Below are 63,108 nucleotides of genomic sequence, written 5' to 3' on the forward strand. Positions count from 1 at the left end.
ATGTCCTTATAGCTCTTTTAATAAAAGTTTGATAGCAACTGATGTTAGAAATACAATTATTACTGTGCAAGTTACCTCAGTCACCTTATGCTTTTTGATTTTGTCTTTTTATTTTAAGGAAATTGACAGCCAAAGAACTGAGAAAATAATATATTTCTATTTTGTCAGTTTTTAGAAGTAAATAAAGAAAAGATAATTTTCTGTAAGTCACCATGTGGGATTCCAATTGCTCTTTTCTTTCATTTGTCCTCCTCCCCCGAACTGAGTATCTATCTGGTTTTAACTAGATTAAAATTAAGCCTTCTTTGAAATAAACTTTGGGATTTCTGTGTGTCAGCTTTCAAAGACAGGCAGAAACATTCAGTGTCTATTTATTTAAAGTCCTGTCCATAATAAGACCTTGTTACTGTTGGCTCTTACCAAGCAAGCCTAGAGCATAAAGCATCTTTTGCCAAGAAACACTGAGATTCTTCCTTGTAGAGTAATTCCCAAGCTTCTGACTGTCTTGTTCCCACAGTGCTTCACTAGCTGAAAAACTGAAAAAAAAAATTGTTCTGTTTATGTAACAACAGATATTAATAGAGACCATGCTCTTTTTGTTGTATGCCATGCAAGGACATACGAAACTACCAATTCAGTCAACTCATACGTGAAACCCTTCTGCTAAGCAGCCACTGAAATAAGTAAGGTTAAAACAGAAAATAGAAATTTCATTGGGTATTGATTCTGGAGGCACAAGTGGGGAATAGAGATGGAAATCACATTGAAAGTAATTACTAGATCTGTATTTTAAGAATTTTAAAAGCTTAGCCCTACAAAGCCTACATTCCACCTACATTTTATTTGTGTTATCTTCCATCTTGCTCAGCATGTGCTAGAGGAAAACTATCTAGTGCAGTGAACAAAAAAGTGATATAGAACACAACAGCAGATCTGCTGTTCCTAGCTGTGCACTTATTTCAAGGGAGCTTTTGCCTGAGATATGGATCACCCATTTCAGCAGTACCTCTGCTTATCCAAAACTATCTTCATGGTCAAGTTTCACATGACCTTCTCTTTGCCTACACTGAGGAACAAGGGATGGAGAAGAAATTAAAGCTTAAAATTAATTACAAGGTTTAATCTGTCCACTATTCACTAAGCAATGTGGCTCAAATCTCTCTCCCTGACTTCTACCAGCAGCATGCATGGCTTATCTTCCCTGCTCCCGGAAACAGCAAGGCATCCAACATACACATCCCAGAGCAGCATTACATCTGGTCAGATAGACAAGAGGGAGGACACAAAGGACATAAAGGAGAAGCATCCTTACTTTTCTCTCACCTCTGCATAGTGTACTAGAGCAGGCTGTGAGTCAGTTTTCTCCCACAGGATGGGGAAAGTAAGGGAGAACAAACAATAGGTGTCTGAAGATAGATTTTGGCAAGGCATAAGAAGCAAAGTACAATTCATCTCTTTAAGTGCCTCTCTGCAACAGTGATGCATTCTCTAGCCAGAACCACATGAGATAATGTGGACCTAGAAATACCCTAAACATCCAGAATCTTTAAAGATGTCATGTGCCTATAAAACAGCCTACCATCAATATACCAGTAACTACAGGAACAGCCTAAAAATACTGTAAACTACTGAAATCCTAAGAAATTATGGCTTCTGGAAAAAAAAAGGCTTTTGCAATACATTCTGGAGTAGAGTGAAACAAACTGTTACTGGCACATCTCAGACTTTAATCTTTTCACTACAGCTGCTAGCAACTGTGTGCAACCAGTGTCAAGCCCACTATCTTCTCACACGTTGGGCTGTCCAGTTGATAGGCATGGACTTTGTTCTGAATGTCTATGGAAACACTGCAGGCAGTGTGTTCTGTCAACAAAGTGCTGTTGCTGCCTGGAAAATAGCTCATGCAGGCAGAAAACTTGGAAATATAGCAACTGTCTGGCTTCTCACAAATTACAAGGAGCAACAAACAATACTTATTTTATATTCAAATCCAATTAATCCCACCCCAAATTAAGTGGTTTTAGAATATTTGAGGAAGTCCTCCGGCACACACAGATTTTTAGAATATATATTGACATTCTGTAGGGCAGTCCAGGAAATAGAACTTGAGCCAAAGCTGGCAGGGAAATCCAGCTCTCTTATACATGCAGGCTCAGAGGGCAGCTAAAAAGGAAAGCTGAGATGTTGTGGAAGAGATTACTGGAATTGCACTGCGGTGTGGCAAGGAGTGTAAAATGAGTAGCTAATGAAAAAGGATCTGAGGAAAAAAACAAAGAGCATGAAGAAAAAAAGACACCAAGTGCTTCAGATTAATTCTTACAACATTGTAATAGTCTCTTCCTTTTCCAATTGATCTTTTTTTTCTTGAAAGAGCTAAAAAGAAGCCCCAAAATCACCACATGAATACAGAGGGATAATAGCAGTAAGGCTGAGGCAAGAAAAGCTACCTTGGCTTACCTGACTTAATTACAAAGATTTTCATAGGGGACCATCAATGCATAATTCCAGTAATGTAGCACAAATGGAGAACAACAATAAGGGGAAGAAAAGTGAACTACATGAAAAACACTAGCACAAAGTGTCAGATTAAAGGATAGTTGAAAATTTTTAATGTTATAATATATATATATATTCAATCTGTCTTCAGATGTTCAGTATCTAAAAGCCTGACTTCATGTGCATGAACATTCTAAAGTGATCTGTTCGTGAAATTCTTACTTTGCCCTTTTGTCATCAACAGCCTGACTGTCCATTTATGAGCTGTCTCTAATGCTTCCAATGAGGACAGAGATAGATCTCTAGTCCAGCATTAGCACAAGTACAGAAACATCTCAGGTCCAAGAGCAACAGTGCACAGCAGGTGTCTTTCCTATTCTCCATCTCTTATCCACTAAGCACAAGCAAAGCAGAGCTGAGACAGAGGGCTTAACAGATAGAGGAGATGGAAATACATACACTGCTTTCTCTCTTCCGTTGTGACACGTTTTCGCTCCTCTTTTTGTGCAAGAAGAGAACAGCAGGGATTGTTTTTTTTTATTATGAAGTTCTGAATTTACACCCATTGAACACAGAGGGAAGTGATGTTAACCAATGCCCATCTTCACTGAAAGCAGAACAGCATCAGTAAGAACAGTGTATTTGCACAGACAGCATCATTGTGTTGAGAAGCAAGTGGGAAAACAAACCTCTGAGATTTGGTTGTACTGGTTGAATGATACGAGGGAACTGAGTGTACCCTCAGCAAGTTCGCTGATGACACTAAATTGGGAGGAGTGGCTGACACACCAGAAGGCTGTGTTGCCATTCAGACCTGGACAGGCTGGAGAGCTGGGTGGGGAGAAACTTGATTAAATTCAACAAGAGCAAGTGTAGAGTCTTGCATCTGGGGAAGAACAACCCCATGTACCAGTACAGGTTGGGGGTTGACCTGCTGGAAAGGAGTGAAGGGGAAAGGGACCTGGGGGTCCTGGTGGATAGGAGGATGACCATGAGCCAGCAATGTGCCCTTGTGGTCAAGAAGGCAAATGGCATCCTAGGGTGCATTAGAAAGGGTGTGGTTAGTAGGGCAAGAGAGGTTCTCCTCCCCCTCTACTCTGCCTTGGTGAGGCCGCATCTGGAATATTGCATCCAGTTCTGGGCCCCTCAGTTCAAGAAGGACAGGGAATTGCTTGAAAGAGTCCAGCACAGCCACAGATGATGAAGGGAGTGGAACACCTCCCTTATGAGGAGAGGCTGAGGGAGCTGAGTCTCTTTAGCTTGGAGGAGACTGAGGGGTGACCTCATCAGTGTTTACAGATATGTAAAGGGTGGGTGTCAGGATGATGGAGCTAGGCTTTTTTCAGTGATATCCAGTGACAGAACAAGGGGCAATGGGTGTAAACTGGAGCATAGGAGGTTCCACGTTAACATCAGGAAGAACTTCTTTACTGTGAGAGTGACAGAGCACTGGAACAGGTTACCCAGGGGGGTTGTGGAGTCTCCTACATTGGAGATATTCAAGGCCCTCCTGGACAAGTTCCTGTGTGATGTACTCTAGGTTACCCTGCTCTTGCAGGGGGGTTGGACTAGATGATCTTTCGAGGTCCCTTCCAACCCTTGGGATTCTGTGATTCTCAGTCTAGTTTTGATAAGAACTTCTATCAAGGGTGTAATAAATGTTTCCCAGAAGATCCTTATTGACCACCCTTGCGTAGAGCCATACTGGGTTTCTACTTTGGTGAACTGATATTTTCCACCTAAAACCAGGCCTGGCTGAAAAGCTCTCCATCTTTAACCCACACTGATCAACCAGAAATCATGTAGTCAAGAGCCTTGAGTCAGGACAAGCTTCCCAGAGCTTTTGGATAACAAGTGTGCATTTTCATGGCTGCCTTCACAGTCTCAGAAAAAAATCTGCAAAGCTAAGGTAGTTCATTAATAATTTGATTTTTCTAAGAAAAAAAACTAAGACTAATGACTTTTGCTGCTACTCTGATGGCATCAAAGACTGGAAAACAAATACAGTAGCAGCAAACAGAAAAAGAATCTATCCCTCTGGTACCACTACATGTTACAGAAGAGTTTAACCATCTGGTATAGGACATTTTGAAAAGGGATAGGGAAACATGATATTAAAAAGATGCATACATCATATTGAACCATTAATTCAACTCATTTTGAAATGTGCTCGTGTCTGCTAGTGCTGTGGTTAATAGAAAGCGTATGAAATTCAGAATGCAATTAAGTCTTGGAAGAAGCACAGTTGGAGGCTGTGGCAGTTTCTATAGCAACCTGAAAGGCTCAAGACTAGTAACGGGAGATTAACTTAAAGGCAAGATAAGTGCATAAATACAGCTCTCATTTACCATTTTCTCTGCTTCCAAATGGGCCATGTATTTTCAATTTAAACAATACAAAAATGCAGACAGATGTCCTACTTGTTACTAACTAGGGCAAAAAAATAACCTTTAAAAACATCCTGTTAAAAAAATTCTGACAATTTTACAGTTGGGGAATCATCCAAACTTCACTAATTAATACAATCAAAATGGAAAGCACTGAACTTAAATGCTGCCAGAAGATTAGAATGAGGCTTCAAGATAGGGAGCACGACAGTCATAACAGGAGTTTGCTGATGTCAATGCACTGTATGCTTCTGAACAAATCCTTTGACGTATTTTTCTGGCTTACACTTCAGGTAGGTTTTAAATCTTTGAAACAGCAAGAGCAAGATACAGAAGAATTTTTGTAAACACTACAAGCCTCTTTTCCTTTCCTTTTTTTTTCAATACTCTTTTCAATAAGAAAGACAACATTGAAGAAGCCTCATCCAGGACTTTTCCTGGAAGATCTTTTATTCAAAGGTTTACTTGAGACTTTTGAACTCCTGTCCACCTGACATTCAAATCTTAAAAAACTCCATGAGATTCCATGACAACATCCTTAGACCAGCCAGTTGCTCTGAACTTGGTTTACTTCATCATTTAAAAACCAATTGATATATGCTTAAGATGTTCAGGAACATGTATAAACATAACCATGTATATAAACAAACATAGTGACAACACTACCACAGGTACTGAAAACAGTTTCATCAACTAAAGAGCTAGTCCAAACTAATTTACTCCATCCAGCCTGCAAGTAATGTGGAGCTAGCAGTAGTACCTGTGCACAGCACTGGATTGCCCTGCACAGCATATGTTAGTATCAGACTAGTGAAAGAAAAATAATACTATCCCTATTTTACTACTCATTGGTGAATTAACCAAGTGCGTAATTAATTCCCAATATATTCCAAGGATTACTGTGGAATAACTGCCTTGGATAACACAAACCTCTTGGGTTTACCCAATTGTGCCTTCAAAACTTCATGTGGTTTTACTTGCACGGTGAGGTTTTTTGAATGGAATTTGTGGACTTTCTGCCTATTTAAGGAAAAAAACGCAGACATCCTGTAAAAATTTCAAGAAGTCACTGTTATTTAATTCAAAACATTTGCTGCAGTTCCCTGAAGATATTCCAACCTGCCCATGATAATATCTAAGCACCACCTAGAGTAATGAGACTGGCATAGCGTTACTTACAACGGAATGTGTTCTCTGTTTCTGCTGCGGTGGGAGGTTGCGTGTTGCATGTATAGAGCACAAGAAAACAATAAGCTGGTATTCTTTTTTTGTCAAGGGTATGCCACATTCTCTGCCATAAGTTAAATATTTCAGCTTGTGAAATGCCTTGAAATTACTCTGGTTTGGGAATAATATTCTCTTCTCCACAAGATCATTCCAGAGTCAAATGCAGCTTTCCCCAGGGATGTCCACCATACAGCTGTTTGGGAGCTGCACAAATCAGAGCTGTGCCACTAAAAAGGTTATTCGTGTATTACCTTTTTTAGGGGAAACCTAAAGACCTTGTAGCAGCTTCCAGAATTACTATTTCATTCTAAGAGTCACAGCAGGGTGAGATGAGGACATCACTCTCAGCTTCTTCATTGAAGTGATTTGTAAGTTAATAACAAATAATTTATTATTTAACAAATTATTAACAAATAATTTATTCTTCTGTTTTCCACTAGTAATTTTTTCCTCCCTTTTTTGCACATATTGTGTGCAAAGCCATCATTAAAAACCATGCAGGGATAGCAGCAGCCCTTCAACTCTGAAGATAATTTTGATTAAAAAAGAAACCCCATGCTACATAAAAAATTCAAAGAAGGGATCATTACATACTGTGGAATCTATTAAGCAGGAAGAAGTTGAAGGGATCCATCATTCCCCTCAGTATTCTTTGGAGCTGACCAGTCCTTTAATTCCAGGTACTGTATTCTTCTTTGAAGAGTTTCTTTTTCTATTCTAGAGAGGCTGTGGCAGTGCCAATATTCTCAAGAGAGACAGCTTAATAATAATATAAAAAATACTGCCCTTCTCTTCCGCACACAAAGATTTTTATATTTTTTCTTTGATTATGACTCGATATGAACTTTTTCAAAGAAATAAAGGAGGCTTCACTGGAGGAAAAGGCAACAACCACATTTAGAAATGTATATCCCAGATATTAGCAAAGGGTTTAAAAACAGAAATGAGAGCAAAGCTTTGCAAAGTTCATTAGTTTTCATTTGGAGTTTTGTTTCTTCATTTGTTAAAAATTATTGTTTATGAGATCCTTAAGCACAGTTTGCAGAAACAGCACATATGTGCATTTTGAGCATACAAATGAATTAATATCCTCCCTGATTTGCTAAAGACTTTAGAAATAAAAAGATTTCATGAAGAATGAAAATTACATGGATCTGGATTTGCTATAGACATCGGAAAAAATTAGACTTTATAAGGAATGACATTTAGATCTGCATTGAGATTTCATCTACTTCTTCTCTCTATGGTCAGAGAGTACAATAACTTTTTGAACACAAGGGATAAGAAACGCTGGAAAAGGGGTCATGAGATCACAGAATGGTTTGGGTTGGAAAGCACCTTAAGATCATTTAGTTCCAACCCCCCTGCCATGGGCAGGGATGCTTCACTATAGACCATGTCACCCAAGGCCCTGTCCAGCCTGGCCTTGAACACTGACAGGGATCAGCCATCCACAGCTTCTTTGGGCAACCCATTCCAATGCCTCACCACCCACACAGTAAAGAACTTCCTCCTTATACCCAATCTGAACTTTCTCTGTTTAAGTTTAAACCCATTGCTCCTTGTCCTATTGCTGCAGTCCCTGATGAAGAATCCCTCCCCAGCATCCTTGTAGACCCCCTTCAGGTACTGGACACATGGAGACCACATAGCAGGCTACTCTTCTCCAGGTTGAACAGCCCCAACTATCTCAGATTGTCTTCATGCAGGAGGTGCACCAGCTCCTTTACCATCATTATGACCCTTCTCTGGACTTGCTCCAACATTTCCATGTCCTTCTTATGCTGGGGACACCAGAAGTGTACACAATACTCCAAGCGAGGTCTCACAAGAACAGAGGGGCAGGATCACCATCTTCAACCTGCTGGTCGAATGCAACCCAGCATACAGTTGGTTTCTGGCCTGCAAGCACACACTGAAGCCAGCTCATGTTCAGTTTCTCACTGACTAGCACTGCCAAGTTGTTCTCCACAGGGCTGCTCTGAATCTCTTCTCCACCCAGCCTGTAGCTGTGCCCAGGATTGCCCCGACACAGGTGTAGGACCTTGCACTTGGCTTGGTTGAACTTCATGAGGATGACATCAGCCCACCTCACTAGCATGTCAAGGTCCCTCAGGATGGCATTCATTCCTGCCAGCGTGATGACCACACACTGTCAACACTGTTTTCTGCTACTAATACCTAGATCACACTCCAGGAAGATCCAGGAAGAGATTTTGGTTTAAGTTGACACATATTTTGCCTGCAACAACAAAGCTGCTAGAGAAACCTTGCAAGAAGAAAAGACTATTTTCTTTGTAACACAGAAATTACTAAGGTCAGGTGAAAAGATAGGCATGCATAGCTCACTGATTATCTAAAATACAGCAGCTTACTGGTCTGCCACAGGCTGCTTAAACTTCTAACATGAACAGTGCTTAGTGGTTGCAAAGGGTAATTAAATAGCTCCTTACTCCACAGCCCACCTAATATTAATTTTTGACACAGCTCATCTTCCTCTTCTCTCACATCCCACCCCAACCAGCACTTCAGTTAAGCATGGAAAACATTATGCAATATAAGTCATTAACAAAACTGCTATGAGTTTGCCTAGACTAAACATAAAGGACATGAAAACAAGAGTTGGAAGAAAAGTAAAGCATCAGATATTTAATCAAGGAAATATTCTGTTCATCCATCATTCCTTGCAATTAAACAGTAGATTGCCTGGTATACTTTCCTAGTGAAAATATGCAAAAACCCCATATTTTCAGAAGTACTGAATGGTTTTGAGTTACAGCATGCTGCATATTTCCTATTTTGGCTCATTGTTTATTATTGTTGCATGGCCCTCTTGTACTAATGAAAAAGATTGCGAAGCTCAAGGCTATTCATGTGATTTCCAGAGAGCTTGAAAATAAAATCAGAAAGAATGAAAATAATATCAGATAAAGAGTTATAAATCATTATTTTTATACTTGATCTCCACCACAACTCCATGAAAATACTAAAATCACCATGTAGACACTCTGTCAGAGCAATCCCAGGCACAGCTACAGGTTGGGCAGAGAAGAGATTCAGAGCAGCCCTGTGGAGAAGGACTTGGGGGTATTGGTCAGTGAGAAAATGAACATGAGCCAGCTTTAGTGTGCACTTGCAGATCAGAAAGGCAACCATATCCTGGGCTGCATCAAGAGGAGCATGACCAGCAGGTCGAAGGAGGTGATCCTGCCCCTCTACTCTGCTCTCGTCAGACCTCACTTGGAGTATTGTGTGCAGTTCTGGTGTCCTCAACATAAAAAGAACATGGAACTGTTGGAACAAGTCCAGAGGAGGCCACGAGGATGATCAGGGGACTGGAGCACCTCCTGTATGGAGACAGGCTGAGAAAGTTGGGGCTGTTCAGCCTGGAGAAGAGAAGCTGCATGGAGACCTCATAGCAGCCTTCCAGTATCTGATGGGGGCTTATAAGGATGCTGGGGAGGGACTATTCATTAGGGACTGTAGTGATAGGACAAGGGGTAATGGGTTGAAACTTAAACAGGAGAAGTTTATATTGGATATAAGGAAGAAATTCTTTACTGTGTGGGTGGTGAGGTACTGGAATGGGTTGCCCAGGGAAGTTGTGAATGCTCCATCCCTGGTGGTGTTCAAGGCCAGGCTGGACAGAGCCTTGGATGGCATGGTTTAGTGTGAGGTGTCCCTGCCCACGGCAGGGGGGTTGGAACTAGATGATCTTAAGATCCTTTCCAACCCTATTTTATGATTCTATCATGGTGACTAAATAGTTTCTCTCTTTTTTTTTAATATTTTTTTCTTCCAATATAGTTCCAAACAGCTTCATGTCTTGAGTGAGGTTAAAAAGACAATAAATAAAACACACAAAATTCCTAAAACTAAAGAACTCCCCTTGTCATATCCTGTCCTCCTCTACTTCCACCCACACCTTGAAAATGGTAAAGCTACTACTTACATAGCTTTATCATTCCCCTGCCTACAGCATTTACCCAGGGATGGATCAGCTTTTTCTTGACCCAGTACCCAGGTCCCTAACTTGTCTATGCCAGGCAGAGATCCCAGCAACCCTCGTTTGGCAAACCTCTGCATCAATTGCCCACCCCACAGGCAAGATGGAGGGGAAAATAGTTTTAACCTGTGGATTTGGCTCCCCAGGTATTGATAATGGCATGAGGAGACTCCAGAAGAACTTGAAAGGTGAGGCCCTCCTGCTGCTCTCACATGCAGCACAGCAACTCCCAGGCAAAGGTTCAATTGCATACTGAAAGCAATGCTGGATCAAGTAACATCAGTCCCTCAAGCATTTCCTTGTCCTAACAGCTTACAGAAAAATTCAGTCATAGAATCATAGAATGGCTTGGGTTAGAAGGGACCTTAAAGATCATTTGGTTCCAATCCCCATACCATGGGCAGGGACACCAGGTTGCTCAAAGCCCTGTCCAACCTGCCCTAGAACACTTAGCATGATCATCTCCAGGCACAGCTGAGTACCCCACCATCTGGCTGAACAGCTTAGACCTCAACTATTTCCTTAATAGCCAGAATCCCCATATGCACATCTGTAGTCCTATGGGAACAGGGGAACATCTAATTAAAGCAGACAGTCAGTGAAAATTCAAAGGTCAGAATAAAGGTTGTTGACAGAACCTCAGCTTCAAGCACACATCTAAATTACCAGCCCCACAAGCCAACCCGTATGTGCAAAGCTAAACTGCAGTAATTATTGTTTAAATTAAAAATGGTCTTTGAACTGACTAGAAGTGCATTTGGGAAAAAAAAAATATATGGAGTATGGAGGTGTTGTGTTTAGCTGCTCTTCAAACTTTCTTAAACATCACGTTGTGTTGTACCCACTATTCAGTTTGATAGTTCTGGAAAGTATTTAGCAGAAATGCTGACTCATGAATATGCATTTCTTTTCTACTTGAAACAAATAAAATTCTGTAGACTCTGCTCTACAGCAAAACCCCAAATAAACTGGGAGAAAGTGAAACTGTAACACACTTTCAGGATTCAGCCAAGCCTTTCTGCATGCAACTGTGAAAAGTACTACCCTTATTCTCTCAATTTATGTCAAGTTCTTAAGGATGCTTGCATATTTGTTAGAATAGGTAAAATAAACTAAAGAGGAACAAAGCAGCCTAGGAATTGCCTGGGGGGTGGGTAGGAGAAGCAGTTTGAGGGGAATCTGTGCATTCAGAACATGCCTATTAAATTCAGTGTTGCACAGCTCTGTAACTAAGTATAATTAAATAAACTACAGCTACATGAAAAATGGGATCTTCTTATTTCAATTTTTTTTTTGACAGTGAAATGTGTTTTTCACGTTGTATTTTACTCAACATTTCTTGCCTGCTTTTCTGCATACATTTCCCACTCCCATCCCTAAACCTTGCATGAAATGAAAAACCATTAAGGGTTTAAAATTATACCCTTCTTTTTCCACCACTACTATTAGAGCCAATGACAAGTAAAAAGGCTGAAATATTTTGATGCTTATATAACACAAGCCTTTCAGTAAAATACTTATAATTTCCCAAAGGATGATTTTCCTATCAAAGACTTCACTTCTGACATTGGTTTTCTTCAAAAAGCCCTGTTCATCAGTAAACAAATCAAATTGCTCATGCACGCTAAAGAAAAGAAACACAAAAGTGGTATGAGATTTTCTTGGTGTTCCTGCTGTGGTATGGAAGGTGACACAAGCATAAAATACAAAAGGCTTGCATTTCATAATGGTTTGGAGATGAGTTCATACCCTTCCTTCATGCCTCTCTGATATCAGTTCATTATCTGAGGAAGGAACAGGCTGATGTTCCGATACATTACAAAAATAGAAATGAAATACCCAATTTGAAGATAGGTACTCAGAACATGTTAGAGTACAAGCTCTGAAATGAGAGAAAACAATGCTGACACCAAGTGGAAGAAAATGCTTCTGGCTCCATCCTGCTGCAGCCATGAGACTCAGGAAAACCCCAGAGCTGTGAGTCTTAGATTCGGGTGTTGTGGTGAGTTTTTTAAACATCAGAGGAGGACCACACAGATCCTCTGAAAGCAGAAATCTGTGTACTCCTAATGTGTAAACTAGCTGATTAATTATAATTCCCTTCCTTGTAGTGTAGCTGATCTTAGTAAGCAGAGCAACCGGCTGCTGCTCTGAAAATAACAGGTACTACTCTCCTTCACAAATGGCAGATAGAAGTCCTTAATCTGTAACCTATATAATTCAGTGGGCCTGACTGGCTATGACAGGAGCTTTTGATATGCCCTGTTCACAGAAAAACTAAAAACGGGCATTCAGAGACTGTGAAGTAACAAAGATGAGTCTCCACCTATCTGGTTTCTGTACAGCTTGCAAAACACATTTTCCAAGCCAGAAAAGGCCTGTATCAGTGACCAGTTTGAGAAAAAAACTTCCCCTCTCACAACTTCTTATCATTATTGAATGACAGTCAGTGATCAGTGTAATCAGCCAGTGTTTGCCTGAATTCTGCATTTGTATTACTGAAATCTCAGGATTTCAGTTTGACCAGCTCCTCTCTTCTGCGTGCAAGCTGCTTGTTACAGTAAGGCAGAGAAGACTCTGTGTTTCATGTCACACAGAGCACACTCTCTCCTGCCAATATGCTCTCCTCTTGCAAGCCTTCCCCAGAAAAATAGTAAACTACAAAAATATACACACTGAGGGAATAAGGGAGAGAAAAGAGCGGAAAGCAGCAAACTCCACTAGCTCATAGAAAGGGGTTGAAGTCTCTGCCTACACTACAGCAGTTTTTATCAGGTTCTTATACCTATAGTCTGTAAAATATTCTGCACTGCTTACCCAGAAAAAAAATAGAACCCTTACAATCTATCACTGACATTTTTTGTGGGATGTAGGTCCTATTTTGATCTTCAATATATGACATTTTTTTATCTGGTCTTCTGGTTTGGGCAGTACTCAGATATAAAATTAAAACTTACTATTTAATAAGCCCATGTAGTTTTGTGGAATAGGAAGCAATATGAGAAAGCCTTTCTATAATGTAACAGCAATCCCTACAGAAATATTGGCAAATCTCCTGGCAGTTCTCTTGGTATATGCAGGATTTGCTACGTTCACATCTAAATCCAACTAAAAGTTATCGTTTCTAAGCAAAGAATTTACATGAAAGAAAGTAATGAAGACCTATGCCAGTTTAAATTTAGGAAAAACTGTTAATAGCAACAAATAGGAATTGAAACTATATTCCATTATCCAAGAAAAATTATTTTGATAAGACAGCTTCACCTAGCCTGGAAATTTCAGTTTAGCAGATCATAAGATAATGTCTGGTTGGTTGTTCATTCATTTTGAAAGGTTTCAGCTAATTCCACAAGCACAGAATTATCAAAGGAAAATATCAGTTAAATTACTGTTGTCCTCCAGATTGAGGACAGCTCATAGTCCTTTATTATGGCACCTTCAGATGAGAGAGAAGCACCACGTTTTTTCACAGAACAGGGTTAATGCCAACATGCCCATTTCCTCTTTTAAAAAGGCTAAAAAGCAGAGATTAACAAACTTCTCCAGACCACAAAAGCCTTCCCAACAAAACCATAATTTGAGTAGATAAAGTCTTCATGACATATTTAGTTTCACTGTTACAACCAACTCCAAACCACACTTCAGTTTCAGAAATTCATTATGAGGTGTCTGTGGTCAGCCTGCAGGTTTAGGATACTGTCCAGCTCTCATTCCCCAGTCTGCTGGACCTCTGCAATCACTTTATAATGGAGTTCCATGATTGTACGGAGCAGCTGCATGAGATCCAATCAATAGGCAGTCCCTGCAGCCTTGCTGTTATATAGTGAAGTGTGCATAAAAAGGACACAGGAACAAAAAAAAACCAACCAAAAAACAACAGACCAAGAAATGAGACTCATTTCCTCAGGGTGTAGGCTTTTCTTCTAATGAATCTCATGCTTTAATGGAAATACATGCAGTGGCTTGAATGTACCCACAAACGCATGCTTCTGTTTGTTTGCAAGACAAAGGTAGTGCACATAATTCAGGAATGATTTATTCACGGCTTCTACACAAAAAGGAGGTATGAAAAAACACACTCTTGGACTAGAAGCAAAAAAAGTTCCATAGTCAACTTTTACCTAGAGTGTAAGATTCAGCAATGATGAGGGCAAACAACATGACAAATTGCTATTAACAAGGTTTGGTTCATAATTTAATTACACTATAAAAGTTAAGCTAATCTTGCACACATCCATCACAGCTAGTGATACGCTTCAAGTTAAACACAGTTATCTAAGAGAGGCCTCAGGTCAAAACAAACATCACAGTGTCTAACTTCCTTCTGAAGAATGATTTCAGCCAAACAGGAAAATCAGTTTAGTATCAGTGCAGTTTGCAAGCTAATTAATTAGGTTAAAAAAGAAAAAAGATACCCCAACAACAACAGAAAAAGAAAACATCACAGGAATTAAGTAGCCCAAATGTTAGTATCTGTGTAAATGCTTTAAGATATTTCATGAGAAACAGCCAGTAAAAGCAAGTTTAACTTCCAAGAAGCAACAAGGGACCTGAGCCAGGTTTGCCATTTTACTTTTTGCTTGCTTTGCTGGAACTAGAACATGCACTTTTAACATGTTTAGTTTGTAAACCTAACTTTGATGTTTCCAGTTTAATAGACTTCGAGCAATTGTTATGTTACAAAAGATGAAGGGTACCTATCCAATGTGCTGAGTTTCCTGCCAGAAACTACAAAAACAAGATCAACCACAGAGTACCAAATTCCCTTCTCACCCACAGATGGGATTTCTTTCATAAGCTTACCTCAGAGCAGGAGAGTGCCTCATGGTTATGCCTTGTCTGAGGTTTCATTAAATAACTTGAAAGGACCTTTTCAGCAGAATTCTTTCCCACATCACCACAATCCCAGACAGACTGTGACATTTTACAGAATTGCAGGGAATGAATTTGCTTCTAAAACAAAAGCACTGCAATAGGAAGCCAGGTTTTCTGCCTTCTCTAATACTGTTCCAATTTTCTTTAGCTGCCAATGCTGTTTCTAATTCTGCAGGCAGAAGCAGATACAATAGGATAGCTAATATTTTGTCCTTGTGTGTTCATTTGAGTACAAATTGCAGGAATGCTCAAATGTGGCAGTGACACGGGACAGAGAGTAAGGTTTGTGCTCCAACACTGTGCTTGTGTAAAACAACCCTAGATTTAGATTTTGGCCCATGTCCTGTGACACAGCAAGACTATTTCAGGAACAGCCTAGTATCAGTGTATTTTGTTCTCTATACCTACAGCTGTATAGGATTTATTTCAAAAGAGAGTTTCCAAGGAGTATTAGTCTTAATATTCAGTTTAAGACATGTAATATGCTCTAAATACTGAATTTGCCTTTGTATTAGAAGTCTGCTAGTTTTCCTTAACAGAGATACTTGGAGAAGGAAGACAGGAAATCAAGGAGTTGCAAACATGAGCAACACGATCTACAGTTACATGCAATGCAAACCTCTTTCATAATCCTTCACTTGATTTGGCATACTGCTATCAATCTAGTCACGAACCACAAGGATGTGTGGTAACTGCAAGTGCAGTATTAACCTTGTAAGCTTTGCTACATTTCCTTCATGTCTTCTAAAAATCACGCTCAACTTAGGCAGCAGTGATACATCAGATCACGAACTGAAAACAAGACTTATACCAACCTTATTCCTAAACCAGCATTTGTCTTCCTATCATATTTCTTCCACCAGGTTTTTGACAAAAAAAGGCAAGAAAGAAATCAAGGTACTGTTTTAGACAGAATATGCCCAGGGAGAGCTGAAACTACCCATCAAGTTCTGCAAAGTTAAGAGATTTTTCACCTTTCTGATTTTGATTTCCTGCATTGCCAATGTATAACAAAACACACACAAAATAAGAAGTGCTTCGCTTGAGAAAAAATACAGTGGCTTTGATCTAACAAAGCTCCATATTTAAAGTGGAATAATTTGAGATTTTATTGTTGGCCTTTTATTTTTTTTTCTTTTCAAAATCATAATCTTAAGCACTCGTGTTTCTTCTCTTAGGCATATGATGAATATTTACATTGCTGGCAACAAGCTACAGTCATTAATTACACTAGGTATAAACAACTATGTTCCCATTTCTAAGTTCCAAGCTAATGAAGCACTTTTGATCACTTGCTGAATCAATTCACATAACTTTCTTACCTGAAGGCCATCTGTTTGTCTCTGTGAGAAACAAGAGTTCCAGTCAACAAAAAGCATCTCATGGTGTTGAAGCAAATATAGCAGGAGGCCATTGTACAGTCTTTGCTCTTCACAAGCCAAGGGACTGACAGGGATCCTAAGGGAATAAGAGATAGATTAAGTTTAGGAGCTCTCAGATCAGGGGCTAACGTTGAGAAACATAGGGAGCCCCCCATTACCCAAGATAATTCAGCAAAGCAGCCAGCTGGGTGACTTGATAAAGCAGAATTACAACCTCATTTCCAACAAGCAATTGCTGGAACAGGGACGAACTTAACTTGGTGGTTCACAACACTGGGACCCTCCCAGTGACAGAGCTTCAGTTTGCTGCAACAGTTCACAACCTTTGAGTAGCAAATGAAAATGAATCTTTGAGTAGCACAGAAAAATAGATAGAACAGAAACTGAGAAATTAAGTTTATAAAATCAAGGATGAAGAGGATCATAGAAAGCCCCAGAAATCTGCAATCACTTGCTGGCACTGGGGCTGGAAGAGAGTAGGTTTGCTCTAGTTTAGTTTATGAAGGTGAATTTTGATGGCTAGAGTGTGTTATTACCAGAACTGCCTAGAAAAAAACCAAACCAAAACCAAACATAGATAAGAAACTGTTTTAATATTTTTATGTATTTTTAATAAATAGAAGTGGAATTTGGACTATCCAGTTAAGTAGAATAAGCTAGAATGATTCAATTACAGTGAAGGGATTTTTTATATGGAATACGGATTTTGAAGTACAAATATACATACTGGGCCCGGTCAAAATTCTTTCATTCACATTCTTCTTCTGTAAACTTACTGTTGTTTCTGTAAGAACTTGAGTTTGGGCTCTTTTTGAAAGAGGATGGTTTAAGCAGAGGTATGGCCAGGTACAATGCAGACAGACTTACAGGGTAAACTACTGTCTCATCACTTCCTTCTTTAGGGTTGGCTAACAGTTCTGCTTCTTGGATTCCTACTCTTCTCAGGACAGACTCAGTTTCTCCCCAAAAAGCAAGCCAGCATGTAAAAACTCATTTACCAAGCAACAGCCTTTCCTGCATACGACTGTCCTAAGAGACTATTCATTATTATCCAAACATCAACACCCTCAACTCACAGGCCACAGGAGCAGATATTTTAGTCATTTGCCTTCCTTTTCAGCATCATTATTTAACTTAGACGTATGCTCCCAAATCCATTTCTACCAGCTGTTAACTCCTCACTAGCAAATAGCACTGCTCAAGTTGTTCATTAAGATAAACAGTTCTAACTCTACTTTTGGGTCCCACATTCCCTTACTAGGAGCCTGTTTTGTGTGCCCAGTTATCATTTAACCTTAAAATAAATCTAAGCAATGCTCTAGGATGTCACCCACCAGCTGACTCCAAATATCAATGCTCATCTGCAGATGTCCATGAGTAGCAACAGGTGTGTAGTCCAAAAATAGAGTATACATTTTCAGTTTTCTCTGTAGCCACCTTCCACAGTGACTTTCAATTAATTTCATAAAATAATCACTTCCTGCTTGTTCAGATATTTCTACTGCTAGCAAAAACTATATTATCAGGCTGACAATAGGACAACCATGTTTACACACTGCTAAATCTAGGAACATGGTCCTAAGAAGAGCACAGCTAGTGAAGTATAGTCTGCACTTCACCATAAAAACTCTGTAGTCAGTTGGAGCGCAAATCAAACACAGAACACTCACTACAAATAAGAAACCATTAAGACTTGATCACCAGAACTCACATACTGGTTCCTGGAATCTAAACCTTTCAAAGTTGCCTTGCCACAAAGTGCAAGCTAGAAAATTCATACAGTCCCTTGCCTTGGATTTGCTCAGGGATGTGCCAAGGTTCTCTGCTGTCAGAGGTTTGGTGTAAATTTGCTACTAAAGAAAGAATGAGTCAAAGCAAGTAGAAGCAAACAGCTGGTTGGCTCGCATCCTTTTACACTCGTGCCAGAATCACTTCCTGAGGTTAGTAGCAAACACCCCTTTGCCAAGATGAGGTGTACACAAAGTATTTACAGGAATTTAAGTAACATCAGTTAATCTCTGATAAAAGCAAAACAACACATTCTCCTCAGCATTTACAGAGACTAGCAGGACACAAAACAGCTCAAAAGAAGGATGATGAATAGCAACAGAAATAAATAGTTCAGGGCATAATCATAAAGATAACAACAGAAGTTGGTAGAAGAGTGGAGCCTAGCAAAGAAAGTCTAGGGAGTAGCCAGCCTGATACTTAACTGATGAGTTATGTTTTTTGTTCCCTTGCCTACAAGTAGACAAGGACATGAAAGCTGATGGAGCAACTTAACAGCAGTGAAGATAGCATAACTCAATCTCATGGGCAAAAAATAGCATGAGGGAGGAAGGCCAGTAGAAAAGACACAAGTTCACAAAGGAGACTAAAGTAAAATTAAAACATTTTACTCAGTTATGCTCTTACTGAAACCTGCCTTTTTTTCTTTGGGTCCTACCACCCTGAACAGGGTGGAAGCACATAATAATATAACAGAATTCTTCTAATATGAAGGTAATTTTAATTAAATGTTTAATATAAGCAGCATTAAATTAAGGGACTGCAAGAGAAGAGACAGCTTATTTAAGTTTACTTTTCACACAGTGATATTAGCTTCCTAGCATTTAGGAGTTTTCTGTGACCATGTAACTAGACTTCCAATATGATACCTGTGTTAATCATTATATTTTTGTGTTGCTATTACCATAGCTACTAATTGTGAAGTGTATGTAGTTTAGGCTTGCAAGATATAATGAGCAGCAAGTTTTATATTCTAATTTTGTGCCCCCAGGGTCCACATGTGCTCTTGTGTACCGACTATTAAATATTCCAACTCAGTCACTTAAGTGAAACTATAGGCATGGCAGATCTCCACAAATAAAAGCATCACCAGATTAAAACCAGTGATACACAGAACTTACACTTGAATATAAATACATCAAAAGTTTAAAGTAAAAAGGCTTATAAATAACCTAGTTTAATTGCTTAATGTCAAAGAAGAAAGAAGTAATTGCACAAAAATGCAGATTTCCAAAATCCATGCATAACAGTTTTAACAACTGCAATGAATCAGTGCCATAAGTCTAGCTGACGTTACATCCAGAATGTTATTTCCAACAACTGCATGGGATATACACTTCTGCAGATTAGATCTGGAGTTGTTTTTTCCATAACCTTCAGATTCTGACTGAACAAATATAGCAAGTACCCGGCGTGTTTCACTTTCCAGTGAATCTACACTCTGGCTGCCAAATGTTTCATAATGTGGTGACTAATGGCACTAATTCTTGCTCTGAAAGATATAAAGCATATTTATGACTTTATTCCATGCGTGAGCAGACATGGGTTGCTACATTAGACTAACTTGAATTTTGCTGGTTTAAAGGACAATAAAAATGGCTTATTCCTAATCATTCAAGGCCTCAGGTCACTCAGCAGGAAGTGGTAGAGAGATTTGATTGAGAGAAAACGCCAGCTGCCATGCTCTCCCCTTCACCCGACTATCAAAAAAAAAGTGATTATTTCATAATCCTAGGAGGTAACTCTCCAAGGACAGCACAAGTTACAGACTTTAAAAAACATGAGCTCCAGACTTACTGTTTTCTCTCCCACAGCTGGTAAGATCAGAATGACTAAAAAGCTGGAGTTAATGTTCATAAGGCAGATACAGACTTCTATTTATGGTAGCTGTGTTGCCTTGACAAGTCACTGGCAGGGAAACCCAATGCTGACTGTTTTCAAGGTTTCTCAGACAGATCATTGCCACAAGCATTTAGTTTAGCACTAAGTGTACTTTAAAAAAACCCTAACAAATTGAACAGAAGGGCATGTTCACAAGCAACTGGACCACTTCCCAAAACAGAATGGGATGCTTAAAAACTGAAATAGCGCATCAATCTATAAGGGAGCCTACTGCATTCTTATGTGTAGATACAGAAAATAGTGGGTGCACATTCAGGTAACTTAGAAATTGAGATAAAGCAATAAAATATTCTTGTATGTGTGTACATGCACAGAAGTCCCAGGTGACAGCAAAGGGGCTCTGATGGCAGAAGAGTGACAGTGCAGTTGAGTTAGTGTGGGTGTTAAGGGTCAGATTTTTGTGAAGGCCTTCTGGCATCAGTGTTTTACCTGTTTATAAGTATCACCACACAACTAACCCAGACACTGGGAAGTAAGCCTCATCTGCCTACACTCCTTTACTAACTTTAGCATGCAGATGCTAAGGAACTCAGGGAATGGTTGTAGAATTACTTTGTTCCATCACTGAATATCCTCCATGGTGAAGCTTGTTCTCACTAGAGCGAATGGCATAACTCCTACTACACTACATGTTGTTGGATTCTTCTCTCTAGCTGTACTTTTGCTAAAATAAGTGTACTTTTCCTTATATCACCTGCAAAGGCTATATGCTGGTACATCTGCTGATAAGCTCATAGAGCAGGTAAACAGACACAGAGACACCTATTGAAACAGCAGAAAAAAGTACAGTTCCGCAACACAAAGCCTGTCATTGATTTCTAATACTTTTGGTACCAATTTACCTGAATATATCTTCTTAATAACTTACTTTGCTTGCCATATAAAATATGTGAAAAGTAACATGGCTTTTTTACTGCCTAGAAAATACTAATCATTAACATATACATTTTGCAAAGTGCCATTGGCTTATCATTCACATTAAGCTGGGAAACCTGTGAGCCACTAAAGGGTTTACAAATTGTAAGACGACATAAACATTTTAATATCCTCTGGTATCAACATGGTGGATAGAATAAAGAACTAAATCATTTCAGCTTCAGTGGAAAATCCTCTACCATCAGATCACTCAAGACTGCCCTTCCTCACCACCTTGACTTGCAAGACTTATGCCCTCCCACCTTTCTTTTTTAGCACTTAGTTATGTGTCCTTTCACCATCATCCCAAACACACCTTCTCCAGCTTCAGCCAGGAACTCATTGCTTTTGAGCTCATCTGGCCTCTGTTCGGATGTCAATTTACATTTTAGTCATTCTGCAAGGACAGAACGAGTTACTTCTCTTTCTTGATAGAAGAGATTCCTTTCTCTGATATCAAATGCTATTTCAAGAACAAAGTCAGCCTTGCCTTTTCAGAATCAAAGTTAACATCTAAGTAACCTCTACAGTCAGAACTGAACTTGGCTAAGAAAAGAGGAGTAGTTCTCATTAAACAGCTCTCCATTTCTCATTCCTCTTGTCTTCAGATGGTTTCTTACTGGAGGCTGGACCTGTACAGTCAGTGCCTGACAGGATGAAGGTGGTCAGCCAGCTCAGAATTGTTACCTCCACGCATAACACACTATATAAACATTTAACTTTCCAAATATCCCACTGATTACTGGACATATAGTTATGACAGAAAGACTCATTTTAAAGTGTGATCTAGCAGTCCTAATAAAGGTAGCTAAATAGAGAGTACTTACTTGAACAGCGTGGGTCCAAACACAACGGCTAAGTTTTCCAGAGTCATGAAATTCACGGCACTGTGTGTGGCTACCTTTAACAGGAAAGCAGACAGGAACTGAAAAAGGTTCTGGTGAGCTTTGGGTAGGCAGTTGAGCAATTGTCGCAGGTTCTCTATGCATTCTGTTGTGTGGATTTTGTGTTCTGGCGAGGAAAATAAAAATGACACAGATATTCCTAATAATAACACAATTTTATCATAGACATTTTTATAGATCTGCTAAAGAGGGAAGGTTTTAACATACATTAGAGCAAAATAAAGAATAATTATGTCCTAAACAAAGAATTTGTACACTAAATTTTAACAACAATTTTCATATATCAATAAGTACCATGGATTTTCCAGATACTGAGTGTTATATAGACTGTTTCTGCTATTCTTCCTATTATGACAGAATCATCTGGTACTGGCTGCTTTTTAAATGGACTTGCAGGCAGCAGGCATTTACCTGAATCCTTAAAAGTACATTTGAAGATGACACAATATTGTCAGCCTTGATTATCCCTAGAGATTTTACGCATGCTGCATGAGTTTCATTAAGAGGAATAAGAAACTGTACTCTTTCAGCCCCACATTATCTTCATTTCCTGACTAACTGGTAGCTCTCAGTCTCAAAACATTTTTGCTCTATAAATATGTAACAGTAGTTACACAAGAGATGCTTAAAAATCTAAATTGGGGATAGTTAGCATTTTCTAGGTTCTCATTATTCAAGTAAGAGTTACAAAACAGCAAATGGATTCACAAACATCTTTATTTGATCAGTAGTTCAGAATTAGTACAATAAAGTCTCTTGGTTATTTAGAACCAAGATGATAGTACTGCTCAAAAATTGGCAGCTGATGCTCAATTTTACCATACACCACCAGGACACATCAGTGTAGCTCTGTCATTGTGAATCACAAATCATGCTCTAAAGGTCAATTTTAGCCCTAAAAGCAAACATTTCATGAAGGCACCCATGGTGCTCAACCTATTAATGAGATATATGGAAAAGTGAATGGAGTGGGGTAAAAAATAAATTATAATAATAATAAAAGAAAATACCATCAAAACTGTTCAGGGTAGTCAAAAGAAGGTGCTGGCAAAAACATACAGATATTTCAACACAGACTTGCATAGGTCATGAAAGTGACTCTTTTTTCCTTTTTGGTTGTTTTGGGGTTGGTTTTTTTTTGTTGTTTTGGGGTTTTTTTAGTAAAATACATACATAAAACTTGGCACTTAGCAGATGAAGTTTGAACAAAAGCAGCCTGCATTCTAACCCACAAAACCTGCTTATTTGTATATAAACACCTGAAAGAAATATTGCTAAAATCACTAGGCAGATTATCCAAACACATTAGCTCAGCTGTTACAAACATGAGTAGGGAACTAGACAGTGTATTACTGTAGGTACTCATTCGGGGTTTGCATTTTGAGTACTTCATGCTGCTTTACACACCGCTGTCCAAGCAGACTATAAGAAAACTAGTAAAAAGTCCTAAACAAGAACAGGAATACACAAAAGGCTTCTGTACATAGGAAGCTTAAATAGAGAAAGAGGCTCTATGTTGGAAAAGACTGAAGTGAGGCAGTGGCTATACAAAGCATCATTATGATGGTGATTTGATTAAAAATAAACATTATCCCAGCAAAAAAAAGTGAGTTATCATATTTTAAAAGAAAGCGTGTAGAAGAGGTACTTTCTCAATAAATACAGGACTGGATTGCAGAATGCCTTGCCACAAGATGTTGGGGAGTCTGCAAGCCCTAGTGAATTTAACAAATAAAGGTTATAGACAAGTTCAGGGAAGAATGGTCCATCAGAAGCAATTAAACATCAGTCTCAGGTTAAGGAAACTTAAAACCTTGCTTACAGGAAGGTGCTATGAATACATTGATTGTCACTGCCAAAGAAAGGACAGAAGCTTGGAATGTGCTTGTTCTTTACCTTGGAAAGTGTTTAGCAAGCCAGGACAGATGTTGTCTGGAAAAACAGCCACTGGCAGTTCTTTCAGAAAGAGTTTCAGAAGACTGGCAACAGAATCAACATCTCCATCATTAACAAGGTCTACTTTTTCTCCTTGATTGTATTTCTGCTTCAATTCCTTGATTTTATTTACTGAGCCACTGATTCGAAATATACCAACACGCTCCAGGCCTGTTTAAGAAAATGAAACAGTAAGCAATGGCTGCATTACCATACCTGTCTGATGAAAACTGAATCTCAGAAAGAAAGAGCTCCTCTAAAAAACGCAATAATTGTAAAAATATACTTCAGCAGTTACAGCTGAAAAATACAGTTTAAACAAAGAATAACAGTTTCCAGAAACCAAACAGAGAAAAGATGAACTTACCAAATGCTTCTAGGTACTCCACCATCTGTGTCACAGGAAAAGGAACTCCATATTGTGTTGTATCCTGTACGAGGGTTTCCAGAGGAACACCAAACGTGCTTCTTTCTCCGAGATCTGGTGAGACTTTACTTGTTGTATGCCTGACTTGAATAGAAGATAAAGATTTCTGGGGAATAAAAACAGGTAAGTGATAAGCAGAAGTGGCTTTTATTATTTTAAGGTCTAAGGGTCTGCGCCTTAGGTAAAATTATTGTCGTCATTATAGCATCTTAGTACAGATTCTACTTCTATTGCATGTTCTTAAAATACTAATATTCTTCTTCTGTAGAGCTGAGGCAGGACCTGCAATAGGGTAAATCCTAATAAAACACATTTATACTTACATTCAGAGAAAACTGGGCTTCAGGTCAAGGCAGATGCCTTACTTAAGACAGGAAGGGGTTGCAATAGCCCTGCCTCAAGAAGAGTCCCAGCACTCAGCAGAAAGGCTGACCAAGTGCTGTGCACAGCCTTCCAGCCCTGTGAAATGGGCAAATTTGTACCCAACTCACCAAGATAAACCATGCAAGACTCACAAAGAAACCAGAATGGGAGTTTAAGCAGCAGCCAGGGCACGAGCCTGGTAAATGGTGCCCATCCTGGGTATTCTGAATTTCTTATTGCAGTAACCAGTGCAGAAACACGTAAGAAGTCATGAACAACCTGCACTTGGGAGCTGCTTTGTCACCTTGTTCAGATAGAGGCTGCTCAGTACATGTGCTATCATACGGGTGCCTGCACTAGGGGCTGCAGCAGGGCTTAGGGGGGGCTGCCCTGAGCAGGGGGTGGAGGTTCTGGTTCATTCTGGAAGCTTCCATGGCCAGGCCTGCTGAGCCCCTCAGCCCTGCAGGTTGTGCCTAAGGGAGATGCATGTAAGAAAGAAGGAAATGCAGCGTGGCCATAAGGAGCCCTTGCTCTCTTATACCCTTTCCCTCCTCTTATACCCCTCTGCTTTGCCTTATAAAGAGGTGCCATTACTCACTGTGCTACGTTTTGCCCTCATTTTCTTACCAGGCAGGCTACGCTTGCAATAACGAAGCAGAGGATCTGTTTCCACCATGCCATGAGAACAGAAGTCCAAACTGGGAACACCCAGATTTCTCAGTTCTGTGTCAGGAATATTAAAACAGTACCTGCATATCATTTTAAGGTGGGATTTTAATATATTGTAGCTTTATCCCAACACATTCTAAAACCAGGCTCTTAAATGTTTTTGTTACTATGTTTTCCAAAGGAAAAAGGAAAGACTTTCTTACAGATTTGTAGCTGAACCACTATAGAAAAGCTATTTTTCAGTTTAAAAAGCCTACCCGTTAAGTAAAGGCCCAAGCCAGAGCTTGAGGAGACCACATCCAGCAGTGCTGCCATAGCGAACACACAAAAACATGTACTGAAACCCTTAGACCCATTTCACATGATGTTAATGCTGAAGTCATAATTACCTAAAAGGAACCAATATCAGCATGTAGCAAACATATGCTATAGCATTTTTAATATATAAGCTGCAAAGTGTTAAAAAAAAGCCTCTACAGTATTTATGACATATTACTCTAAATATCTCCTGTTTCCCTTTTCAGATGCAGCAGTTGGTTTGGGGGAAGAAGTTCAACGTTCTCAGAAACAAAAAAAGATGCAAGAAAGGACTCAAGAAGCCAGATTTAAGTTCACTTACACAGATTGAAAGGGAAGCACTTGTTCCCATATTACACTGCAGGAGAGTATCAATATTTCAGCTGTGCGGTTCAGAAGACACCATCACCTTTCTTCCTTTCACAAACCCATGCAGTCCAGCCAAAGCTGTTCCTCTGTAATTAACTTATCGTAGCATAATTTCTAGGCATCGTCTTAATCAGTAGTTTCACTCCAGATTTTGTGGAAGGTAGAAATTAACTGCTAGCAGAGGTGGATTCCTTGTAATCAGCACTTGCTTCCAGAGGAACACTGCACAAGCTAATGGATGTGTTACCATCAGATGTTTCCATGGCACCTAACACACACAAAAGCACAGCTTCCTGGAGCACACTGATTGTGTGCTTGATATTTACTTCTGAGTGGGGTTTTTCAAGGCAGGTTTGCAGATATTCATACTACCTGCTGTCCATTCTGCCTGCTAGCAGTAGTTAAGTAAAATATCTTGAGATGACCTACAGTGAATGCATATTACAGATATACATTTATATAACACCTGCACAATCATTTGGTAAACACACAAGCAAGGATGTATTCAGCCTTTGAAATATGGAAGACATAGATGCTGTTAAGTCCAACATCTTCTATTATAATACTTTCAGATACAAAGCCTCTGCTAGGAAATAAGCCACAATAGAACAAACAATATTGCAGTCAAGTCTAACTGGGGAGATTCTTGATAGAAATTTGGTTTGTAGAATCATAGAATATTTATAATTGGAAAGGACCTTAAAATCATCTAGTTCCACCCCCCGGCCATGGGGGTACATACAAAAAAAACACCAAAATGCACAAAGGGAAAAAGAATAAGAGGCACTAATTTAGATCTCCTTTATGGAGTAGTAGAAAAGCAGGAGTTACTTCATCAATGCACTGAACTGCTGGTTCAGCACAGATGGCAATTCTCTCTTCCTTAATAAAGCAAATATCACTTTAAAATAGTGCAGATTTTTAGCCCACTTACTATCCCCAAGATCCCACAATGAGGTCTGGAATTGCTACAATTTAAGGCTTTCCTGCCCACCTGGCATAAGATGAGACCTCACAAAGGCAACAGCCTTGCTCTCACCTTAGGGTATGCCAGCCCACACACAGGCACAACATGGCTAAATCCCTGTTGAGCACAGTTTGTGGCTGAGCAAAAACTCTTTATTGCTGCCCCCAGGTCTGTGCTTTGCAGCCCTCAGAATCACCCTCCAGTGCACCAGAAGTATCTGGCTGACTTGGCTGACTCAACAGGCATTTAACCCTGTCATGGTTTAAACCATGACATGCTTTCTCCAAGGTACATGGGCCATTCCCACACCACAGCTGACTCTCCTCAAGCCCATTTTGGCCAGTGCCATGCAGCCGCTGAGAGGGGACACCACACACACCCCATGGGTACCTGCTGGTGCCTGTCCTTCCCCACCCCAGGCAGGGACAGCCTTGCCCCATCACTGCAGATGTGCTCCACCTGGGCCCATCACCACATCTGTGGCTGCTTGAGGAGCCCTGTCCTGACCCTTCTAGCACTGCCACCCTATGGAACAAGCCACTTCATGGCTAAGCCTGTTCACAGCTGTTGGGCCCACAGGCAGTGCTGAGGCTGATGGCACTGCCCCCCAGCACTGCTCTGTATAAAACTGACTGCTAAGAAAGAGAAGAGAATGTGCTGGTCTTCCTATACCCCATGGTGTGATTGTCATCTGTCAGAGCAGTATGGTGTCCAGCACTTATATATGAGAGGATACAGAGGGCATTCATTTCTGCAACATCCCCTCCCCTCCTGCACTCAGTTCCTCTGCCCTGCACCACTGCCCTTGAACCACCATACCCAGTGCTTTCCCACCCTCTGTGCCTCACATATTTCATCACTGTGTTTGCAAGACAGCTGGAGCAGGAGTAGCTCCCCAGCTTTTGCTGGGTCCCGTTGGGACAGACAGAAGCACACGGCACCCAGATGACCATGCCCGTGGGCTGAAATGAAAACCCAAAGCCCATCTCTCTAACTCTTGGCTGCCCAACCACAGCACATTTCCAACTTCCATCTTACCAGATGTCACAGGAAACATCCTGCTGACATATCACTCTCCCCTGCTTCAGCTGAGCATGTGAACTCGAGGCAGCACATTTTAAAGCAACAAATCTCTACCTAAGCAGCAAGCGCACATCAAGATGTACAGAAAATGGTCTTTTTCAGGTCCCCAGAAACCTTCAACAGCTAGAGGGCACACGAGGCTTGCTGGAGAGCTGGCCCTGCAAACCTGGCTTCGGGCACAGCAAGGAGCCCAGGCCACGGACAGGATTTTCCTTTTGTGCAAAATAACATAGATCAGAGGGATTATTCCTCCTCTCACTGGTGTGGTACAAAAAGCAGAAGACCACAGGGAACACAAATTAAGCGTCTAATTGCTCATAGAGTGTAGCTGCAATTCAAACCCTTCCTTCACAACCTCTGGATCAAAGTCAGCTCCTGCAGGACTTCAGCTATACGAACTGGATGTATGGTACTTTGAGCTGACACCCTGACTTCAAGGGCTGTGTCTAAATTAAACCCCAAACTTCTGGTCTCCTAGCACCCTGCGAGGAAAGGCAGTGCCCCAGTCTGTGTGGTCCACAGTGCTGGGGGAGCCTCCACGGCTGCTTTGGTACTCCCTTCACTGGGAGCATGGTCACCAGCTACTGAAAGAGCTGCTTTTGAGGGTTGCTGGTATCTCAAAAAGATAGAAAACCAATAAACATTAAATGAAAGCATAAAAGTTTAGTTTTCTTCTTAGAAAACAAGAGTTTTTAAAGAAAATATTAGGAACAACAGGATCCCTGTGAGAGAGGGCAGAAGTAAATCCACTGTCAGCAGCAGTAAAAGACAATAGCAGCAAGAAAAATAATTAACCGAGGCTTCATGGTTCATTTCAGTTTCCCTTCAAAGCTGAAGCAGCCTGTTCTGTTCAGCTAGTGATCTGTGTCTCAGCTTCAGGAGTCTCCGAGCCTCCAGCCAAATAGGAAAGAGAGCCCTTCTTGGTGGGCAAGAGCTGAGCAGCAGGAACGTGTGCCCTGCAGGGAGACTGTGGTGATGCTGTGTGAGCAGTCCTGCCATGGCACAGATCCAGCTGGAGAGGCCACAGTGGCTCTGGATTAGAAGTAAACACTGGGGAAAGCAGCTCCACAGATCCCAGCTGCAGCCTTTGAGCACTGGATGATCAGGACAGGAGTAGGACCCTGGGCTTCATAGATAAATGCATAAAGCTTGACCTGAAGCAAAGAAATCTAATTGAATTGCAACTGCTAGCCAGCCCCTCCATGAGATGGTCCTCATTATCCAGTGGCAACTTCACAAGCAACTTTTCAAGGACATGCAGACATACAATGCTGATTAAAACAATCAATACTGTATGTTTTTGAGTTAAAGCACTGTTCACCATAAATGCTGTTTCGGTCACATGCTTATCTTCTGGCATCTCAGAATTTGTGCTGCCTTAATTTCCATGGTGTTGATGCCTTGATGTATTTAGAGAGTTTAGGTCTTCTTTCTTGTTTTTCTAATGGATAACTGCAAAGAAAACCCCTTGCAGTGTGTCAGGAGGTCAGAGAACACCATAAATACAAGATAATCAGCTTATGAAACCACCACTAAATTTGTCTCATCTGTAGGAAACACTCCAGACTCTCTGCAATTCCTCTGCTGGAGCTGCTAGATTATGCTGTTAATACAGGAAAATTATGAACTGTGTTGCATCCAAAACACTGGACATTACCAGTTCACGTAATCAAACTCATTTCAGATGCTTTAACAACCTTTTCTTCCCATATACACCATAAACAGCAATCTAGTGGAGGAAAAGGCCACAGGGTAGCATCCCACAGGACCTCATAGGTAATGGTGCTGCTTTTTGCAGCTTGCCAACAGGCAAATCAGCACATGTACCCTAGCCAGCCTTCAGCACCCACAGCTGTGAGACATTACACCATCTCTTGCTCAGCCCAGAACGAGGGCCTGGGGGCAGCAAGGGGTAAAAAGGACCAGATAGACCCTGTGGGATCCAAGGGAGGAGGAGGAGAAGCCGCTTTGAGACAAGAAAGTGTAAGGTGATGTTGTAGCAGGAGTTATCTCTCTCCAATGCACTGTTCAGAACCAGTTTGAAAACTGCTGTTTTGGATGGGGAGCTCAGAGGAAAGCCGCAGGCATAGGTAGGACCTTTATTACTCTGACTTTACAGTTTATCTGACTTTTAAAAATAGGATAAAACACCATGACAAGCCCATAAACCCATGTCAAGTGTCTGTGCTGACCTCTTAAACTTCAGAGCTAACAGCTTCATCAAGTAGGATTAAAAATGCCACAAATCCTAGAGATCTGTCTGAACAAAAGGAAAACAGAAAAATTACATTTTTTCCTCCCTGGCTGAAAATACTCAAGACCCTCTCATTCAGGGATGTATTTTATCCTTCATCTTCGTAATCTTTGGGATCAGCATGATCACTTGTTCAATGCACTATGCTGTATTGGTTGCACCATCTCAGATTTGACAAGCCTTGTGTCCCATAAAAAAGCCCCATAAGAGCATCCCTCAAATATCATTAAAAACAGTCAGGAGGCATAGATGGGTTTCTGTCAGATGACTCTGTCTTACTGGCTCCTGAAGCAGGTTTTCATTGCCACCCTAAACACACAGCTTTTGTGTTCTTTCTTTCAATTCATCATGAGCTACTTTAAACTGGAAAATTAGTAAGTTCTGAAAAATTGCACATTTTAAAGTATATAGAGCTGGTAGAGAAACTATAGCAAGTCTCAAATTAAAGGAAAAAAGGGAAATATGAGCTACAACCAAGACAGAAATACAGATGGGGGAAAAATGCATCTAGTATTAGGTAATAATTGGCAAGAAATGAGGCAAGAAAAAATAGTATTTCTATTTTAATAACTACTGTATCAATGTACTTTCCTACATTTTAGCTGCTAACAGCCATAGCCCAAACTTAGAGAATGCTTACCACATATCTCTCATCACAGTATTTTGACTGCCAACTATGGCTACTCACCAAGCTACATTATCAGAAAGGAAAGTTGCTGTCCTGACAAGAAAGCAGCCGTCCTCCGCTGCTACATGCATTGCTTTTAGCTGTGCTTATGGAATGAGTACACAGGCCACAATCCAGGCAAGCTCTTGTCAGCTGCCACAAGCATCCCTCTTAACTTTGTGGTTTTATTGATTGTGTAATGTCCTCAGGATGCGGATGTCCAGGGTCAGATGAGTTACATCTCCATGGCCAGAGCTAGGCAGGTGCAAGGGAACTGCCCCTTCTCCATGAGCCAGACACATTAGTCTGGTGCTGTGCCTGAGCAAATATCTCCTGAGTCACAGCAAGGCTTTTTGTTACAGTAGACGCAGCATTACATTAACTCACCTGGCAAGCCTGGAGTTGCTTCCCTCAATCTGCACCCATCTCTGTGCTGGTGTCCTGCGGTGGCTCAGCAGAGCTTATTTCCAGGCAGCTGAATTACAACAGGCATGTGGAGAACTGCCCAGTGAAACAGTAGGAGGCACATGTTCAGACTGCTTACTTGCCTTTTTTTTCCCTCCCAGCTATTAAACACTCCAGCATAATTTTTCTTTAAAAGGCTTTAGAAAAGTGTGCAGAAAGCTGCACACTTCCTAGGCAGCTCTGCAGAACTGGAAGTCACTTGCAAGTGGCAGGTCAATAACTGTCAATACTCTTCTCTTTGAGTGAAATGTCATGAAGGTAGAATTGGAGCCTGCCTGTTTCTGCTTCCTGTTTTGAATTTCATTTTTTCCTCTAATCTCCATCTGGCACCTAAGGCTCTCGTTTTTATTGATGCTCTCCCAAGGAAAACAAGTCAGCATTCAAAATTCAGTATTGCTGCAGTGTCTAAAGGCACTATCTTGATGTTGCTTCTAAGGAGCAGGACATCAGCAAAACCAGCTGTGGGCTGAAAACTATCATAATGTAGTAAGTAAAGATCTTTTTCAAGCCTTACAAGTTATTTAAACCCATTTCAGCCTATATCATGAAGTTCAAACTACACATGAATAAAGCTGGTAACTGAACTTTTTATTCAGGCAATCAATTGAGAAACCAAAACCCATTTTTGACATCCCAAAATTTGACATATAGGGTAAACTTGAAAGGGAAAAATATCTCCAAAGCAGCTGGAAGCACTGTTGTACCCAGTAAAGGCTCCATCTGGTAAAAAGTAAATACTGGTGTAAGGGCCATTCTGCAACTAAACAGTCTGACCACTGTTGCTTATTTGGGTTCATATGCTGGAGTATTCAGCACTGGTTACTAGAAAAAAGCCCACAGAAAGACATACATGACAGCAAGAATACTCTCCTCCCTCCACAGAGTCTTATCATCCCTGCCAGAAAGGCAAGATGCTGAAACCCTGCTTTCAGTAATTCAGTCTGTCATCTGCAAATTTGAGACCCCTATTTCTGAAGCAACCAGGTAAATGTTGTGCTCAGTGGGAATTCCCTTTTCCCCAGTCTCCCAGGAATCCAAAGTGGTCATCCACACTCCCAAAACAATGACTAGTTAATTGTTACCTATAACTACTACCTGGAGAAGCAGCACATTGTCAAGCCTAGTCTTGTAAATGCAATTTTTGTATTCCATACTCTCTGAACTCCCCCCTCAACCCTGTTCTATTTGAAGTAAATATTAATTGAAGCATTTTTACAGACCCTTGCATAACCTCATACACAGTATTGACTGTAATTCAAGACATGACAGATTATTTCAGTTACCCTGATTTGCAAAGATGGTCCCCTGAGTAATGCAAAGCAGGGAGACAGCCATTCTAACCCAGGGACATTTTAATCAAACAGCAAAGTAATTCGATTCCAACAGAAGACACTGTGACCTGATACAACTTGATATGCATGTCATATATCAAATTTTAAAGTTATAGCCACAACCCCCCCCCCCCCCCCCCCCCAATTTAGATAGGATCTGTAAATATGGAGATGGTCAGAGCACTGGCCATTTACAAAACAAGGGGTAGGTATTCATCTTGTTACTCAGCAACATCTCCTAATCACTGCTGTTAACCACTGAAAACATATTTACTTTTCAACACAAGCTGTGTCACTAGGAGAGGAGGAAAGAGAGCTTAGTTGGATGATTTTCAGCCTATAGAGAAACAAGGGAACAAAACAACATTAATTTGAACTAAAAGAAAATGGTTTTCCAAGTTTAACTATGACCAAGTAAGTTTAAGCTTGGAGCCCAAGGCAGCTGGGAACAACATTCACTGCAGTTTCACCACAGAGGAGCATGGCCACAGGAGCAGCTTACAGAGGAATTGCTCCAAGCTTCTTCCCACCCATGTGCTGCAGCACACTATGGCTCGTCGTGCTAGCAGTTACATGTGAGCCTGCACTGTAAAAACAACAAGCACTTCCACTGGCAGAAAACACAGCTTTAAACTATGGCCTGGAAAACTCGCTGTACCTAATCCCTCTGCAGCAACACTGGGGCTCAGTGATGAGCTGGTACAGGGATATTCTCTCAAAGACTCCTGAGGTATGTATTCAGTGACTGAAAACTGAACAATACACCTTGTTGCATGCTGAATGAGGAGGTACCCAAGTGTTAAATCTCATGCTCCATGCATAAAATTCTCCCCTCTCACCTTATACTACCTCCAAAAACTGCAGTGAACCCAGCACAAAGCTGCACCTGACAAAGGTGATCCAAAGAGAAGAAAACACAGCAGTGAAATCCCAGAGCTGAAAGATTTGTCCTGTCTTCACTCTTCCTTATCTTACATGCACAAGACCCCCATTCCTCATTAAATGAAGTCTTCAGCATCTCCAGGCAGAGGAGCTGAAAGATCTACATTCAATCAGTCACATTCCTTTCCTATAGCTCTAGACAATAATTTCAGCAAGTTTCTCATTCCAGACATCTTGACCTTTAGGTTCTGGCAATATTAAATTATTTTAGGGTTAATAAAGTCACTTTGCACTGATGTCATTATTTAATACCGAGACAAAACCAAGCAAGCAAATACTCCACATGTGGAACAAATAGAGCTACAACTGAATGACAGTGTTGTTGCAAAAAACTATGGACACACTAAAGAAAAATAATGTAAGAAGCTATTGCAGAAAACATAAAGCCTTACAGAAAGGATATAAAAGAAAGGAGAGGAGCCTTCCCCATAGAGCCACGCAAGTGACAACAAACCAGAAACAGACCAACTATTTAAAGAAACTTGAAATCACTATGGGATCTTTAAAGGTCCCTTCCAGATCAAATAATTCCATGATCGAATTCCTGTAACAAAATCATTACTACAAAATCATGACTTTGTAGCTTGGTACAAGACGAGCATGTGTGTATCCACTTCTGAGAACTGCTTCCATTGCTTAAAAGCCACAATTTTAAAGCACAAATATCTTTCTTTAAAAAATATAAAAAGAAATAAATAAATAACAAGGTAAAAAGCAAACAGAAAGCATAATAACACATCTCTAAAGGCTATTTCTTGTAAAAAGACTGTCAAATCTGACTTGGCTCTTCAGGATAACTGAATTTAGAGTGAAGCATCACTGAAATAAGTTCTCTGAATCTGAGGAATTTATTTCATAGGAGAAAACAGCTTTTGCCACTTCTTTTGGCATACCTATCCAATTTCTGTATAATTTATCATTTTGCCATATTTAAACTGACCGGTGTCGTGCTCAGCCCAACATACTCACCTAATATATATGTGAAAAGCCCTCCTGAAAGGACTTAAGTATCTTTTCAACAAAAACAAAACAAAAACTAAAAAAACCCAACCTGTGTCATTTTAAGGCTATGCACAATTTTTACAGCATATAAGTAGCCCTTACTCAGCACATGGTTTAATGTCAGTACATGACGCAGGAATCCAGTATCAGCAGGATATAGACAAATTAACAGCTATCAAAGGAATGTAATTATTTTTGCAGCTAACCATAAAGACCATCAATTGAGCAAGGAACAGAATAGACTTTAAATCTAATGAAACTTAGCAGTTTCATTTGTCTGCATTTTTGGCAACTACAGTAAATTTTCTTAATATCTGCAAATGAGAAAATAAATGTTCAATTCATGACTGACTCCACAGTAACCAATTAATTTATGCAATAAACAATAACTTTTTCTTCTACAATAAAGAGCAACCTAAGATTGACAACTAATTTAATGTAAGGTTCATATTTAAAGAACTCAGAATGTACTGTTGGCAGGAGGTAACAGACTTTAAAAGGTACTAATCTGAAGGCAAACCTACCCTGACTATATACAGTATATCACTGCAGGTTCCTTAAGGTGTGTAAAACATGGTACCACTTTTACATCCATGCAGTGAAATCTGACTACAGCTGCCACACAGCACGTGAAAAGGTGCAAATCCACGTCAGATACTCAGAGCTTCAATCTGGAACTGGAGTTGCATTTGTGTCTAAATTGAATACACAGTGTTTTTTCCACATTGAATAAGAAATCCAGGAAAAAACAACCACGGAGTAGTTACATCCAGCTAACAAATGGAGGAAAAAAACAGAAACAAACCAACTGCATCTATATCTTGTCACTCTTTAATATGAAGAAATATAAGTGAATTCCAGAAAGCCAGCAAAAACTGTCTGAAGCCAAGCTGGATTTTCCTACCTCAGACCAAAAGAGGGAACGTTACTTGTATTTATGTCTGTCCCTCTCAGAAGTTACATCGCTCTTCCTTAATGAAGTGTGCAAACAGTAATCCTGTGCATAGCACTTTGACAATAAAGGTTGCTTGCTACTTGCCTGCTTTTTATCTTATTTATGAGCCAGAATCACAGCAGACATTTGAGGTATATAGTACTGTTGAGAGCTCCTTAGGCATTTGCAGGCAACCATAGATTTAACTGAGGATTAAGAACTTCTACTTCCCGTAAGGCTTCCAACATGCTCCACTAACCTTCAAACCCAAAGCAAGAAGCCAAAGCACACAGCATGTGCCACAGGTGGACAGATTTCTGTGACTATATACAAGAACAAGCAGACTTGTCTTTAGTGCAGAAGCAAAAGCTATTGTGCAGGGCACGCAGGGGCAGTGCAGAGCTATCTGAGTCATCCTGCCTTCACCATGACACCTGCCTGGTTCGGAAAACTTAACATATCACACAGCATTCCTGTCTGACATGCCAGCCTTGGCTTTGGGTTAAACAAAACACACACACAGACAGCCTGCAGCTAGAGAGTGTCCAAGGCAATGGGTTTCAAGGCTTCTCTCTTCATTGGCCCACATGGTGTTGCAACTCTTTCCACCTCAGCTTCTCCTGTACCTCTTGCTATCCCTCCCCCATGCTTTTTTGTTCCCTTTACTTTTCTTTTTGCTATGTCCATTCCAAACATGACAGAGCAAAGATAACATTGCTGTCACATTTTTCGTTTTCTATTAGATCTGCCTTGTTGAAAGCTCTAAGCCCTAGCTAAGCACTTCACAGCAGGCTCAAACTACTAACCTGTAGCTGTGCAACAAGAGATGCCCCCCAGTACTGCCAAACCATGGGTGACTTGCTCAGAAACACTCACTTCTGAGTGTCCATGAGCAGATCTCCAACTCCAATCTAAAGATCATGACCTCGCATAACCAAGCCAGTATTTCTTTTCATGGTTTCAACAGTCATATTTATTCCTTGGTTTAAAAGGTTTTGGTTCAACAGTTTTATAAACAGACTTCACAAAATGTGCAATCCTTACAAACATAGTTCTTAGTTGCAGTGCTAGTAAGATTTGTTACTTTCATCATAAAGTTTGCTTCAGTTACATTACACAAGGTTGGTTTTGTTCCCCCTCTTATCCCTCCCAATTGGCACTTCATTGTAAATTGGAGAAACTTGAAAAAGACAAAAAGTTAATCTAAGGATGACATTATAAGCACCTTGCCACAGTATTACACTCTAATAAGGCAAATTTTTGTCTTGTAAAGGCTGATTGTGCAACTTGGAAACCTATTAAAGGTGACAGAAATGCCAGCCTTTTCCCATAAGGAACAAGCCTTCATTTTTGCTTCAAGGTTTTCACCTCTCCACACCACCCTCTTTAAGAAAAACCAACAGTACAGCTGATAATACAGTAGAATATACCCCTTACAGTGTGAAAGGAAATTACAGTAGACACAGGCTGAAAACACGGTGCATAGTGGACAAAATAAGACTGTTCTTAAGAAAAAAAATAAGAAAAAAGTGAAGAAAAATGAACTGAACAACAATGGAACTTTTCTAGTCACAAGGATTGGGGGCTTCATAAATAAATGGAAAATTACTAAAATACTTTGCTGTATAACATTAAAAAAGCGCAAAGGGTTTTCCAGTTGTCACCTAAGCACTAGATGCAACTTTGTAGGAGTAAGTATTTGGAGGCAGCTTTGAGCTCTGGTTGGTGCAGGCATTCCAGCAGGGTAACGCTGCCAACAGCAGAAGAAATCCACCCAGTAAGACACAGAAGCCACTGAAATAGAATGCCGTGTCATATTCCTGTGTCCAGTCATAAAACCAACCTGAGGGTGAAAATAAGAGAGAAGCCTATCAGTGAGGAGTTAAATGTAACACAGCACTGTAAGTTAGAGATATATCATGGGGAGTAAAATAAAAACACCATACAAATAAAAAGCTAAATCTAAAATACAGTTTGACCATTTAGACATGAAATGTGCCTTTCATCAAAGCCAAAACCAGAACACAATCAGCTTGGTTAGCTCAAGTGAAACAGGCTTTAAATTTTCCTGAAGATTTTCGTTTCATCTTTCTATTGTTATTAGGGCCAACTAGAACTACTTGCATGCAAATTAATTCTGTCTGGTCCCGACAAACTCATGTTCATTTTATCATATCTATCTTGACCTTACCTACAATCGGTGGTCCGAGGCTATTTCCAAGTCCAGCAAAGAACATTAATATCCCATATGCGTGAGTCAGCTTCTCAATTCCCACAGTCTTTGTTGTCACGTATGGAAAAATTGACCAGTTCCCAGTCAAAAAACCCAAAACCCCAGAAAGCATTGCTAATGTAAGGTAACTTTTGGCAAATGGAATTGCAAACAAGGCCACTCCTGTCAGTAGTAAAGTAGTTACATACAGATATAAAGTGTTAACCCATTTAAAATCTGCCAGTATTCCTAAAGTAAGTTTGCCAACAGCAGTCATAATGCCTATAATGGAAATAAGAGGCATGTGATAGTCATCTTCATTGATGTTTGCACTTCTTGCCACATCTTCCATGAGCAGAGAAGGAGGAAATCCACCAATATCAAAGAGCAAGATGGCAACAAAAAGAGCTGAAAATACTTTGTTCTTAAAAAGAACCATGGTTTCCTCCCAGTAGTTCAAATAGAGCTGCCATTTCCTTTTGGCAAGTTGCTTGCAGAAGTTTGTCTGTTCTACAACTTTCTTTTTGTACGTGTCTTTCTCATTTACATTTATTGAGCTTAATACGTTTTTATTTAGAATGCTATCCTGTTTGTAGTCAAGTACATTGTTAGCACACTTTTCATCAATGTAGCCCTTTTCAAGGATGCTTATATTTTCTTCAACAGTCTTTTCTTTTTCATGGTAAACCAAATATTGTTCTGGGACTTTGTCCACACATGTTTTTTCTGGTGGAGGAGAATCAGATGACTCCAATGGTCGCATTAGGCTGCCACAGGCTAATATATTTAGAGACAGCGCACCAACTATTAGCAGACAACCATCCAGTCCATATAGATCAATAAGCTCTCTTTGCAATGCTGCATATACAAAGAGTCCAACACTTGAGCCTATAAAAGGAAAATAAGACCAGTTTAAACTGAAGAACTGAGAACATCCTTCAACACTAACAAACACCTACATTTCAGCAGCTACAAATGCACTGCCACAGGAATGGTAAGTCATTTGTGCTCCTCTCTCTCCACTCTAATGAACTGGTTAAGGTATCATACCTCTTGAAGTTACAGTTTCTTTGCTGAGTATCCAAAAAAATGAAAGCCTTTCAAAACATCTGAATAATTTGTAACACTACAGACACTTTAGAAACAAGGATCAACCCTCTATCTGATGAAGAACACCAGACAACTAATAAGCCATCCTTCTGCCACACACTCAAATACATGTACCCTTTCAGGTGCCATTTGAGTTAGCACAGACAGAATTTCACACACCATTTTCTCTCTTCTCCTCCTCACTGCCACCTTCCTTCTCCAAGTTAGAAACAGACCAGGGGTTCACCAACAGTCTTCTAGAAACAGGCCTTTACTGCTTAGTGTTTAAGGAATGGGGGCTAACACGGTGTAAGTTTAATACAAAGGCATTTCTGAAGCTCATGCATTTGAGAAATCTGGCTGTTCAGAGGAAAACAGTGAAAAGTAAGTTATGACTATGAAAATTAGCATTTTATGCAATCCCAACAATTCAAAGAAAAAGCTCTTTGTTGGAATGAGCATCGATCCATTGTAATCAATGGATGACCAACTCACAAATACAGAGCATTAGTTTGTTTCAAGTCAATTTAAAGACAAACTTTAAATTAAAATCATTTGCTCAGGACTGTTGCTAGGTTATATTGAAGCCATTTATATACTTCAGTGATAAGCACTAGAAAAAACAATTCTAAAATTCAAACTTGTTTTGTCTTCCAAGAACTAAAATTAACAAAAGCTCAATAAGATCAGGGCTCAAAGCAAACGCCTTGAAATCCCAACAAAAGCCACTGAAAATGGTTCCAAGGAACATTTCTGCAGAAGTTCCCCTTAATTCTGATGGTATGGATTTGGCATTAGTATCTCAGAATACAGACTGCACTGACCAGGCCTCTCCTCACTAACAGCTACTTGAGAAAACAGTTCAGAGAGACTCCACACAACAGAGGAAGCAAGGAATGAAACAACAGCCTTCTTTAACAGTTCCCACTTGGTCCATTAATTTAGCAATTCCTGTGAGTGTAAAGCACAACATCACACAATGAACCAGGGAGAGAATGAGAAAGAGTTTTCAGCATCCAAGAATTTTCCTCCTATTACCAGAGGTTTGTTTTCCCAGGATCCATTTAACATAGATGGACAAAAGCTGGGATGAGCTTTTGAAATATTCCAGAATTTAGTCTCCTTTTAGATTGGAAATGAAAAAATACTTTATATATTAGCCCATACTTCAACTATTCCTTTAAAGCTATAGTTAATGTGAGGTTATGGTTATCCACCACTTACACCCTGCATTTCCAACCTTTTTCACTTATCTTGTGCAAGAAAGAAAAGGAAGAAGAGAGCTCTATGGAAAGTTTCCCCTCTTATTACCCATGGCATACAGCCCAAGCTACTTGTGAGACTTTCATTTTAGTGAATGCCTTTTTCTCATCCATATGGATAACACACACCATACACCTGCATGGGTTGTTACTATTTTATCTGATGCCTGATTTTATCTGTTCATTGCCACCAACATTTTGACTTCAGTACTACTTCAGGAAACTGAAGGTAACTGAGAAAAATACAATCTGTTTTTTCTTGCCCTGGCAACAGTAGCTGTATCAGAGTTGACAAGTTAGAAAGAATGACAATTAGAAGTCATACCTGTTGAAATCAGACCAAGTGCAAGGCCTCTGCGTTTGTCAAAATAGTGGCAAGTGATGGTAACTGTTGCGGTATACAAAAGGCCACATCCAAGCCCTTGAGAAAAATAGTTAGAAGTAAAGCATGCAACATGCTATGGGAAATGAATGCCCCTTTGTATTCCCCAGATAATACAGTAGTGTATCCTGGGCACAGAGGTACCTTCTAACTCTGGCTCAGGATGAGCCACTCTGGCCTCACAGACAAGGCCATTAGGATGCCTGCATTGTCCCACCTCTCTCTCCCTCTTCCATCCCTGGCTGCAGAACCTGCATGAAGCAGGATGGGTTTGAGGAGCTCAACAGCTCAGGCTGCATGCTGTGTGGAAGGGTTACATGGCTTTCAGTCCAGGGGCAGTATCCATACAGCACTGTGCCTGAGCCAGCACATTGCTGGGTCCCTGCAGGCCAGCAGCATGCTTGGATTCCTTACACCAGGAATATGATGAAACATCCACAGCAGCCCTCTGCAGCACAGAGGGTCACCTACCAGGACAACAGCACTTTCATGATTCTAGCACAGTGCTTTCAGTTCAATCCTGTTATGCAGAGAACAACATTGCTCCCTAATGATCTCTAATTTATCATATTAGAATGAGTACATGACAAAATTCCACAAAACTTGTTATTCCTTTACAACTGGCACTTCATTCCTGCCTGCAGAAGACCTTAATTCCAACCCTTAGGAAAAACCTCAGCTTTTCTATCTCTATCATGTCAAAGGAGGACAAACTGCTTTCAAACCCTGATGAACATATACATTGCTTTTATCTACCACTACATGGCAAAAGTCTACCTCTGACACCCCTCCCCACCCCAAAATATTCATTGATAAATCAAGTCCCAGACTTCACTTTGTCTCTGTGAATCAGTTTCTCCTTTCAGATTCATTAACAAGTCTCAATACAACAAAGAATAAGTCTCTACATGAAGGAAAGGTTTTTCTTACCAACAACAATCCCATACGAAATATATAGAAAGTATATGTTAGGGGCAAAACTGCTCATCATGAGGCCCCCAGCCACCATAAAGCCACTGAAGATTGACACTGGTCTTGCTCCAAAAGACGATACACATATACTGCAGACAGGACCTAGAGGAAAAGCAAGAAAAACATTCATAGTAACTATAAGCATCAGGAAGAACTTATAAAAAATATCAGTCTCTGGAAATGTTTCTTACAATAATTGTACAATTCAGAATACTCATTTTTCCAGGGTTCTTTAAAAGAGTCAGTTATAAAAGCACACAAAATCAGGCTTGCAAGGTTTTTGCTCAAGGAGAAACTGACAGCATCAAGACCACAGAATGGTACCAGGGCTGGGAGGGAGAGAGCCAGCAACACATTCTGTAAACATAGGATGGTACATACGTACTAGGGTACAGCACTGTCAGTACACACCTAAGAACTTGTACAAACATTCCGAAAGAGTCATCTTTAGGTACCAAAAAGAGTTAGACCATCAGCCAGGCTTTAACCAAGCAGGTGTTTTTTTGGCAAAAGCCAAAAACCATGCTTCAGAAAGACATTATCTATTCATCTTAATTTAAAATAAGGTTTATAATCCTGAAATACAAAATAGTGACTTTTGAACATAACCATGTTAAGAATGTCACCTGGTGCTTACACAGAGGAAATATCTGATGATATTATAGATAAAACACTATGCCCCCCTGATGTTCTAGGGAATTAAAAATTGTTAATCAGTATTTTACAAAAATAACTGTTTACTACCTATCTTTGTTTCTGCTGCAAAATGACAGAAAATAAAAGGCATTTATTGAGAAAATCCAGAGCAACATTCATGAAGTTCAGAAGTTTCTCCTTTTCTTTGTCCCCCCAGTACTTCTTGGTTGGTTAGTTCTTCAAAACAAGAGCAAAGTGCAGGCAACATTTGTACTCTGACTCTACTCAGGCAGTTCTCTCCTCACAGAAGTGGTAGAACAAGCACTTATTTTCAGTTGTGTGACCCGGAATACACCTTTTAGTCTGAAGCAGCATGCAAGCTTGTTTTCATGCATAAATAAGCAACCAGGAAGGGACTTGGCTTGCAAAAAACAATCTCTCATCTGAAACCCTGCAGTTCCAAACACTCATACATCGACTTATATGTTAGCCCCAAGATCCTAAACTCAGCAGCTCTGAGATTAGAAGTCAGACACAGATGAATTAAATTATTTAAACACCAATAACAACAAAAAAAACCCACCTCACCACTTTTGTATCTAATTCACAGCAATATGCACTCCATAGTCAATACAATCTGCAAAAGCAGTAACTTTGGATTCTGTTGTTTGTTAAGGTTGGTCATCCCTGACTCACTGAGATTCCCAGCAGATGGGAAGTGAGCCCAGAGAAGTGATAGGTAGTGGACAACAGCTGGAGCTGAGGACGGTGCTTGCCTAGGTTTGCATAGAATCTAGCAGCTGGGAATGCACGCAAGGTTTTCATGTAGTTACTGGCTATGAGACAACCAGTTCTGTCAAGCAGGAGCACAGTTTGTTAAGTGAAACAATTCTCCACAGAAAGGCAGGGCACAACTTTTGCCCTGCGTAAGAGCTATCTGCCTAGGGAACGTGAAGGGAAGCAAGTTGGCATTGGGGCTTATCCAGGCAAAGAATAGGGTTAAAGAAGAATCAAGAAAACTCTTACTTGGAAGCAGGGTTTATTTGGATTTTGGAAACAATGAAAAATGAAGATATAAGCATTTACTTCTGCTCAACAGTCAGCATGGTGTGGAAATGAAAGCTGGCAAGAATAAGTTGGGCAGAGTAACTTGGCAAGAACAAAAGCTGAGATTGTTGCTGATTCTAGAACTTGCAAATTACGATTGGTAAATTTCCTAAACCATGGGATTTAAAAATAAACAAAGGATTGAATCTTTATTACATAAAATATTCTTCTACACTAAAAGAACATTAGGTAGTGATAACATAATTCAATTAAGTAAAGGAATTCACACTCTTTCTGTTCTTCATTTCTGACCCACTACCTTCCTAAAACAAACAGTGTTTCCCTTCCACCTGCTCTCTCTGTTTTGACACAGCTACTTCCAAGAAGGTCTTTGTCTAACCTGGAGTGATGGTACTGGTACACAGTGCACTGACTGCTACTAGAGGATCTGAAATGAAGCTAGACCCTCTGACACCCCAGCCAGAACAAGGGAGACGCAGAGCTGAAAAACATGTCTTCATAATCTGACAAGGACACTCTCCTCTGGAACACCATCAAAAGCATCTCTGGCAGGGTCCAAGGTGATACTCTTCCAGCTTCTCCCACTTAGAAAAATAATCCCAAAGGAGAACAAAAAGTACAAAGAGATCTTTTAGCTCTGACATGGAAAACAACCTGTGCAAAATTGGAAAACCTGCTCCAATAAGCTCAGTATTAAAGTGCCATCTCACACAGCAAGAGATCTGGCCACTCAGCAATGGCTCTGTTTATAAGAAAGAGTGCCAGGATAAGTATTAAAATAGTTATTATGGGTCTCTGGGACGAGAAGAAAAACAGCTCCATCTTCCCCTTCACAATAGGCCCTACTTTCACACTTCCCTCATCATCCTGCTAGAAAATAAAAGTCACAAAAGAAAACCCCTGTGACAGCCAGCATCTCTGTTCTTTTCCCTGCCTTGTATTCCTTCTCTTTCTCTGTTTCCCAAAGAGATGGCATTCTTTCTTTTTTTCCACCAGGCACAGTACCTTTCTTTATCACCATGGTATTTGCTCAAGAGTTCACTGTACACAAACATGTTATTCTCTACAAGTATTCATTTAAGCACAATGGGTTCAAGGCAGTTAATTCTAGTTGAATATCCAACTTTCCCAGAATGGGACTGAGACTTGCCCTGTGAACTCCTGCCCTGTGGCTTTTGTTCAAAGTGGACATTCTGAAGAATGTAGGAGCCTACGTACAGCTGCATAGGAAACAGCTCTTCAGGCAGCATAAGGCTTTTCGTTAGCTGACTCTCTTTCAGAAAGATCCTTCCACTGATAATGTATTTCTCATTGTAATGTGAACAATATAAAAATAAAATCCCAGGGGCAACCCTCAATAGTAAGCATGGAAAAAGGCTTTTAAAGTCAGCATTTTGTTCAGTTTACCAAGCAAGTCCAGGGGCTAGGACTGGTATTAGAATAATATTTAAAGGCATTGATAAACATTTACCTCTTTTACTAGCAAAAGCCCCTTGGGTTTTGGTGTTTTTTCTTCCAAATTATGTATCTTAAAACTAGACCAAATTCTACAAAAAGCAGAAGTGACCAGCCCATTCTATAAGAATGGCAGCTAACCCTAGGTAGAAAGACTTAGAGGCCAGCACAGGGACAGCCACTGCTCTTCTGCACACACACTGTCAAGACTTGGCATTCAGTAATATCAGGCTCTGCAGGGAAACAGTTAAGAAGATCCCCAGACAAGATGGGAAGAAGTAGCAGAAAGAGATGTGCTGTTCATAGGCATGTAAGATCTTCATGCAGAGACCAAAGAGGGAGAATTCCCAACTGGAAACTTTTGTATATTGATATTTTCATAAATATTTTTTTCTTAATAAAAGACTACCCTCAGTGAGACCCATCTGTAACAGCGAATCCTTCCTGAGGTGTGAAAACCAGTTGTCTGCTGCACTCACAGGATCTTTGTAACTATCCCAATCTTCTGACCCCCTGACAAGCACAAAGTTGTTCTGTTTAACTGGCATCAACAACCAACGCTCTCGTCCTCCATCTTCCCACAGGAAGAAAACTCGCGCTCCCTGTCTCCACTTGGTCATCTCAGGGGTCCTCCCTCCTTCACCTCATACACACACAAAACCTTTTGCTAAACAAACAGCACTGGACAACAGAGTTCTTTTTCTTATCACCCTAATCTGACCCATCCTACTTGTTGGTATCTGTCCGAGCCTGTTGAATCTGTAGAGTAGAAGCAATGCTCATGGACTGGACATAAAATCCACTGGACAGAACACAATATTTGCTGTATATTAAATGCATTGCTAAAACCTGGTCATAATACATATAATATTCTCCAAATGTTTGCACTTTGGATAAGACTATAGGTCAGAAAAATCCTCTTTACACTGAGCAGCAGCCCACTCCCAACTGACTGAAAAGACTGCTCCTTTCTGATAACATTATTAACAGAACTGGGCTCCTCTTCAGAGATATCTTTGGGACACCTCCTCCCCTTCCCACAAATTATGTATACCTTCCATAGTTTACAGTGGGGGCTACATATGCATGAGGGTTTTGTCTGAAAATGTGTAGATGCTGCAAAGGTTTTTTTTTTAAGTTGTAAAAATATTGCTTGAAAAAACAAAACTAAGCTTTTTAAAATATTTACCTGAATGCCTCAGATCAGCAGAAACACACCATTAATTTATCAAGACATGCCTTTCGATCTTCCCTTTGTTCTTCCTCCATTAATACAGGGGAGTAGGAATGGGGAACATACTGCTGGTGTCTCCTCCTATGCAAAATACTCTGAAATCAACTGTTACTAATAACAGCGGTAATGCCAGGTACAGGCACCAAGGTCTTTGTCTGTTTGCTTTTAACTAATGTAACATGGATCAAATGTAATTTCAGGCTCCAAATGGACATAAAATTAAGAACACTTGGTGCAGGAGAAACACATGATCTTGAGCAACAAAAATTTCCTCCTCTGGACTGTCTTAGTAGGGGAAACATGCTAAGATCTTTCATTTTCTTCCTATGCAACAAGCCCTCCACCATCCATGAAGCCATGTGCCCCATCTGCTAGAGCCTGATCAGTGTTATGACACCTGATATTGCAGAGGCCTCAACATTGCTCTATACAAGAACACTAATGCTTTTCTTTCACTGTTTTAGGAACATTTCTTCAGACACACTTTAAGGCCACATGACAGGAAATTATAACTCAAGTCATTCTGCAAGGAAGAGATCAACCAGGTCTCTGTCTTGCTCCCTTTTCCAGCTGAGCAGTCCAGCTTGGGGCTGAACACTGCCCTTAGCAGCGCTGTCTGTGCTGTGAGCAAGAGGACAGAAATCAAACACCAGACAGCTAGGAAATCCATCTCAATAAACAAGGTGCTGTACTGGGTTTCCATGTCTCCAGTCTAAGTTTAGCTCTCACAGAAGTCAGAAGTAAACATTGTAGAAAGGATATCAATACAGCAAATGTGAAAGGACTCGGCGTCATCAGCTACCTCAGAAAATGTACACACGTAGAAGACACACAGAACCTTTTCCTGTGCCAGCTGGCATACATGTAAAGACATTTTCTTCTTTTTGGTGAAATTACAGTGCTAATATAGCAAAGTCACTGGACCTACCTTCCACTTGTTACAGAAGCTAGCTAATACATTTCCAGTGCTATCAATGAGAAAGCCTTCCTTAAGAAAATGGACACTAACTTATTTTGTGTGCAGAGCTGCAAATCTACCATAACTGCGATTCTAAGTTGGACAGAGCTCGTAGAAGAGCCTTAATTAAGAGTGGAAATCTCTTGAATCAATGGCAAAAAGACCATATCATGGTACAGGCTTAAAAGAAAATCTCTAATTAGACTGCAGGCTCTAGGCATACACCATGCTAATTCAGGGGCATTTCAAAAATATAGCACTGAAAGATAACATTATTCACCAGCTGAAAACTAAAGCTAAGCAACTTGTAACATAATATCAAACACTTTGAAGGAAGAAATTAACTACTGAGAAAGTTATGAGACAGAGAATGCACTAAACAAACACGTTCTAATCAGTATTTTCTGCATACAACATGTATTGCTTTAAGAGTACCAATATTTGAAAATATGTCTTTGGATAACTAGATCAGAGACTGGAGACCAAAACAGAGGAGAAAGGAAAGAGCAACAAACACTAAAAGAGTCAAGTTAGGAACATTAAAAGGCAAGGGGTGTACAGAAAAGCTTTGGGGTAAAGCTGCCCGGTTACTAGCGTTCACACAAGCAATACTGCTGTTGAAATCAGCTTGCTTGGGGAGACTGCCAAACTATTAGGTTATAGATAATCTTTTCACATACATAAAAATATGCTAATAAAGGAAAATTCAAACAGCCTGTTCATCTACTTTACATATGTTGAGACACAAAACCTGACCTATAATGCTACAACCTGCAATAACAGAAATAAGAACAGAAGCAAGTTCTCTTTCCCTGTGTTCTTGAAAAGCGTGTAACTTTGCAATGTGTTGTACCAATACATTTGCACTGAAAACATATATGTTCATTACACTAGTGACTGGGTCTGAAAAAGGCTCAGTATGAACTACATGAAAAAGTTGTAACTTGTCAAGTGCATTCTAGTTTTATGTAGATGTTCTGATACTTACAGTGTCCCTTCAATGAGTTTACCTTAAGTTATTACTAAGGTCAGACCCTGGTTTGGAAAGACAGTGGGATCTCCCATTCCACGTAAAGCAGGGAACTTACATTTTGTTTTTAGTCTACTCTGATAACATCAATGCAATTAAAAGGCTCTCACTGTACTTCTCTGAAGGCATTAAATATAGGAATGTCTAAACTAATCCCAAACTGCAAGAATAAAAGTACACCTGCGAGACAACAGTTTTCCTACACTATCAAAATTTCAAGCAATTTTGTAATTCCATACCAAAATCAATTACAATAGCAGCTTTTATATGTATTATTCAGTCACAGAAGTTCCTATTTGCTATAAAGCACACTACTGGCAGCTGCTTACAGTGGCAAGACAGAGGGCACTGAGAATCTGGAAACTAGCATGGTGCTGACATACAAGAAAGCAAGCTGAGGCTTTTGTCAGAAAGTGAGCCAGAGACTTCTGTCTCCAGGGAGAGGGTTTTCCTTCATCCCTTCTCTTGCAATTCCCTTCTGCCTAGTTTTTCTTCAGTAACTTGTTTTTCTTCTTTCCCTCTCACTTCATTCTCTCTCTCAAGTTCATTTAGGTCTTGATCTGCTAATAACAAAAGTCTATGCCCTTAACCAGGAAAATAAAAAAGTAATAAGAAAGAACAGTCTATACTCCTTTGCCCACTTAAATCCTGTGACTGAATATAGTCTTCTTGTGGTTAATGCACTACATGCTTTTATCCATTTCTGTTCTGCCTAGTGATACAAAACCTAACAGTACTTGGCCAGTTATAATGTCTTACAAACCAATGGTCTTTATTCAAGTCTGTATCGCTATTTGAACATCACCTTTCTTTTAAGGAGAAATTTCCTCAGAATCCTGAACTGGATTTTGTCCATTAAGCAACATAATTGCTTTTCTCCATAGCAATTGCTCTGTTGACAGGCATTTTTTTTCCAGATTCAGCAAAAAGATAATAGTTCCCATGGAGAATCTTTGAAAAGCAGAAGTTAGTGATATTACCCAGTACAATACACACACTCAATATTAAAACAACACAACAAAACAGACATGGACTTTCAAAGTGGTGTTTCATTTCCCTAAAACTCTACTGTTACTCTCAAAGCGACAATGTCTTACTAAAGAAAATATCCCAGTAAAGCTGTTTTATTTAATGCCACTGTTATCCATAAGTTTCCAGTCTTCAAAGGGATAAATTTCCTCTTCAAAGGGATAAATTTCCTCAAACAAACAGTGGAAAAAAGCCCTACCTAAATGGTGGGCTTACTTCTAGAGCTGAAAAATTAATAACTAGTTTATTAATCGATTTTATATTTAATTGAAATCATTTTTTAATCACTTCAGACTAACAGTTTGCTCTGACTTTAAAGATACTAATGCAAATATCACATTTAAAACCTCATTTTAAAAAAGTAAATCACATCAGCACAATTACCATCCAATTTCCCAGAGATTTTCTGGTTTTTTTTTTCAAATACAGCAATTTTTAATTTTCTAAGGGTAATATTTTTATTGCTTTTTTACCATTCTATTGTTTTGGTTTACATATATAAGCTGTACCACTATAAATGCACTCTTCCTATTCATCTTGATCTAAAACAAAAACGCAGCATCCTTATTCTATCTTTGCAGCTGTCTTTAATACAATTCCAAAAGCACATACAAATGAAAGCATTTACTAGAAAGAAATGTTCTGATTTAAGATAGATACTGTTTCTACACTTACTGGCAAGCAATCCGATTCCATTTGCTAGAGATCCAACCCAAGCAGTCTTGCCTTTCCCTTCTCCAAAAACATCCAGCCATTCTAAATACAAGACTCCCACTGCCAGCGGTGATCCGTAACATAAGAACTGAGTAAAGAAGGAAACGACAACAATCACCCAGCCCCAGCCGCCATCCGGTGGTTTCCGAAATACCATCTTGTCAGATGAGTGCAGATGTGAAGGCAGAACCTTTTATAAACAAAAACCAAACAGAACAGAGCATTAGAAATGTGACTGATCTAGGTTTAGAGCATTAGAAATGTGACTGATCTAGGTTTAGAGCATTAGAAATGTGACTGATCTAGGTTTACTAGTACAAGTGAGCTGTACAGAGTAACACACATTCAAACAGAGGCTTATTTCATCCTTCCAAAAATACATGCAGCACAGCATACAGACAATGAAAATGAGTTACTACTTGCTACTTCTACCTCTCCTGCATAACACAGGAACAGTACAAAGCATTAATAAGTCATACACACCTCATCAGCACTATATTACAGAAAGGGAGAACATTTCATTTTGTGAGTGTTAAATAAGCCTTGAGAAGACCTCAGGCTTTAATATTTGCCCTAGTTCAAATAGAGAACCACATGGCCACCTGCTGTTAAGACCTCAGATATCCTGAGTGAAGCGTATAGGCTTGAAGGACAGGAAAAGCTACAAGTATGAAACAATCCAAATAAATACTTTAGGATTAAGAAAAAAAGTTATAAAAATATTAGTTCAAGGTTAAAAAAAAGTCTACCAAATTGTAATCTCAGCATAGTACTTGGCAGTTTAGGGAGGTGTCCCAGTGCAGTTTGCACACACCACCCTTCCTGGAACTGGTGATCACTTCTTGACTCCATAAGTACCTTACTCTCCCTCACATGGCAAGATCCATCACCTGCGTATTTATGGCTATAAATAACTTACTGTCCTCACACCTTCTCAAGACTGGTTTGTGAATGTAGGGACAGATACCTCTAAAATCTAGCAAAGGCTTTAGAGGTTTCCCAGGCTAAATTGCTTTGGAGTTTGGATGACTCCAGTGATACTGTGTCCTGCACACAGTTAACCTGCCTTCTCTCAGTATAGGGAGCAATCTGCCTGTGATAATTGCAAAACCCATGTCCTGTTTCTGGCTCTGTCACTAACCAAATGTGTGATTTTTATTTCCTTTACCCTGTAGGATAGAAAGCTACAACATAGAATTTCAAGGATTAAATACTATAAAGACATGAAAAAAGCCCACCTATAGTTTACATGTGTAATGCTACTTTGAGGGTAGATACTTACAGATGATGACAAAAGACCTTCAGTTTCCTACAAACGTAACTTCACGTGATAAACCTGCCTGCAGAGAAAGAGAAGCAAAGCAAGTTTTCAGCTAAAGCATCACTGCAACAGGGAGCACAACTCTGAAATACTGGTGTCTTCATCCTAAATCTCTCCTTTTTCGTATCTTTTCAGTGGAACTTCAGACGTAATAAAGTTATCTCAGTGGAGAAATACTGGTCCCCCCTCAATTAATTAACAGCTGACAGGAGCCTTGAGCCCCAAAATAACAAAAACACTGTCTACTAATGTAAAACAAACTTTGACATTCTAGGTCCTTTAGGAGTGATTTACAGTTTTAACATACTGACAGTCCTTCAAGATACAGTACCTCCAGTCACAATTGTTACAAAGCTGTATGTTTCATTTATATATGTAAGCTCTAGCAAGTGTCCCTTAAATACAGGAGATGCAAGGGTGACAGCTGGGATAGACAGAAATACCATGCCATAAAATATCAAAGCACTAAAAAGCTGCTTATAGATACTTTCCTACAGCAATAACCTTTATACAAAAGGGGATCCCCCTATTTCTACACAAAATATTTGATCTATTTGAATGCAGTCACCAAAAAAGCTGGCACATGCATCTCTGCATACATTAAGTATCACTTGGCTTGTTTCATCCCTGACTGGAGTAAAAGTGGTGGAAATAAGTAACAGCTTCAATGAAACACACACTGGGACAAAGTGAGGAAGTTTTCAGAAAACCACTAAAATAATGGAAACAGACAGTGAATAATCCCAGCTCATACTTGTTTAAAAAGTAATCTTTAGAAAACAACCTTTTTTGAGGTTATATTGATTTCCACCACATTGATGCCCTAGAATCTGGCACAGAGACAACTCTGAGTTCAGTTCTGCTATTCTAAATATTTGATGGGGAGGAAGGGAGGGCAGGGCTAGAAAGAAAAAAGTTCTCATATTCTTAGGTCATAAAGTATTTTCTAAAAGAAAGGCTAAAAAAAGCCTCTGAATCAGTTCCTCATCTGCTGCAAGTCTGCACAGGGTTATTGACTTTAACCAACTGCTTCCAACTTATGGCAGCAAAAGAGCTGACCTTCTCCATGCTGATTTCTCCTATTTTGCACCACAGATCTCTTCCACGTGTTTTAGATAAATAGCAGATTTTTAGGTACCAAAGCCATCTATTTTCCAAACACTTCAAACCATTTACAGTCTGCAATTGTCAAACAAGAAGTGAAAACCACTGTCAGTTTCCTCCCAGAAATAATCCTCAAAGTGAAGACTATGAAGTCCCAGAGTTTGCTTTTAGGAGCCAACATGACCTAACTTCTCTTTCCCCTCCTTGCAGGTTGCTCCTTCATCTCACACTGCTGTGTGCCTTCTATCTAAAATAAGGTGTATTTTCTAACCTCCCTGAAGGCATGAAGTCCTGAAGAGATCACAAGAGCTGAGAGCCCTGTGTGAAGAGATTGGTCCCCAAAACCACCTGTTATGATACACAGTTAAAGATGTCCCAGTCTGGGACTGTGGATATCAATGAATCTTTTCTTGGTACATTATTTAATGCTTCCCTGAAAATGACAAGTTGTAGTATAAGAGCTTAGTAGCACGGACGAGAGCTGACAGTAAAAGCTAAACCTTTGCTATTCCCAACACTGCCTACATGGGCATCAAATCTGTGCATCAACTTGGGAGAGATCCAGAGTGCCTTTTACTATTCTCTATCTGTGCAGAAGGATGGCACAGATTGCACAGATAAACATGATCGTCAAAAATAAAGAAACAGAAGCCCACACAAAAGAGAGTGCTCAATAGTTTTGCTCTCCCTTGGAATCAACCAGGAAAACTGGTTGATGCTGGAAACAGACAAATGAACAACCACGGGTTTAAGATTCAGGTGGGAAGAATTTCACAAACCTTACTATTCACACAATAAAATGCTTCAGACTCCAGCAAACCTAGCGACACCAAAACAACTGAAATGGAGAAATGAAGCACAAAGAATTAAACAGTAACTTGAGGTTCGGTCAGAAAAAGCTTTTCAGTGCGTTGTACTCACGGAGAATAAGAATCAGAGGAAGAGAGCTGCTTGATGAAAGCCTTTACCAACAACAACAAGAAACCCTAGAGAACGAACTGAACAGTTTTAATGAGGAAAGAGAGAAGTGAGGGGCGTCTGGCAGCAACTATTTTCTTTTACCTAAGCAGCTTTATCACAAGACTGAGCTCTTTCTCTAAGAGAAATCTTAACATTTGGCATAAAGATGACAGAGGAGCACAAAAAGATTATTTATCTAAACACCATGAGTACAACTGAAATGCAAACCCTCAGCACAGAACCTAGGATTAATCTGAGGCAAAGGGAATCTTGAGAAAGACAGTAGCAATACGATTGTTTCCAGATTGTTATTTGTACATCTGGAGTCTGGTTAAGAACACTGTTTTCTGCAAGCAGCACATGGCTGTGAAGAAAGCCAATGTCAGCAGAATCACTGTGTGATTTACACTCGGCTATTCCAGTTTTGCAAGGCACTGGTACAAATTAAGGCAGTACCAACCAAAACACTAATATCCCTCATTTTAAGTTAAATTAGATTTCACGTAAATTTTTACTTATTTTTCAGACAACCTCACTGCAATTATCATCTGAAGCTTCTGCTACCCTTAGCATGCAAGCAACACCTAAAGCATTAGAGTAGCAGTGATGCATTAGACTTATTTTTTAACATATCTCATTGCATTCAAACACCTACATCGGTACTGACATGACAGTGTAAACACTGTATTAAATGCACCAAAAAAGATGCACCTGTACTTTGATGGCATCAGACTGCAACTGATGTTCTAACTACAGCAGCTCCCACATGTAAACATTTAAGTTCTTCCACAGTTAATTCCTTTCACACTTGTATTTCCCTCTCAGTCTCAGCATTTGGGTCTACCTATTTCTCATGCTCCTCCACTTTCCCTTTTGTAAGTTATACAAGAGGCTCATCAGCATAAATATTTCCTTCTATTTCTGCTTGATAAGGGAAGGAGCCTGAAGTTTAAAACAAAACAAAATACCAGAACAAAGCTTACCAACAACACAATAATGCTTTTCCACTGCGCAAAACAAGTTCACATAAAGAAGCATCAACTAGGGCAGCACATAAACCAACCAGCTTTGTACAAATCTGTCAGCTCAGCAGAACCAGTCCTACCTGTTTCCAGAGCCTCACTGCCCCAGAAGGGATGGAACACCAACTTCCCCCCCACCAACACAACTGCCCGTCAGACATCCACACAGACAGATGTAAGCCAGTGCTGCTATACAACAACCATCCAACAACATTTATCACAGGAGAACAACTCTGCAAAACAGAAATGCAGTGTACACTGCCCTACACATCCCAACCTGTAAGTGCTCCACTTGGCGTTCACTCTCTCAACCGGCCCGTGTCCCTCTGAGGGAAAGGGTGGGTTCTTATAGCCCCGGCTCACCTCACCTCCCTCCACGCCCTCAGGGGCCAGCCCACCCCTGCCCCAGAGGACAGTTACACATTGACACCTACCACCTCCAGCTCAGTTTCAATGGGAAGCACTCATCCACGCAGCGAAGCGCTCCAAGAGGTGACCAAAGGTCGCCCTTGCCAGCCTGATGCCACACACATGGCGAGGCAGGGTCATGCTAGGTTACCCTGCTCCGGGGCAGCCACGGCCTCCGCAACACCAAGGGGCATCTGCAGTGAGCGCACACCGATGCCGATAGGTGCCATGTGCCCACAGCGGGCACTGACTCCACCACAATGTTAAGTGCCGCTGGATGTCAACAGGCACCTACAAGGGATACCAGGAGGCAGGTACCTGCAGGCAACACCAAGGGGTGCTCCCCGCTGGCACCGAGGGATGGACGTCGATCGGCACTCCAAGGGAAGCGTCTGTCCCAGCGAGCACCAGCAGGTCCTGGCTCGGCTCCTTTCCCCGCAGCCCAGACGTAGCGGAGGCCCTTCAGGGCCATCGGCCTGGCACGGCCGCCACCGGTACTGACAGCCGGGGCAGCCGAACGAGACCTCCCTCCGGAGAGCCGAGCGGAACAGAGCGGCGGCCCCGCCTGACCGGCTCCGGCCCAGCTCGGCCCCTCTCTCCCTTCACCCCCGGCCCCCCATGGCCCGGCAGAGGCCGCGTCCCCCCGAGTTCCTCCGTCCCCGTTACCTGCGCCCCGCGCCGGCAGCAGCGGGCGGCCCGTGGGGCGAGGGCGGCCGCTGGAGGGGGGGGGCAGGAGCCGCCCCCGGCGGGCCGGGGCAGCCCCGCATCCCCGGTGCAGCGCGGCGGGGCGGGCCGCGGCCGGCACGAACCGGTTGGAACTCGGGAGAGGGGAGGAGCTGCGGGGGCCGCCGCAGCCTCCGCCTGCAGCCCCGGGGCGGGGGGAGCTGCCACGACCCCCGGTCCCGCCCCTCCGGGCTGGCGTGGGGAGGCCGCTCGGCCTCACCTCCACAGCTCTGCGGGCAAGCCCCGGCCTCGCCGCCCCCTCCCCGGTCTCGCCGGGCACGGACGGACAGCGGTCGCCCCAGCAGAGCGGGTGAGGAGCCGCCCTCGCTCCCTGCGGGATAGCGGCACTCACCGTGGGGTCCCGCTCCGCCCGTCCCAGCCCTACCCGGCAGCGTAAGGGCCTGGCTCCGAGGCACACAAACCACACTTGCCCCCATCCTCTGCTCTTTTATTAGCATGCCCGCGTTGCCCCCCGGAAGGCAGGAGCAGGGCGGCAGCTCTGTCAGGCTCACCGCAGCGGCTTCGAGCCTGCTCGGGTACCAAAGGCAGTGTAACCACTGCAGGTCGGGCTCCCCACCACCATCATTGCCCAAAGGTCTCAAATTTGCGCTGCAACCAGCAGTGCAGGTAGCGTTCATACAGCACTGCTACACGAGCCTGCTAGCTCAGGTAAGAGCCACTGCCTGTAGAGGCAGTTTCATGAAAGCCCTAGCCCGTATCAACATGCATGGCACATACAGGGCTGTTAGATGTAGGACAAGGTAGTTGTCAATTCATGCAAGTTCAGCCACCTACAGCTTTCATCCTGCAGACTGCAAAATCTGGTGCAGAAGCTCTTTGAATACTGCAGGTATGAGGCTCTACCGATTGTTGTGTGTTCAAAGTAACAGCACTGCTGCTATCTGTGCCCAACTTGGTCAGCTCAGGTATCCACACAAACTGCATGTAGAAGTACAAATATGTCCAGGGTTGAGTGAAATTCTGAGAGTTGAAATATTCCTAGATTTGAAATTCAGAAGCGATCTCAGATGCTTGGAGCCTGCGCAGCTCCTGCAGATACAGCACAACTTCCCATTCGGACCCACAGTCTGCATTCACTCCTCCATGCAATATTTAGGAAGGTTCATGAAGTTCAAGTGTCTTTTAATTTGCCTAGATCCACCTCACAGTTCTTATGGTTCAGTCTGGGGTACCTTGTCAAAAACGGCAGCCAACTGAAACAAGTGGGTGGGGAAGAACAGGAACCATCCGAACTCTAGAAAACTGGTCCAGGAGAACTGAAGTAAATGACATCTCACCTAGAGAGAAGACAGGGGGGAAACATAACAACATTCTTCAAGAACTATAAGAAGTTACTGTAAAAAGAAAGGAATCAATAGCTCTGCATGCACTTTAATTTAGGTAAGTAAAAGGAGTGGTCTTAAACTCCATCAGGAGATACTGTTTTAGGTATTAGGAAAAGCAAGGCTAGCTTGGTACTGGCAAACACTTCTTTGGGAGATGACAGCATTTTGGGAACACATGTGCACTACATGCTGAAGTGAATGACTGAAAACAGCTCCCCAGACAGTAAAACCCCCCTGTTTACTTTCATCATTTCTTGGGCTCCAGGACACAAGCTGAAATCGAAAGGCTAACTGAATCTTTTCCACAGTCTCAAAAGAAATGGCTGGAAAATGACCATTCTGAAAACAGCCATACAAGATGTGCTGCTTCCCACACTCCTTACATACTCATAAACATGATAAAACCTTTTTGTATACAAGTACATATAAAGCTCCAGTTCCATTGCAGCACTTGATGGAAGTGTTTTGCTTTTTGAATTCTACAGAAGCTTAAAAATCAATGTGGGCAAAATAAAGCACAGGACATTCACTCCAGCATCTGTAAAACCAGCAATGAAGAATATTTGTGTATTCACAAGTACTGCATACAAGGAGATTGGAGTTCACAGTGGGATGTCTACACAGGAATATTCAGAAGAGTTAAGGAGTATCCGTTACAGTGTACATTGAAATACACTAGATCTTCACGCAAATGAAGCGGTTCTAGTCAGATGCAAAACAACTTCAGATCACAGGCATCCTTAGACCTGAATAAGAAACCCCACCTGAGAATAAAAAACACACTTTAAATTAATACATATTGATCCTAATTGCTTTGCTTTATCTTCTCTGGATGCCCTCCTGATGACAAGTCCTTGCTTTTAATTAGCTCCACTTTCCATATGAATATGCCCCCAGCATTCCGAATTTTGAGAGGTCAACCTTTCTGGAAGGAATCAGGTCCATGAAAACAAGCCACAGAAATAAAACACTAGAGAAAAAAGTCCCTTCTCTGTGTCTCCTTTGTCCTTGGTTTCATAATAAGCAATGCAGCTCCCTCCAGCTCTGTTTCTGCTCACTTGACCTACAGTATTTTGGCAACTGCCATTTGGCTTCGGTTTCAAATCACTGGTTAATCTTATTTCTTCACTTCAGAAACACTTCCTACAGGGCCTTCAAAGGCAAACAAATTATAACGTGCCACAGTCGCATCTTTCACAACCACATTTCTGCCGCACACATCACCAGAATTCTTAGATCCTCACTTTATAATAGAAAATTTAGTAAAACGCTGAATAACACCTATAAATCCCTCTCACCCCCAACCTCTGGGGTTGAAGAATCCAAAGGATAACAGTACTCAACACGGCCAGAGACGAGAGCAGCTCCTAGTTAAAAAGTTACCTTATTCTTCGTAAGCCACAGTGGCAGGATGTGCAGTTCCAGGTCAATAGCAGCTGTATCAGCATACAGATGGTCTAGAAATAGTGTAAACTCTGCAGACAGTGCAGCAGCAGCATCTCCTGAGGGTACACAGCAGAAATTTAGAGGGTACTCGTACAGCATCCCAAAAGTGGCTCTTCTGGCAAGGGATGCAGCTGGTGTGCTCAACACCCTAAAACTGAGGATATCACCCTGGGTGGTGGGAAGGGGAGTTTGAGGGGTTCTGGGTGGTTGGTTTTTAGCTTTGATTTTGTTGTGGGGTTTTGGTTGGTTGGTTTGTTGATGGTTTTGGTTTTTTTTTTTAAGAAGGTACATAACCCGCAATGGAGGAACATCTCAAAACATAAAACAATTAAACAACTTAAATATCTGATCAACTACTGACCTGTAAATGGTCATCCAGATTGGGAAGCATCCTTTTGTACACTTGCAGTCTTTACACAATCTGTGTAGGAGGAAAGACTCTGGAATGAAAGGGACAAACTTCAAAAGTTTGTCCAAAGTTCACTGTCTTCTTAGGTGTTCCGTTAACTTGTTTGTGGAAAATGTCCATTAATGTTTGAAGGAGAAAAAAGGGTTGGAAAGCAGTCAGTAGTCTGACTAGAGTTTCATTTAAGCAGATATATTAAATATATGTGCACTTCCAGAGTCTAAAGAACAATCATTTGTCTCCAGCAGCCTTAAAAGGCAATACTTCAGTAGTTATAATTTAACCCTTCATGTGAGAGGCAGAAAGAATGAGTCTTGTCAAGTGCAATTGACCATGTTAAGCAGGATCATTTTACCTTCTCTCAGATCTCTGTGAATGGGGGTAAGATTACTTAAACTGCAAAGAACACATATTTCTTCCAAGATGCCAATAAAGTACCACAAACCCTGCTGCCAGCGTCACAACTACGCTGACAGGTAACTGAGCCTACATTGTTTGGGGAGATGCAGATCTAGCAGCAGAACTGTCTCCCATAACAGTATATATCTGTATATACTGTATATATACAACAGTATATATCTGCCGTATATATTTGCACTCTCTAAACTGATAAAGAAATCGTTTGGGTTTATTAATGATGGTTTATGTATTAAAGCTTTAAGGAAAAAAATCACAGTAACTTAAAGCTTTTTTTTAAATCACATGTACTTCAACTAACATACAATAGTGTACATGAAATGACAAGTGCTGGCAGCATGAACTGCATCTGCTAAGAGTGTGAACTGCAAACAAAATTAGTCTTGCATCTCTAAGCAAACCAATTTACCAGTTCCATTTTTCTACAGCATCCACTTTCAGGGAATATAAAGCAGAACATTTTTGTTATGGCATAGGTCTCTCATGACCTCTAGGTTTGCCATAAATTCACCAAGATCAGTGCCAGTACAGACCACAAGTGCCGTTTTTACTGAGATGATACAAATTTTCCGCTGTTCAACCCCATCTTCCCATGCAGTATTGATCTTGTTAAGTGTTCCTCACAGTAAAGCTAAAACCCAGTTAATATGGTGCATGTCATACCAGGACAGCTCAAAATGCACTCATTATCTTGGGGAAAAGATTCAAGTTTCTTTACAGGTAGAAAGGAGGTTACTTAGAGAAGGCAGGCAAGGGTAGGAGCCATCTTATATAGGAGTGAATCTTGCATATACAAGTAGGTATGTTTACGTTAGAGAACCAGATTCCAGTGAAAATACCAGCATATTAAAATGCTCACAGTACATATAAAATCCAATTACTTTGCAGAAAATAATATCTATCCCCTTTCACATCTCTTTCTGAGCTATTGTATATAGAGCACATAAAGTGATTGCTCAACTAGAGGAAGACTGGTTTATGCAACCTCTGCTTTATTCTTTTTAATCAGGAATATCAGAGCTCTAAGTTTTACTTTCTGTTAATAAGCTTCATGCCTTAAGAGGCTAGCATAACAATCTTTATTAAAGAATATGATGTAAATTGGTTAAACACAGTTTTACTATCAGCAGTGGATGGACAGAAAATAGAGAACTGGACCCTTAGTACTGCTGAAAAGCAGCATGAACTTGAATAAAGCAAGTACCATAATGTCCTCTAGTCCCAGTTTACAAACTTCTGAGTGAAGGCTGCACTAATCAGAGCTGTGGCAGAGGGCATGATGAGGTGGCAAAAATGCATTAAAGAATGTTCTTTAAGAACATAATTACTCATTTGTTACACAGAACTATCTCCAGCTTCTGCCTGTTGAGCACATGACATGGAGAGGGCTGTTAGCAACCGCATCACAGCCTGCTAATTTCCCAGTGGGATTTAGATGGCACAATACTGTGTCAGTAGTATGCTCTAGAAATGCTCAGTTCCCTTCCAGTGGATAGTTTCTAGTCTTTGTAAAGACTGGGTAAAATATGCTTTGCAAACATAGGACAAAATAGATAGATGACTTCATCTCAGAAAAAAGGATTACAATCTCAGCATATCAGGCAAGTATTTTTGTTGAGGTAGTCAGCAGGTAAAGCATCAATACTGGAGATGGCTCCTCAGAAGTATTGTTTGCCTATTCCCTGCTGACAATTCAACCATCTGCCAGTAGAGAATACTGAATTCTAATGGCACATGTTAACAGGGCAGGAGGTAGCATAATGCATTCATGTGAGACTCTGCAGAGTACAGGCATACTTTCCATCTTGCTTGAGTAGTAAGTTCATTTAATAGAGTTGAGTTAGCTTTGCCCTCCCTTACTTAACTAAAATATTGAGGAAGGTATTTATTTTGTGTCAATGGAGAGGCTAATAGTAGCAGTATGAAACAGCCAGCCACCTAAATTCACCTCAGTGCAATCTCATTTCAATGCAAATGTTGTCATTTTTTTTTTCCTGTAAAATGCAGTTCTGTTAGTTAAGATGTAGTCTTATTTCCAGTACTGCCCCTGGCCTAGTCTGGGGTCTTCACAGGCTGAGACTGGGATCCTAAATTACACTGCATTTTTGTAGGTGTGCTTATGCACCCATCTGTTGGCAATAAAGTACATGCTAAAGCAGTTCACAATTTGTCCCCAGATGTCTGTAAGGTGTCCCAAAAAGCCTACATATATTAATTCTGTACAGCCAAGACAAACTCAGTGAGTGAAGACACAAAAGGGAAAGAAAGATTCCACAATGGAAGAGGTATATTTTAAGCCTACATTAAGCTGCCACCAAGGCTTGTCTAAATATAGATTTGTCCACAGTAAACACCCTTAGTCTGCATTTACTGCAGACACGCGCAGTTACTCAGCAATGATAAGCAGGCTTTACACTCACATAAAGGCCCACAATAATTCTCAATCATAACCAATTCCTAATGAAATAGTTTGTAAGAGGGTTTTTTTTTCATCCAAAGGGAAACATTAACCAAGAAAGGCTCGCCTCCTCCTGTCGGTATCATCTTGATACAGGGGGGTAATACAGAGAAATTGTACAAGTGGGTTAAAGGAATTCCTTTGCTTAAACAAAAGTATTGTCTGTCCTAAGTACCTGCCATTGCCATCTTGCCAAGGCATTGATTATTGCTGGAGGGGGAGAAGCAGATGCTAGTTCTACTGGTAAGGGACAAAAGCAGATGATTGGTTCTACTGATAAGAGGGGGAGAAGCAGACTGGGCGCCGACCAAGCCCTAAGGCCATGTCTGAAGGTTAAAAGGTGTAAAGTTTAAGAAGAGGAAGACTCATTTACTTCATCTTGAAGGCCCCTACCCACAAGAGGAAGACTCATTTACTTCATCCTGAGACCCCTGCCCATGACCAGAAGGGGCACTGCGCAGGTGCAAAGGACCTTCCGGCTCATTATAATACGAAGCAGGGATAGATAATAAATATGTATAGGCAGATTGAGCAACCTCATGTCTATGTATACCTTAAGAGAATAAATGTAAAGGGAGAACAACCCTGAGGGTGCGTGCTTTGGAGGAGCGATCCCCATGCACCTCAGGGCTAAATAAAAGCATACTTACATTACAACTTCAACGAGTTGTGGAGTCTATCCGTGCATCAATCTAAGCTTTCAAGGTGAGAAGCAAGCTTACCAAGGGACGTGGTTTTCAGGCCCAGCTCTTCAACTCACCGTAGTTTGCAAAGCAGAGGCAGTGCAGACACATTTCTTGAGCTTCTGCAGTGGCTCACACATGGCAAGGCAGGAAACAGCCTGTGCTGGCCAGGTGTAGGTCATTGTTCTGCCACTCAGAAATCCTGGCATCCATACCTTGGTTTCCTGCTAACTCCTGTCCTCTACTTGTTAATGCTTGCTCTGCCTCCAAAACATCAATCCTTGTATTCTGCAGCATAAATACTGTGCTATACTGAAAGCATGTATCTGAAGTACAGGTAATCTCACCACATCTGCAAAGAGCTTGGGCAATTTACTATCAATAATTTAGTTTAAAATGTACTTGCTCTGACAACTACAATGTAAACATATCTGATGTGTTCCACCACTGCATTGTGATACTCTCTCCAAGTTCATGTGAATCATTCCCCAGTGACTGCGAAGAGAATTGGAAACCACTGTCTGGTTACTGATTATTTCAGCTTGTTTACCAAAAACATACAAATACAAAAAGTTATGTCTTCACTGAACTCCTCCATAACTTCCCTGTAAACCAGACATAAATGTATAAATGTACCTGTGTTAAAACTTCATTGGGATCTTGGGCTTTGCTACTTACAGAGTATATGGCAAAGACTGTCAGATGAAAGGATCAACATGCTGTATTTCAGTAGGCTAGCAGCCCAAGATCTGCCAGTGCTGTGTTCTTGTGCTGACCCAGAGTCAGAGTTGTGCAGCATGAGCATTTGGGATAATTCCAGACTTAGTGTAAGCAGCTGAACCTAGAGGGGCTTTCATCTCTGACATACATCATCTACCAAGTAACTCATGTAATAAGATCTATCTTCAAAACCTTTGTAATCTACTTTGAAGTAGAATATTCCAACTTGTCCAATAATCACTGCAGCAAATAGGAAAACAACTAGGAAAATTAAAAAACCAAATGGCCAGTAGAATATAAGCACATTACATTCTCATCCCTATCTTAGAAACAGGCTGAGGAAGGTTTCTTCTCAGCACTGCAAATGGCACTTCCAATGCGACATATCTACGTAGCAACTCCTGTCCAAAGCCCTATGGTATTCCTCTATTATTTTGTGTTTACTTTCCATTACCGTTGTCTGTA

General features: G+C 40.7%; 1 protein-coding gene across 5 annotated transcripts; it reads right to left on the reverse strand.

Moving 5' to 3' along the window:
* Positions 1-36,543: 36,543 nt before the first annotated feature.
* SLC16A9 (solute carrier family 16 member 9) lies at positions 36,544-55,230 on the reverse strand. Of its 5 annotated transcripts, none has more exons than XM_034062320.1 (7): positions 55,111-55,230; positions 50,912-50,969; positions 49,591-49,819; positions 41,464-41,607; positions 40,477-40,572; positions 37,780-38,688; positions 36,544-37,431 (listed from the first exon to the last, which is right to left on the reverse strand). In XM_034062320.1, the coding sequence occupies exons 3-7, from the start codon at positions 49,784-49,786 to the stop codon at positions 37,253-37,255; spliced, it is 1,524 nt and encodes a 507-aa protein (XP_033918211.1). In that variant the 5' UTR covers positions 49,787-49,819; positions 50,912-50,969; positions 55,111-55,230; the 3' UTR covers positions 36,544-37,252. The 5 variants fall into 5 exon arrangements, with proteins under 5 accessions (XP_033918211.1, XP_033918213.1, XP_033918212.1 ...); XM_034062321.1 differs by lacking the exon at positions 55,111-55,230 and adding an exon at positions 54,763-55,006 and having other exon boundaries at positions 37,253-37,431; XM_005153654.3 differs by lacking the exon at positions 55,111-55,230 and adding an exon at positions 54,471-54,681 and having other exon boundaries at positions 37,253-37,431.
* Between the last annotated feature and the right edge of the window lie 7,878 nt (positions 55,231-63,108).

This window comes from Melopsittacus undulatus, chromosome 4 (genome assembly GCF_012275295.1).
Source record: "Melopsittacus undulatus isolate bMelUnd1 chromosome 4, bMelUnd1.mat.Z, whole genome shotgun sequence".
Lineage (NCBI taxonomy): Eukaryota > Metazoa > Chordata > Aves > Psittaciformes > Psittaculidae > Melopsittacus > Melopsittacus undulatus.

Coding starts and splice junctions, on each gene's coding strand:
- SLC16A9 (XM_034062320.1), bottom strand. CDS start 49,786: ATGGTATTTCGGAAACCACCGGATGGCGGCTGGGGCTGGGTGATTGTT. Junction 40,573..41,463: donor TTCGTATGGGATTGTTGTTG/GTAAGAAAAACC, acceptor ATTTTTCTCAAG/GGCTTGGATGTGGCCTTTTG. Junction 37,432..37,779: donor CCTCGGACCACCGATTGTAG/GTAAGGTCAAGA, acceptor TTTCACCCTCAG/GTTGGTTTTATGACTGGACA.